We start from the raw sequence: 60,804 nt of genomic DNA on the forward strand, positions 1-60,804 counted from the left end.
GTCGTATCGTGGAAATACGGAACATCTTTGTACCTATATTAGGTAGGTGATAGAAAGAGAAAACAAATGTTGGTGTGGCGCGGCGGCCCCTTAAGAGAGGACGCTATACCCGCATAATATGTTGTCTCTGTCTTATACAGGCGTAACATAGTTAAAAACTATTCTGTGCGGGACAACATTACTCCCTCGATATTATAATCAAAACGACCAAAATTATAAATCCTATTGGGAAGAATTTAACTTGTGTCGTAGCGTTTTAATTTTTTAATAACATCACTACATTTTAAATTATCGGTTTGAGAACCTTAGGTTTTTATCATTTAATTATTAAAAATTATTGGTAACCACTATCGAAAAAATTAAAACGCTACAACAAAGGTAAAGTTCTTTTCAATGCGATTTAAAATTTTGGTAATTTTGATATAAATATCGAGAGACAGTTGTCCCACGCAAAACAGTTTTTAACTATGTTACGCACTTGCGTGTGTATAAGACAGAGAGACAATACATGCGGATATAGCATCCTCTTAACAGGACTCAAGAAATTATTGGAGCTATAAGCCTATAACAGACAAAATATTGGTCTATAAAATAATTTAAACATGCACACCTACTACCTAATAAACATTTCGTAATTTTAAATATTAAATATATGATTTAAATACATAAATAATTAAATATTAATGTTTTAATTAGGTAATATTTAATAAAGGTTAAAAATAACAATGAAAAAACTATTAATACAATATAATTCTTTGAATGTTTAAAAATTAAATAGGTATTTAAAATTCAACATTTAATTAAATCTTGTATTAAATTTCTATTTTTAAGTTTAACATTAATCATTATAGGTAAATATAATATTTAAAAGTTAATGTTTAAATAACCATTATTATTTATTGTTCATGTTTCAACGTTTAGCTGGTACCTTAAGTATTAAATATCTAAATATTTTTTTTTGTGGCTTAATAAATATTAATAGAAGCCGGAAGGTTATATTAAAAAAAAAAAATATTAATCAAGTTTTTAGGCTTTTTTTTTCTAACTATTGAAGTTTAACTTAAATTCACAATGACAATTGCCATATTGTTCTCATTTAAATATAGGTACCTAACACTTATTTTACTTCTGCATAAAATATATACAAAATATATAATAAAAGTATATTATATTATACAGCCATATAGGTATAATAATATTATACACATATTAAGATGTACAATATTATATATATATTATATACATAGTGTTGATTCAGTAAACATTTTAGATGAAGATCAAAACAATAGGTCATTTTAAAAGAACTTTTTTCGGTCGAAGCACTTTATCGATTGTTTTATTGTTTAAAATAAATATTTTGATGAGAATAAATATTTTAAATTTAATAAATTTGTCAATTTTTATTATTAAATATAAATTGAAAATATTAAAAATATACTTCAACGGATGCAAAGTAAACTTGTATGCCAATTCAATCATCTTTACATATTTTAAATCGAACAACTAGAAGTACCTTAATTTTTGTCAGGCGCGTATAGCTATTTTTCCTATATTCCACGTGTGTAAGACAAAGACAGAAAATCAACGCTTCCAATCCCCTTAATTGCTATAACAATATATATTTATGCCACATTATATTATTGTTATTATCTTTTAAGTGAATTCGAGATATTTAGTTACATGCCAGTATCTTAGAATCTTATTACCTAGTTGAGATATTAATACTATGTAGGTACATAGTAAGTATACCAGTATACCACTATAGGACTACTAAGTCACTAGGAGGGATATGTACCTATAAAATTAAATTCAAATACTGCAAAAAGGTTATAACTTTAAATTAATCTACACATTTTAAACATTTCACTGAATATTATAGTTTATTAGTCTTCACAAATAATTTTTATAATTAACATCGTTATTTACCTATCGTTGAAAATTTCAATTTACATATTTCAATTTAAAATATGTAAATTCATAAAAATTTGAACTTTATATATCTACCTATAATAGGAAAATATAATTGTGATTAAACATAATACGTTAAATTTTTGATTTCTGTATGAACTATTTAAGAGGAATTTTAAAATTTTAAACATTTTAAATTTAGGTGAGGTCACATCCCCTTATCACTAAGATTGAAGTGAGTTTAATATAATGACTTTGATGTTGATTTTAGGATAAATGTAAATAAACTAACCTTCAATATGGTTTTATATTTAATATTGGTGTATTTATTTATATAATTATATAGGTAAGTTGTAGGTATAGGAAATAAAGAGATGGTATTACAATTTTTTTTAAACAAAATAGAATATTTATATTCACTTTTTTAAACATTAAATTTTAAAATTTTAAATTCATTATTATTAACTAAGTATTATTTGCGTAAATATAATATTTATTTTTAAGTCATAATTCATAATTATCTAGCATTTTAGCAATCTAGCTGATGTATAATGTATAATATACCATATATACGTAAATATAAATTATTAAGTACTTACATATCAATGTTTATAACCCAATGGACAACAGCTTATGTTATTTAAATTATTGAAGATAAAGTGATTATACAATAATGCCCAATAAAATATATAATTCAACAATCACCATTTAAGGTATTACATTTACAGCAGAAAAGCACAATTTAGATTCAATTTACAATTCTAGTGCCCTTGACCCTAGGTATTTGAGAATAAAATCAAAACATTACTATGGATTTAAAACTATCAATTTCTTCATTAGAATTTAGAATTAATGAATGATGAATTAATAGATATTATTAGTAATTATTTTTTAGTACTAATTAAATCATATAATTTGTTAGATCATTTAAAAATTTTTAGGTGTTATAATTGGAGTACCTGATGACAGACGATTTGTACACAATTTGTACGAAAAATAGGCAAAGTAGCAGTATTATAAAATTTTTCAGTACCTACCTAGTAATACATTTTTAAATAGTCACTAATGGAATAAATATACTAAATATAAAAAATTCACCTAATAATAACATTTCTTTAAAAGCTAAAAATATAAAACTATTAAGGTGGTTCTATAGTCAGTCATATTCTAAGGAATGTTGTATAGGCAATACATTAGACCTTTGTGATATGACTTGTTAGTATGTGAAAAGTAAAATTACAATCGATATTTGAATACCTAGTTCTTTTGAAATGTTTTTGAACACTTACACATACTTAGCTAGTTAATGCAGTATGCACCTATATTTAAAAATAAAAATGTATTATACAGTTATATCTCTTATAATAACTTACGATTCGCTTGGATGAAAAATTAATAATACTTTTCCTGATTATTAGGCGCTCTCATAATACCTATATATTATTGGTTTATTTGGTTTTGGTAACTTAAGTAAATACACTTATTTGTAAATTATATTATGAAATACTTTTTAAAAAAAATTTATCATTAGTACAATATATAATTTTTACATTCGATAAACTAGGCAAATTTATATATGTATATACTTTGGTGATATCATAGACACTTAGGTATTTTAGGTATGTAAAAAACTGTATAATATTGGTTAAACTTAAAATCTAATTTGTATAATATGTTTTTGCGTTTTGTGATTTGTACACTAATTCTTGTACACATTGCGAATTGCAAAATTCCGAACTTTAGATATATATCATACACCCTCATACTATATGCTTGTTGCATAATATAATAATACGCTAATACATAATAATAGGTATATAATATTCATAACAATATGATTTTTTTAATCGTATTTTAACAATGCTATAGCTAGGTAAATAAATGTGAATATTTTTTATTTTAATATTGTGTTAATTGTTAAATTATATTAGTATACGGTACTTAAAAATAAATTTTTTAATATTTACTGTACTTTTATTTATTTATTTAGGAATCCATTAATTATTATATTTTATTATTAAACGACATTCAAGTGGTAAAGTGCTTATTTATTCATGCCAGTTAAATACATTTACCTGTGTGCTTATTATTGTTGACCTATAGGCTGAGATACTCCAACTAAAAATTTTAATATGGTTTCAAAGGCGAACCAATTTGCCATTTGGTTTATATATATCTTAGGCACTTGAGGCTGTTTCCATACTAGCCTTGCCTTTATTCAAAAGTGGTCTAAAGGTAGACATAGGTAGTGACTCCTTTTTCTTCTTCAGAGCTTGTACTGAGTTGAAGACTAGAGGACTTTTGAATGTTAAATCACGCGTCGTAAACTACATTTCGGTCTTTGTGTTTTAAATGTTTTCTATTCCGAATAACAGGTTATTGTTCATATAAATTTTAAAATTTAAATACCGATTTGACTGATTATTATTTTTGTTATGATGTGAAATACTAAAATTTTGAAATTGTTCCTTTACAGACCAGTTAATTGATGACTAATATTAATAGGCATACAGGCATATAGTATGTAGTATATGGTCCCAAATTCTAAATATGGAAACATGATCGTTCGTCGTTCATAATATCATTCTAAAAATACCTGAAGTATTTTGATCAATACAAATAAAATCATTTATTAAAATAAAAATAAAATAAATTCTGCATTTACTCACAAAATCAAACAATAATACTTTTTATATAAAAGAAAATACAAAATCTAATGCAATTAACGAAGAACTTACGATTTTAATTATTATTATCTAGGTAACTATAAAAATTGATTTTGAATAACTTTATAATAAAAAATGTGAATATCACTTGGGTATCATATAAAATAAATAATACCTACGTGGTTATGTAGATTTCTATCGAAAAAGGCTTATTAATCAATTATCGATCTTAAATGACGTGTGTATATGATCATTGTCAATTAAAAAAAAAAAAAAATTATAACTGTACATTAAAAAAAATATTATAATATTATAAATTATTATTTAAAATTAATACTTGATCAAAGTTAACAATTTAACATGCTTCTGTTTTTCCTAGTTTACTCAAACTAGATGTGGGATCAGTAATACAGGTATTATATGGGTCGTTCTTTTGACTTGTATCATATTACCTATTACCGACGATCTGAACGGCATCAATGACAAATAACTGAACAAGTATGCCGATCTGACGGCATGGCAAGTAACCATAATTACTAAATATTGTTTTATGTAGTTAAGTATACTTGTCGTGGGAATGTGACTTAATGTAACTTGTTCAATATAATTATTATCTACTTTTTACAGCAAAATTGTACAGTTCACGCACGGTGTGAACAAAAATCACTGTACACACTATGAAATGTACCAATACAATTTCGAACTTAGTATCTTGTATGTAACATGTATGATATATCTCAATGGATAGGTAAATGTATAGATACACCCTTATTCATTTTTTAAGCAAATATATCATATATGATTGGACTAATTCATTAAAAAAATATGTATCAATAGTGTAATTAACTACGGATGGAGTTAGTTAATATGCAAAATATTTTTTTTTTCATTTTGATTATCTATGATCTCTACGATCAGCAATTCAATCTATTTATTTTCAGTTTAAATCGTCGATATTATAGATGCTATAGTTCACGATGTCACCATTGTTTATTGAAAATACCTAATAATAAATCATTATTATATTTATTTCTAAGAACTGAGAATAAGAAGTAAGAAGTACCCAAAACCTACGTACTTGGCATTTGCCATATTAAAATGGGTGACAGGACAGGCAATTATGACTGTTTTGAGCCCGAGTTTTTTTATAATTAATTTTTTTTATCCCTACTTCTATCTTATAACATACTATTAAAAGATAGGTAGTACTACTAGTATTATATATCTTCTGACCTTCATAATAACTAGGTACATAAAAACAAAAAATTAATATATTTTTTGGTCTTAAAAATACATATGAGATGTCAATCCACTATAATAGTACCTTACCTATCAAACTATTAACATAACAATAGGGGAAATCTCTTAGAATAAATAAAGTCCCGTGTATTTATTCAGTATTCTCGTAGATATAGAACTGTTGTAACCCAACTTTTAAGGCCCTCACATATTTCGGCGGTGCTATTAAAAAGTGTCAAAAAAAAACTACATTTTTAATGCCATTGAATGTGTGGGAACCTTAATGATATAAATGATTTTATTAAAATGTTAAAAAGAATTGTGTACGAAAATCTATGAGTAGTATGGTTATTTTATCAGCCACAGTCAAATAACGTACCTAAACTGTTTAATTTAAATAGTGTAGCTTAGTATATCACGGCGATTATGATAATAATATAATATGCTAGCAGTAAGTAATGAACGAGGACTTTATTTCGAATGCGTTATTATATATTATATTGTATTTGTATATTAATTATTGAATTGACGTAGGTACGTCTATGTCGTAATGGCAAATGGCGTAAAGCTAATATGACCGCGTCCCGGGTGTACCTTCACTAATGTTATCATAAGCGCGGTCCAGCCGGTTACGATGATGAGGAGATACCACGACGGCGGTCATAGTAGCCACAGTGGTATCTCCTCCGTGCTATCACGGACGTCAAGTGTACATCGAACCACACTACCACAATATTTTCCCTACTACCGTGCGCGTTCGGACGAATGCTTCTATGTATTGTCCGACTGGTGTTAGCGGTGGACGGTGGTAGTGGTGGTGGTTGTGGTGCCGACAAGTGATATAATCGTCGTTCTTCCTTTTCTTCTTTTTAATGCCCGTTGTCGTACTCGCACGTTAACGCGCTTCGTTTTACAAAGAAATTTTATTTTTTTACTCTGTTTTTTGTTTTTGTTGTTTTTTTTACGAATCTTTTAAATGTCACGGTGTCATTATTTGTGAGTACGATTGTCTGATTATTTTTTCGCATTATCGTTAAAACGCGCACGTACGTCATACTCGTATTATTATTATCATTGTCGTTGTGTTGTGTCACTTTTCGCTGTGCATGGACTACGTACCGGAGGTACCCAGTGGTGATATTTTCTAACTGAGTTTTTTTAACAACTGCAAATTGTGTGAGTGTCTTGGGGTCGCCATTACACCTGGCGCGTGTTCCGTTGAGTTCGTTTCCATACCATCGTTTGTAGCATGAACGTCGCGCCAGTCGCGACGCTGTGTTCAACTACTCTGTAAGCGTATGAGCGCGTGTTATTTATTATATTGTGAATATCTGCTGTTCGATTATCGCGTCGTAAAGCCAACCAATTTTGTAGTAAATAGTAATATTCAGGAGGTTTTCCGCAATTCCGAATTCGTAGCGTCTCAACATTTATCTCACATGCGACATATGGAGAAGTTTTCAGATAATACTTACACAAAATGTTGAACGAGTTGAAAGCAGTGTTCGCTATGATGTCTACGTTGTCTTTCTACATACTCTATAAAAACCACCACACAAACTTGTTTGTTCAATACGTTTAGACATCTATTTGATATACTATGATAATGGACACTACACCGACTGTTAATATTGCACAGCAGCAGTCGCCTGCTTATGGACTCATGAAACGAGGGAAACGTGGTGCAGCCGCACTCATTGCAGCTGATTGTTGTTTGATTGCTGATGCAGCTACTAGCCAACAACAGCAGCAAGATGATGGTAGTGGAGATACAGCTGCGGCTGATTCTGTTCTTACCCGTTGTAAATTACTGGACGATATGCTGGACGTGCTGCTTAATCCATACGATGCGATTGGCGAGTGGAATAATTTGGATTGGTTACGTTGGTTAATGGCTGGTGGTAAAACCTTAGATGAATTTAGCAGTGCAGGTAAGTTTTAATTTTAACTATTTTATTATTTATTGTTATTCAAATATTTTTTTTTTTTAGTTAAAGTATATGACTATGGTACATGTTGTGGCCTCGTTTGGACAGCCAATTATGTGGCATATAGATGTCGTACTTGCAGTATATCTCCTTGTATGTCCCTGTGTGGAGATTGTTTTAAGCGAGGTGATCATACAGGTCATGATTTCAATATGTTTCGTTCTCAAGCAGGAGGAGCATGTGATTGTGGAGACACGAGTGTAATGAAGCCTGATGGGTAATATATATTTAAATATATTTAATTAATTTTTATGTATGAATCTTAATAGCTAATGAATATTTTACTACAATAATTATAACCGCAATATTTTGGTGGGAAAATGTTTATAGTGTACAGTTATAGTTCTGGTTATAGTTACAAATAATTAAACCAACATAGTGTTATTTTTCTTTTCTTTTTACAGTAATTAAAATAAAATGCAAAAGCAAAAAACAATTTTATATAAAATCATAACTAAAAAAAGTATATATTATATATAAATATATTTGTATAATTTAGTTCATCTTATATTAGGTATGAAGGATAATATTTTATAGGGTAACAAATTAATTATATTAAAATTTATGGTTGGTAATTTTAAGTAGTTATAATATCTATTGAGATTATATCCCTTTAATATATTAAAAAAATAGTTAATGTTTCAATTATTCAAATAATATATTATGAGCTATCAATTCTCACACATTACCGGTAAATGTAAATGCTCAAATTGTGGACAATATAGACCTTATCTAGACAGGTGAATATTATCCATTAGGATAAAGTAAATAATTTATAAAATAGGGTTAAAATTATACTTGAAAATTTTTTATTTTTAACATACTCTATTGTTAATAGATAGTTAATTAATAATATTATTTTAAGATGCTTTTTATATAGTTTTTAGAACAAGTATGAGTAATATTAACAAATGCTAATATTTAAACAGGCACATTTTAAATAATTAATAAAATAAAATTAATATGAGAAAATAATAATAATTGACAAATCTATTTGTTTTTATAGAATTCAATAGATTTATTTGTTTAAATTTTAGTTAAATTTCACATTTATTATTTACACTCTTTCATTTATTTATTAATTAAAATACTTATTAAACCTCTTGTTTTGATAAATGATTAGGAACAATATGCATTTATGAAATCATATAGCACTAATCAGACAGTGGTATACTAAAATTAAATCTCAATTAAATTTCATGTCAAGTATTTTTTTTTAGTTTAATATACATAATTTACTTACAACAACATTATGATGTAAATAAAATATAGCCAAAGAACCAAGAGGGTCGGACCTTAGCATATAATTTGCGATACCATAGTTTTACTACCTCTTTGATAATATTTATTGTTAATCCAATAAACTAGATATTAATACTGTCCTCATCACTCAGATCTGTATACTTGCATAATTAAATTAACAGTTTTTTGGGTTTTCAATTATTTCAATTATGCTTTTTATATTTTTAACTTAACACTGAAATGTCAGTATTAAATTTTGATAATAACCAAAATGTATCGAATTCCTACAGTTTGTAATATCTTTATAAATTAAAACTATTAAATTGTATAATATATGATCCAATATGTAAACAATAATTGTTGAATAAAATATATTTATTTTTTTTCAAGGTTTTGTCGCAAACATAGCAGTACAAATAATATTGATGGTACTAGTACCAGCAGTAATAGTGGTTGTAAACAACCTCCAGCCGATTTATTGAGGGTAGCTGAGAGAATAATGCCAAGACTTTTGTTACGACTTGTGCAGTATTTACGTGAAAACAGGTAGTTTAAATTAAACTACTGTTTTACTTGTTGAGTACACATTGTAAAAACAATTTTTTTTTAGTAAAATTGCCGATTCTAGAACAAGCAATACACATGTACCACCAGGAGGCGTTGGAGGCGCAGGTGCTGGAATGACAAATCAGCAACAAAACTTATTACTTATAGACTTGGACCCCTTTTTGGGTATGTTACACGACCTTGGTGCTCTTGGAGCTGCTATGCGACGTGTTATGACTGTATCTCTAACCAATGAAAGAGTATGTATATTAAAATATAATAAAAGATTGTAGAAAATAACTATTGGATTTTCTTTTAATTTTTCTATAGATATACCGATGGGCATGTGATTACTACAGTAGCAGTGGTAATTGTAGCAGTGATTCTAATATACAGCAACAACAGCAGCAGCAACAACAGACTATTTATACTATATATACAGATAAAGTGCGTCGCTATTATGCCGAAGCTATTCATCAATACACTACCAATCGTCGACAACATCGCAGTAACCCAAGAATTGGAGATGTTATGCATGGCAGTAATAGTCTTAGTAATTCTGAAGACGACGACGATGATGATGATGATGAATTTGGACAAGGTAAACTTTATACATAATATTATCTTGTATAATTAGACAGAAGTGTAGAATCTTTATGCTTTTGAAAAAAAAAATTAGTAATATTATTTATTTAAAGGTTCAGATTCTATACTTTTGTTAATAAATGAGTTTCTACATTTTTATCTTTTATTAATATATTTTTTTGTACCTATCTATATGGCATATTTTCAATTTAATATTTTACTTATTATATAATAAATGGAAGTATTGTTGATGAAACAGAATATTTCAAAATTATTTTTTTTTATGATTGATTATATTGTTATGTTCAGAAACTATTTTTTTTTAAAAAAATCTAGCTTTTAAAATAATTTTAATAACCATTGGGCTCAAATTATTTTTCCATTGAAGGTAAAATTAGATAGGTTACTTAAAATTATAATAAAATAATTGCCACATAAACAGAAAATATAACTAGTTGTTACAAATATCGAGTTTAGTTTTTGAACTAGCAATAATTTTAATATGAAGTTTGCTTAATAAATAAGCAAAATAATAAATTGTTTTGGTAATAGTTGGTTACTATTTAAATGTGTACTGAACACTATTATAAATGAAATAGTGCACCTATATTCACACAAGTTTCAATATTATTACTCTTCCTGAATAATTATACAGTTTTTGATTACTTTCAATATATTTTATATACATATTATATTTATATTAAATTTTGATTATCAGATTAAGTGTTGATTTTTTTTTATTTAATAAATTTATGAATTGTATTGATTATATTTATAGTAATTAACTTAGTTTTTGTTTCTGTCAGTATTTAAATTAATTTATCCATTTATGCTTTGGGAAAGTAAACAAAAGTATATAGAAAGTACACTAAAGTAGTTAAAGTATATAAGAATTATGTCAATATATATTTTCAATGAAATTACTCGTTATTTACTGTAAGATAAAATCTTCAGAGCTTTTAAATATACAATTAATATTTATAACAATATATTTTCTATATAAATAAATAGTGTTAGAAATGTTAATTTAAAGTTTCCAAGTGAAAAAATAACTTAAGTGTCTTAAGATCTTGTTTAAAATAGTTTTAAATTTGTTTTTTTTGTTTATTAAGTGTAGATCATTTAAGTTTGATAAATATTAGAGATTTAACTTTCACAGAATTATTAGTTCTTCAAAAAAATAAAAAAAACCTACATTGTTATTGGTTTTTTTTAATTTTAAATAATTCTAAGTATTCAATATTCATATAAATATTAGTATATTATATAAATTATTATGTAGGAAATAACTTAAAATATATATAAACTTAAGTTAGGTTAAATAGTTTTGTTTTTATTAGATTTAATTTATAATTTTTATTAATTATAGGTATTTATCATTTTATTGGCTGATAAAATTTTTTTTTTTATGTATTTTTATACAATATTTTATATTCAAGTAAATAATTGACATTTTATTTTTCCATGATAAATATTGCTATATACATGGTGATTATTACATTAATATTGATTATGGAATATACATATATTTTTTTAGATGATTGGTTGGTTGATGGTCAGAATAATAGTGGACGAAAGAACAAACTGAATCATTCTAGTTTTTTGCAAGAAATTGTTTTTTGGACTGTTCGATATGAGTTTCCTCAAAAGATGGTCTGCTTTCTATTGAACATGTTACCTGATGCAGCATACAAAGAAGCATTGACTGAAGCATTTGTTATGCACTATGGATGTGTGGCACGTGTTTTGGCAACTACACGGGATTCTGATACCCTTTCTAACCATATTGTTCACATTAGCGTTCAATTGTTTAGTAATGAAGCATTAGCTACTCGAATGGTCGACAAATTAGGATTACTTAGAATAATGGTATCAAGCCTAAGGCGCATGATGACAAAAATACTGATACCTTCAACATTACATGGTAACTGATTAATTTAATTATCAGCTTAGAATAACAAATTTTAACTTTTTTTAAACTGGATTTTTTTAAATACTCAGGTCTTGGTAAATAAAATTTATTAATATCCTAAATATATATAATTTCCTTATAAATTGCCTTACAAGAGAACATCATACCTATATAAATGTTACCATCTTACCAATTTTAATAGGTAAAACAGTAAATTTTATGCTAACAATAATCCGTTTTACTTTTAAAATCAGTGATTGGTTCCAACTAATAATAAATTTTAAAATAATATGATCTAGGGCATCTTAAATAATTATAAAGCAAGTTGAGCTTGTACATTTTAAAATTGTAAATTGTTTGTAAATTATAAAATAATAATAAATTGCTTTAAAATTAAAATATCAATAAACAACAGAAATTACCTTGATAATAATTTACTTTTCAATTTTATGATAGCCCAATTCACTGTAGTTGTATAACCAATAGAGTAAAGGAATTATTGTAAATATAAACTTTGCTATGTTTTATTTTTATAAGATAAAGGCAACAACATAGATAGTGCATCTTCTTAATTAATCTTATTAATTTGAAAATAAATCAGCAAATTTAAGTTATTTGTCAAATTGTTTTTATTATAAATACATTTAAATTTATCTAGACTACATATTGGACAGTAATAATAATGAATAAGTCAAAGATCCATAAATAAAACATACATTAGAAATATAAAATAAATATCTTAAAAACAATAACGGTATTGAAGATTTGTTTAAATTAATCAATTGTTAAAAATGTATTAACTAAATAAAAACAATAATCCTTACACTAATTCTTAAAAACAAAGTGTATTTATCTTTGATTTATTTAATTTTATCTATTTAATAATATTATTTTTAAGATTGTAGATAACTCGAAATATTTAATTTTTCAATTTTTTCCCCCTATTAAACTTTATTATCTTGAGCAAATGATATATATAATAATAATTTTTATGTATTATATGTTTTGTTTTAGATCCTATGAAAAACAGACACAGGGTTGTAGATTGTTCAAAGGCCGTTATGAAAGAGCATTGTTATTGGCCACTGGTTAGTGATTTAAACAATGTGTTATCACATCGGCCAATTGCTGTTAAATTTATGTGTGATGATCGTTTATTGGATTCATGGTTTTCATATTTATCAATGTTTCAAGGTAAATTTTGTGTTTTTTGGTAAAATATCTAAATTAATCAATAAACATATTAATGAAAATATGTTATATTTGTAGGAATGAATGTTAATTGTCGAGAGTTGGGACATCACGTTGAATTTGAACCAAACACTTATTATGCTGCTTTTAGTGCTGAACTTGAAGCTAGTGCATATCCAATGTGGGCTATGCTGTCACATCTTTCATCTGCCGACACTTTATCATTATCCTATCGTGTGTTACGTGCTTGTCTTAAACGTTTACGCAAATGGCTTGTAGATGTTGGTTACTACTATAATCAGGACCAGAGTTATACTTGTGATAGTATTGCTTCCTCTTCTGTTAACTCTAATGCAAGTACATCCACGCCCATTATTCGACAATTAGATGATCGCCATCAGTTTACTTTTCATCTACCTTTGCACCGGTATTTGGCAGTATTTTTGTGTCAAGCTGTGCGTGCTCAAGGTGCCCGTATTGAAGACATAATACCACAAAGCAATAAGGATGATTTAGCTGATAGAGACTCATTGTTAATGGCAATAGCTTCACATCCTGTCCGTGCTCAATCAGCATTTTACGAAATCATGCAGGGTGCATGGGTGCGTAATGGCCTACAAATTAAAGGTCAAGCTATGACATATATCCAATCAAATTTTTGTATATCCATGGTAGATGCTGACATTTATTTACTTCAACTTTGTCTGTCTGAATTATCAGATGCCAACATATTCATGTCTTTAATATTGGAAAAGTAATTATTATCTTTACTATTGTTTTATTTGTATAAGTTGGTTACTTTTAACTTATCTCTTTATGTTTATATTATTATAATAATTATTAATATTTTAGGTTTAAAGTGTATGATTGGATGCATGTAGTCAAACATGGTGGATTACCTCAAGTAATGGATTCAGAGGAATATGATGCAGCACCTAGTATGGAGGGTTTATTAGTTTTTCTTGCAACTTTAATAGGCGTCCGCACTAATTTATGTAAGTTTTATTTAAATATAAACAATAATATTAATGTATTACTTACTTACCTTAATCAATATTGAAAAAATAATTATTTATTAGGTTCTGATGAAGATTATGATTATTGTCAGTCCCAATTAGAAATGGTCACATTATTATGTGTTTCTGATAAAACGCACAGCCAATTAATGGAACTAATGCCCGAACGTTGTGGTGGTATTCAAACTAGCACTACAACTACTACTAGTCCTATAAATACCAGCGGTGATAGTGCATCTCAAAATCCTCGCTCTCTTGAGCAAGAATCTCCACCATCTATGCGTGATTTTGAAACTATATTACAAGCTGTAAGATTAAAATGGTTTTTTTAATCTTATACATCAAATACAGAAAATATTTCATAATTATGTATTATTTTAATTAAAGGTGGCTGAGTATAAGAGACCTCAATTTGAAGCATCTGGTAATATGCAACAAGGGTTGTATGTGCCTTTAGCACATGTTTGGAAAAAATTGTACGATCCAGTACATGTCCTTTTAAGAGCTGTACATAGACGTGACTTCCAATCATCCATGGATCGTTACACAACATTGTAAGTTATAAACAATTTTTTTAACATAGAAATTAACGTTGTAATATGGTCATTATTTAATGTAGTATGCGTTCTATCGGAGTGCTGAAACAAAATCAAAATACTTGGCCACCATATAGGATGCCTCAAAAACATCATCCAGCATATCGTAATCCTTGCAGAGCACTGTTATCTAAATTATTTCATGCCGTTGTCTGGCATTGCTTATACCGTTCAGCAGTTTATCGTGATATTAGTGAACATACACTCAGTCTATTGGTCTATCTCCTTGATCAGGCATGGATATGTTATAACAATACTCCTTTTGACAATAAGACATCTAATAATGAACAGCAGCCAATGGACACAGATCCACCAACTAAACCGTCTGCATCATCATCCTCAACATCAGCAGCTTCATCTAGAGAATCTAAAAACGGTCCAAAAAGAAAGATTAAAATAACTGTAGCAGATGCTAGTAATTCTGATAGTGATGCAGCTAATGCTAAAGAAACAACACTTCTACTATTGAATAATTGGTATGAACATGATGATTTGGCATACAATTTGTGTACTACTATTACACATGTTGAGTTGCCACCACCTTACTATCATTATTTTTTTGGCGAAGAAGCAACTAATACTACTTCTAATGTAACGGCTGCTTCAACAATGGCAACCAATTTATTTGATTATTTTACATCATCTGTAGCAGCAGCTGCTTCTGTAGCTAGCTCTTCCTCACCAATTACTGTTCCTCATAACTTCGAACCTGGTAAGAATAATAAATACAAATAACCAATGAAAATGCTTTTAAATTTTCAACACGTATTAAATTCAATTTTATGATTATTAATTAATTACCAATATTTATTTATTATGTTTTGTAGGTAACTCACAACAACAACAACCTAATGTTGTTCCATCTTTGGCTACAATAGCCGGCAATGAAATACCTCTTGCTGGTTCTTCTATTCCTATACGTTCACCTTTTTATAGTTTAAATGCTGCAGCAGCTGCTACATCTTCTACAATGGGTAATACATATTATAGTATTATACATATCAATTTAATGTTTTTTAACATAGTATATTAGTATTTTGAATACTATTACTCTACTTATATTTAATATTGGTGTTTTTTAAAAGAGTGTATCTTATAAAAAATAAAAAATTAACGTTTTGTTATCAATATTTTAAGAAAAAAATAAAAGAATTTATAAATGTTCAATTATATTGATTATACTTTTTCAACCATCTATTGTTAATATACCTTTTTTTTTTTTTAAGAAGATACCATTTATTTATAGAATATTTAACACATTTTAACAATTTAACAATAATAAAATATAGTTTACTATCCTCCTGTAAGCACTAAGGCTGGAAGATAAGAGTTAGTAGTTATAATATATGTGAATAAATTAAAATTGTATAATATAATTTTTAAGACTGCAATTTAAACACTAATTAAATGATTACATTATAAATACATAAAACATGCTGACAATAAATACAAAAAAAGATACTGTTTATAATGTTTAAATTAAATAATTTTAATTATTTGATGTTCAATATGTTTTGTCAATTATGTAAAAAATGTCATTCTTTTCATTTTTTTTTTAGCAGATTCTGCGTTGAATCGTGTTAAACAACGCTTGCAATTCTTACGTCCTCCACCCAAAACAGATTCTTCATCTACACAAGAGCAACATCAGTCATCATCGTCATCATCATCAACATCATCAGATATACACATACCAATAATTGATCTTACCTTACCTGAATTTCCATTTGAGTCTTTAAGAAATGTTGATAATCAAACATCAATTTTGGGAGTTGATAAAAATGTAAGTGATGATAATTAATTGTTTTGTTTACACCTAAATTGTTTCTGTAGATTATTATAACCAATTTTTGTTTTAAGCAGACAGTTATAGAAGTTGATGATCAACAAAATTCATTAGTATGTATAAATGAGAGTATCATTTCCTTGCTTTTAAAATTGCACTCACAGTTGTCGGGTGAACCAGATTCATATCAGCTGCCTGCATTTTTACCTGAACCAACCACTTCTAATAATTTAATTGATGGTGCTAAGATAAACCAATCGACATCGGAAAATGATAATGTCCGAGAAGAAGTGCCCCCTTGTGGTGACGGGGCATTTTTTGTAGGTCGTTTGTTGGATAAAATAGCTAAAGAGTCATCATCATGTTATGATTGCATATTGCGTACTAGACTGGCTTTATGGCCAATATCAGTGGTAATGCGAGAAACTGCTTCAAGGGATGACGAAGAACGTGAGCGGCGGGAACGTAAACGTCGAGCTCGTGACAAGCAACAGCAGATGATGGAAGAAATGGCACGAGCGCAACGTGCATTTCTTGAAAGTGCACGTCGCTCTGGAGATCTAGATTCTACTGATACACAATCACAATCTACCAGTGGCACTACTTCAAACATGGAATGTGATGTACCAGCTTCTACTGTCGAACTATCGACTTCAACTGTTTGTAATAGTGAAGCCACTACCTCAATGTTACCAAACACTATCGTTGAAATAGATGAAAATAGTAGTAGTAGTAATAATAGTACAACAACAACAACAAAAGAATCGACAACTAATAATCGTGGATCTGATCATCATGAAACGACATTAACTGTAGATTGTGTAATTTGTAATCAGACTGTGATAGTACAGATAGAGCAACAGCGTCAAGATCCAGTTGGATTAGTAATATTGGTTCAAGTATGTTCTTTTCTAAATTTTTGAAATAATTTTAATATAAATACAATATTGTAGTTTTAATTATTATTACTATAAACTAATTTATATTATATTATTGTAGGGTACAAACGTTTTAGCACATAGACGTCATATTGTTTCACAATCAGTTGTATCAACAAATCAATATAATGTCAGTAATATCAATACTACCGAGTATGAGCAACAATCATTAGATACGGAAAAGGCCACTGGTTTCACAAATATTAATAATGTTGAAAATAGTTGTGTAGTCAACAATGAACAAAATTATTATCATTATTGGCCTGCTTTACCACCATTGAATTCGCAGCAACTTCATCAACAATCTACATCTGTAGTAAATGACCCTAAATCACTGCAACAACATAATCAAATGATTGTGACAACAATTGCTGATAATTACGATGCAACTACATATGCCTCACATTCTGACCGTCGCAAACGTCTGATGTCGCAATATTTTAATGTGAGTTTTTTTTTTTTTTTGTCAACTAAGTTCTTATTCAGTTGAACAATTAAGCTTAACAATTTTTCAAATCATAGTACCTATATATTAGTTACAGTTACTATGTAAATTATAATTTTTTTATGTTGATATATTATATTGATTTTGTAGAACTTGGATAAGGCTGATTTTGAAGTTGGATCTCTTACTACTACTACTAGTGCTACTCCAGTTGGTGGTAATGTCCATGTACAGACCTGTGGCCATCACTTACATTTAAGGTGTTGGAGTTCATATCTGGCATCGTTACGTGGTGCTCAGCGTTTTAACGCAGACCGGTATGTTTTAGCCTTAAAAATTGTAATGGCTTTTAGAGTTTGTTTATTTTCCTTAAAAAAAACAATTTATTATTGTTACACTTTTGCAGTGGTGAATATAGTTGTCCACTTTGTCGACAATTAGCCAATTCTTTAATGCCGTTAATACCAGAAGTTGTTATTGATCAAAATCAGCAACAACGTGGTTGTACTCCTTTTAACAATATTATTACTGCAAGTACTATGTCTGACACTGTGAGTAAATTGACAGAACTAATAAAACAGCAAGAACATGAATCACCAAATCCAGAACAATCTAGTGATGTTGTTTGCTGTGGTGAAACATCAACTTCTGTTTTCATTGGTGATACAGAAAACATTGTTAATCGACATCCTTTGCATCAGAATGTTCATCACCATCATAGTAATGATGATGATTATTCCCTGGTTTGTATTCTCAATAATATGTTTATAGTTATATTAATACAATAAAATGTTATAAAAGATATTTTTATTTTTAGGCACAGAACCAAATACGTGATATTGTTCCTGTTGGTGGTGTAGAAGATGGAGTTGGTGGCAATGAAGGAGAGGGAGAAGATTTAGAAAATGGAGAAGATCCATTATTGAGTGCTGTTAATAGATGTGTTAGCGATATGATTACTACAACAGTCGTCACAGCTGCAGCTCAAACTGTATCATTGCCACATACATTATTGACGTCTTCTCAGCGAGAAAAATTGTACAAAGTAAGATGGCATAGTGTTGTCTCTGTAGCTTGGACAAATATCCAAGTGGAATTGGTGCAGCGTAACAACAGTCTTATAGAACAACTGCAGCTAGATCAGTCATCATTACATTGTGGTAATAATTATTATCGTCGACTCAATTTGTTTTCTACTACTGCAGTTAACGCTACAGATAATAATGGTGGAAATAATTATTACAATATGTTGCCCAAACGCAATTGTATAGGTATGTATATTTTTATATTAGTAAAGATCACTAATTGTGTTAAATTAAAGTACATAGTTTTACATTAAAGTTTTTACTAAAAATACTATTTTATATCGATAAATAAATCATTAATTTTATTTTTTTCTATTAAAAATTACCATTAGTTTTATTATGTTAAAAAACAGTTGGAATCAACTTATATTTTGAATATTTGACTTTTTTTAACTGTAGAATTATTCTTGTTTTTTCATTTAATTTATATTGTGTAGGCAATATGCTATATCGCTAATATATTTGAAGTATTTTTACTAAAATTTTTCAAATTAAATTAGTGTTAATTTATTCCGTCTTTATCTTATGTCTCTATTGAACTTAATAAGTAATACTAGCAAAATTATTAATATATATATATATATATACATAGGTATAATATAATAATTATAATAATAAACTTGTAATAATTAATGATAATGAATCAAATAAATTAAATTATGAAAAAATAGATTATAACACAATATGTTAGATTTTTAAATTATTTTGTTTGTTTTTAATAATTATGTTATTAAATGGTTTAATTTAAATTTTTCTTTAGCACCATTGTTAAAAGTATTGCGTGTGAGTGCCCGATCGTTGATGGCCAAATATCAGACTCCTGAATATAATCCTATTAGTGATGTATGGTACAAATTAATTGGGTGTGATCAGCCTCGGCAACAGTTAAGCGAAATTTATCCACCTTTAATGATGCGTGATCCATGTTCTGTACTTTTACAACTTGTGTTGTTATTACCTACTCTAGACCGCGGTATGTATAAAGTATTTAATTGTACTGTGATTTTTTTTTTTAATAAAATGTAAATATAACTTATAGTTTAATAAATAATTTACTAAAATCTAATATGACTTTTTAAATTATATGTTTAGATTTGTTTGATACATTAATCAAACTCACTTACAATATGCAACTGTATATAGCTGCTTTGAAAGTAGCCTCTACATGGAATCGTAACTGTAGATTCAACCGTCAACTTTATCACCGCCGACGACATCACAGTAATCTAAATACAAGAAAAATATCAACAAAAGCTGAAGAAAGAACTGATGAAAGCACTAGTATTCAAATGGATTTAGACGATGGACGCAATAATAAACAGTCATCATTATCCATGGATATAACCGAAGTTGACAATACACTACCATTGACACCTTTATTTTCACAAGTTGTAGCTTTAGCCAAAACAATAGTATTTTTGTCAGATGATGATAAAACTGAAATAGTGAACATCGATTCAATAGTTAATAATGATGATGAATTTATGATGCATCAAGAAGATGAGGGTGTTGAAAATATTATTAGTGATGACAAACTTGACGGGTCAATAGATACCTCAGAAAATGATGAAGAAAATATGTTACTGCTAGAATCTTATGGAAGACGTAGTACACTGCCATTTTTGCGATTTGCTGCTCTATTAAAAAAATATATTAATGGAGATGATGATGACAATCTAGAAGACCACCCCGAGCTTACAATATCTTCATCATCACAACTTGGTAATTTAAATGTAGAACAAAGCAAACAAAAAGAACAACTATTGGATGGCCAATTGCAGCATAGCCATCAACTTTCATCACCATCGGTTGAAGTTAACTATAATGTCAATTTTTCATCTACAAATGATCCTCACCATGATCAACATTGGTCAAAAGACGATTATGAATACCTAATGCTCGCTCGATATTTAAAACTGTTAAACAATAATGAGGAAGCTCATGAAGTCAGTGATCATTGTGAAGAAAGCTATAACTTCAATTGTTCATACAATGAAAGTAATGACAATCAAAACCAAAACATTTATGAAAAAAGACAAAATATACCATTGCTGCCGCCGTCTGCCATGGAAGCTGTCATTTGGCCTCAATGGTCATATTCTAGCAATGATAAAAGTAATAAAATTTCAACAACTATTTCTCGTACTTGGTTTACATGTTTTCGTGAATCATTGACTACCAAAATACCTAAAGCCACTATCATTGGTGAAAATACGACTACTATTGTTTCTTCTGCTGTTGCTGAAATCGACCCAAATTCTAAAGCCACCACTTCAGCTAATATCATAATGGCTGCACGTATGTTACTTTTTGCTGATTGTTGTGATGGTGGTGGTGTCAGTGATGGCACCAATCATGGTATCTTAGATAGCAGCCGTTTATTCCCACCAATCAATTGGATGGGGCCTCGATTGTTGAAGTTACCACATCTGTATGACGACGTTTTCCAGTACTATCATGGTAGAGCCTGTCATCGGTGTCATGGTGTACCACGAGAGACTAGCGTGTGTTTAGTTTGTGGTACTGTGGTATGCCTGAAAGAAAATTGTTGTAAAACAAATCACATTTTTGAAGCAGTACAAGTATGTTATCTTTAATATTTATTAATACAGTCGATTTCACCTTATTGGGACATATCGGTTGTGTGTTATTTTGTTCCCAATAATCTGAAATAAAAAAACGAACATCAAAATTTATTGAAAAACTTATTTTTAATATTTTTATTATTACAATGATATTATACCCTAATTATCTATTTATAAAAATACATACATATAAATAACATTTAACATCCATCATATTTGAATATACGATAAGATTAAGTATGTAACATAAATTTAAACTAATAATCAATTGCACTTGGTGTTATTCTCGGACTATTGATCTATTAATTACTCAATAAAAATGTCCCAATTATCATAAACGGTGAACGTTTACTCTACAAGTTTACATTTGTTTTCATAATTGAAGAATTGTCTCGATTAAGCGGTTTTCCTTATTAATTGGTGTCTTTTTTAAGTGGAATCGGCTGTATTACTAAAAAATAATGATGTGTCATTTGAAAAAAAATGAACATTATTTTTCAATAGAAATCAAACACCAATAGCTAATGTCCCTTAAATATTGAATAATTTTATTTTGTATATTAGCACTCGTTGGAATGCGGCGGTGGTACAGGTATGTTCTTAGTTGTGACTTCAAGTTCCGTTGTAGTAATTCGTGGCAAACGGGCATGTCTTTGGGGATCTGTTTACCTGGATGCATTTGGTGAAGAAGATCGAGAACTCAAGTAAATATCAATCAATTTGTTTAGTTAAAAATTTTATTTAAATATTGATATATTTAATTATTTCCTTAAAACAGACGTGGAAAACCATTATATTTAAGTGCAGAACGATACAGACTATTAGAACATCAGTGGTTGGCGCATAGATTCGACCATACTAATAAGAAATGGGTATGGCACAGAGATGCATTGTAAATGATGTGAAGTTAACAGTAATGATAATGGCTTTGATAATATACACAATATTACTTGAATTAGTAGTCTTAATATTAGTCTAATAAAAACAACGGCAACTGGTGTCATTACCATTTCTTTAACAATGTTGTGATATATTTCTTAATCTAAAACCTTAATGGTATATTGTGTTGTAAACAATTTTTTATAATTATTGTTATTATTTACATATGAACTATTATTATTTTTATTATTTTAACTATTTTACTCCCATTACAATTATATTAAAAATAATTATGTATATAAAACATGTTTATTGATGTGAATTTATTATTAATTATTATGTCGTGTGTATGTATGTAACATAGCACCCATTATTTTATTATTTTAATATATTTATGTAATAACTACATATTTGTGAGCCGTGTTTACTTATCCATTATGATTATAATTATTATATACTTGTTTTTATGTTGTAGAAGCTATACAACTACCAACTGTATCACACCTATGTATACACTTGAATAATATATATTTAATAATAACAATATTAATGATGTAGAATGTACAACTACTTTTTATACTTAAATATTATTTGTCATATTTTAGTGTATTCCCTTAAATTAAATTTAAGTATTGACATATTGATGTGTTCGAAATTTTAGAAATCCAACGGAAAGCTTGTTATTTAGGTAGTTTATCAAACGTTTCCTTTTTTGTATTAATTTATCTGTGATAGAAAATAAAGTAATTTTCTTCACAGATGTATAGTATCTATTTAAATGTAAAAGTATTATTGTCATTTTTATAGGTAGTAAAATGCACTGATATTATTATAGTTATGATAATTTGTGTATTTATATTAAACTTAAGATATTAAAATAATCAGAATTAACCGTATTCTAAAGTGTAAAATGGTTAAACATGTAAGAAAAAATGCCTATAACTTAAATCAGTTTAAACTTAGTTATTAAAAAATTTTAAGACAATGGGTATTGTGTTCAACCATCAAATCTTATGTTTGACCAAACATGATACTAAATAGTAAATTATTATCAAAAAAAAAAAAAAATTAGAAGTGTTATATTGTGTAAGTAAAATTATGATATTTTTAGAATATTTAATTTATTGTAAACAACATTTGAAACTTAAGTTTTACATGTAATTTGAGCTAGAAAAATATCTGTACACTGTTGTTTTGTCATCTGAGCTCAGTTTAGGTAGTAAAAATTAAAAAATACAAGTATACCATTAAATAAACCAACTCAAAGATATCATATTAAAATAAAATCAACATTACAAATTTTCGATCACAATAAACTACCTTTTACAATTGTGAATTAGGTATTAAATATTTACTTATTTATAGTTTTAAATGTGTATGGGCAGTATGGGCAGCTCGATTAGCAGTTGTGGTTGGGAACTCTGCCAACACTGTGCAGATGTGAAAAAGCGACACATTGTTTGCTGGGATATAAACAGGGGTGAACTGTGCCACAGATCACTGTGCTACAACTGTGCATGGTAAATCTGCACAGTGGGCCAGGTCATATTATGCCGGGTCCACACCAACAAAAGAAGAGCACAAAACAGAAACTCCGAGGTTTTTAGATGAATTAAAATAATTGTGTTTTTTTTCATACAGAGTAGAAGTTTTTGAGGACAACCCCTTGTGTCTCAAGCTGTATAGTAGTGTATATAGCTGTATTGTGTACTTTTAATTGAAATAAAATTACATTGTAGCGATGGTATAGCATATATTATTTACATGTGAATTTTATGTTGAGATAAATACAATTTTAAATGACAATCTAACTACTTCTCCGAAAACTACAGGTCAAGATACATACTTAAGTATATATATATTGACTCAAGCTGTAAACTGGTAGATAACTGAAGAAGAAATTATACTTTAAAATTGTACAAACAGTTTAATACATTTAAATAAAACACTCTTGTGTATTGCTTTTGTATAATTAATTTTATATTAATACTATGTAATAAAAATAAGATCAAATAATAATAAATATGGGACATTTTTATTCTATTCAATCTCAAATTTAAATATATACACATTTACTTAACACTAAATTTATAGAAAATTATTTTTTAAATTTAAAAATTACTTCAAAAAGTGAATGTATTTTTTAATGATTGTTCATTTTTCTTACTCTGCTGATTCATGAGGTCAATATTTTTAGATATTTTATTTGTACAGTATATTTATTATATGTATATGAATTCTTGACAACATATTCATACCTATTTTTTGTTTTATTAAACTATGTAATATTATTCAATAATAATAATAATAATAATAATAATAATAATTTTCTCCCAGAAAAAGAATTAAATTTTTTTTGCCATAGTCTGCCTTAACATGTAATATTTTTGTGTCATTAAAGTATATAAAAAAAATAAATCGCCGCTTTATGTAATTTTATTTTTAACTGGAGACATCCTTTGCTCACATTGGTATTCTGGGGATGTAACCCTCCCCCACACTAACGCATGGTTAGATCAATAATAATTTATTTTAATATATTTCCTTAGCATATCTTCAACACCAGTAACTGTGTTTACAGCACTATATGTTATAGTAATGTTAATTCTAAAAAGATTTGAAGGAGGTATTTGATTTTTGTGGTATTGAAATATCAACCTGGTAATTTCAAAATAACATAATTTATTACAAATTTATCATAAACATTGCAAGATTAAGTATTAATTTTTAGGTTAACAACTAATTAAATTGTAGTATAGGATAATATCTAATTTTATCACTTACATTAATTAATTAGGTATTAGTTATTTTATTTATTTAAGTAAAATTCTCACAAGAATACTGGGCCTCACTGAGAAGACTCGTGTGGAGGTCCAGGGTTATTGTTACATACAGTACAATTTAACATTAAGTATATGGTTATAAATTAAGATAATTAATAAATTTAATAAATATTTACTAATAATATAAATTTATATATAGGAGATAAATATGTTAAAAGGTATTACAGTTAAAAATAATAATGACTATCCATAATATTGATAAGTGGAATTTAATTACAACAAGAAATTTCTATAAGGAAATGTGATTATAGTCATAATTACTTAACATTACTATTAGAAACAAAACATTTGAAATACATAGTAAGAAGATGCCATACAGGCCACATGTTTTCTCCTCCTTACATACAAATTGCAGAGCAAATTTTTTTCTGTGGAATCAATTTTATGCTGTTAGCATAAAATTAATAGAGCTGAATGAAAATTTGCTATGTTGTATGTAGACAACATATGCGGGTGCGGCATCCTCTTAATACAATAAATTGAAAATCAGAAGTTATTAAAATTGAACGACACAGAGAAGAATAAATCAGTCAAAATTATTTGTTAGTTAGAACTTGTTGAAGATGATGGAATTTCTATAGTATATGGACATGTTGTACTAACCATTGTCTGGGGTAGTCCTAACACTTCATTGGTTTCTTCTAATTTTCTTTGGTCCCGAATTTTTAACATTTCTTCTTTAAGTTTATTTAATATAGCAAAATTAGGTTGATTCGCAACAGCTTTACTTTGAAGCTGAGTGATTTCTAACTCTTCTCGTTTTTTTTCTTTAGCGTTCTTGATGCTACGATTACCGTAAAGCCTTAACAATGAACCCCAATTATCAATGTGTGGATGTAATAAACCCAGTATTATTTGAGAAGCTTTTTGTTTGCCTTCCCTTTTATTTTTACAAGCAACAGAAGCTGTGTGTTTACCAACCGTCATTGTGCATTGATTTAACATTCTTTGACGTATGTTTAATTTATATTCAGTAGCTATTTCACATTCACCAAAATTCCTTTGTAAACACACTAATAACATAGAATACGGACTAGGTTCTGTGGTTTTAGCGCAGAATTCAGTAATTCTAGGGTCAGTGACTTTAATTTGGTCAAATATTACTGGATCACGTTGATTTTTAATATCTGAGTCTATTTTATTTTTCATTTCCGGTATCAATATATCTAAGGTGGCTTGAGCAGCATTAAGTTTTGCTTGTTTCTTACTATAACCCACACCGACACCATATTGGACATCATTAAGTATAACAGTAGCAGAAAAAGGTGTTTCTGTATTTTCAAGTTCTGTAAACTCATACCAAGGTTGGGTTTGCAATGCTTGTTGTAAATATTCATGTAATATGCTCACATAACTTTTACCATTGGGATTCAATATCCATTCACGACGACGATTACATTGTTTATCGTGATCCTTAGTTTGAACTGGAAATGATATTAGTTTAGTACTATCTGGAAGTGAAGGTCTTTCTTTGGTACTCTTTAGTGTGTTACTAGAAATTTCTGTTTTTATATTATCCTTTTCCAGCATTTTACAAGAAGATTTTTCTTTTTTAATCTTAAACCTGTAAACAAAATATAATTAAAATACATTACATAAAAATAAAATTGATAAATCGAAACAATTGTATATTTATTAAGTCCTGTAATGTTCATTGACTTACTTAAATATTGATTGACAATATTTTCGAAGTTCTGCATGTGTTAAGGATTCTTTAATAATATTTTCTTGTACAGTCTCTACTTTAGCATTTGGTATAATCATATCTCCAAGTTTACTAATCTGAAAATCAGGTTCATTTTTCATAATTTCTTTATTCTCAAGACCTTTTTGATATTGTAAACAACTAATTGCTGACAACGGGGCTAAATGTGATTTAGGATCACCTGGTCCTAAAAAATAGGGTCTTGATAATGTCACAACTCTGGTTTTCTTGTGTAAATAAATAGGCATGCCACTTTTATGAACGGCTTCAATCCAATTTTCAGGTAATATATCAAAATGATTTTTACATACTTCTTCTAACACAATTTTTTCATATTCTTTATAGTCATCTTGAGTAACAGTTTTCTTTTTATGTTCACTGAGGGTTTTATTTTTGTCTCTATAAGCTTTATCTAGTAAATCATATACTTCGTTATTATCTATACCCATGGATGTATATGGTTCAGTATTTATTTTTTCACTATTTTTATAATTATTGTCATCATCGTCAACATCTTTAACAGATTCATCATTAGATTTTTCATTATCACTAGTCTTGGAATTTGTTTCATTTATTACATACTTTTCTAACTCAAATTCACCATCAGAAATGGGTACATAATCTTCACTTCCACTATCTTCATATTTATTAATATTATAATCTTCATCATCAGATACTCCAGAAGAAAGATTTTTATTCAAATTTTGGTCTTTGAGATCAAAATAATTGTCCATTTCAATTTCATCGAAATTTTGATTATCTTTGTCGATTGAAATATCTCTATCAGATGATTGTTCATTTATATCCGATAGTTTAATTTTTTTCCAAAGAGGTTGTTCTAAACTATCATCAGAATCAGTGCTCGACATTTTAATCTGAAATAAACATCAACAAAATACATTAAACATTTTTTTTTTTTACTCAATAAACAATGGTAACATTTAAAATAAAATGAGAAACAATTATATTTTAGTAGTTAATTTGTAGGTATATATTTTTTATAACCTACAATTTCATATTTATCTATAGTACAAATTAAATAACTTCATAAATGAGTTTATATAGTCAAAAAAAAATAACAAAATATACCTGTGTGTGATCTAATAATAAATAATTATATATTATATTATTATTATTATTATTATTATTATATTGAATTTCAAATAAAATATCTTTAAAATAGTTGGATAGTAAGTTCAGATCTTACAATAATTTTGAATATACATAGGAATAAACATAAACAAAGTTAAAAACCTAGAAATATCAGTCAACACATACTAATAAAAGACAATAAATATAATTAAGATGATTTAATATACTAATGAGGTAAGTCAGGAAATGTTTGATGGGACTTCAAGAGATTTGAGTGTTGAATTACTCCCTACTACTAATTGTTATTAATAATAATATTAAATATAATAAGATTATAACATAATTTAATGATTTAACATAATAAAATGGTTATATAATTTAATGTAATATACTTCTATAGCAATTAATAAATAAAGGTACCTAGTAATTAAATGTTTACATAAACTGAAGTAAATTATTTTCATAAAAACAAAAAAATATACTTACGTGCGAGGAACAATTTTATAGGTACTTAAAATCAGGATCCAATAATTTATTGAAAAATATTCCGAAAATAAATTGTAAACTGGCGAACGCCGAGCGCGAAAATGCGGTCTGTTGCAGCTTGTTGTAGCTGTACCGTTGATGTCGCGAGGTTACTTTGATAATACGTTATCATATTTTCATAACCAAACATATTATGCCCTTAGATCATATACATATATCATATATTATATTGTATATGATCTAAACATATTATGCCAGACAGTGTTGGCAATTGGATTACTGTATTTATAACGTTCCGTACGTAGCATCTTGTTGGTAAAATATATTGTTATCATATTATCTACCGCCTAATCACTTAATCACAAAGTGACGAGTATAATTAAAAAAAAAAACCGTCTCAAATAAATGTTTTATGTAAAATTAAGAAAATCGTCGTATTTTTGAGGAATAATTACATATTACTATTGTATACAACATCATAAAGAAAACTGTAACTTTAAATATACTTAATTTGCAATAGTTTTTATTTTATAATTTAACTTATTCGTTCAAGTATCTTGAACAAGCAAATTCGGCTAACTTTGATAGTCTCATGTATCATTCAAATTGTATTTTTATTTTTTAAATGGCTCGTAATCGGAGAACAAAAATAAGTATCGGGGAAAAAAGTTCCTGAAAAAAAGTACATGGAAAAAATCACGGAAAAAAGTACAAATTGAAGTATTTGAAATAAAACTTATATATTATAATCACTTTGTATGATATATTATGCACGTGTTATAGGGAAAATAAAATAGAACTTAATGATTTTTTTAGAAGCTCAAAATATTAAGTTAAAGCGATAATAATTTATTTATTTTTTTTACTTTTTAATTATAATTTATTTTTGTACCTAACGTTTATATCATAATTCATAACATATCATACAGAGTAATTATGTTTAGGTATGTGTTATTTAAAATATATCAATTTGTACTTTTTTTCCGGATACTTTTTAAGGATACTTTTTAGGATACAAAATAGTGAGTAACGTTCTACTGTATAATAGGTCACTATAATGGATATATTAAATTTGAATCCAGTGATAGGTATCATTGTATACGAAAAACAATTCTGAACGGAGGTGATTTGTCAGCCTAGGATATAATTTCCAGTGGTTGGAGAAAAAGGTGGTTTATGTTTTTAATGGCCTGAATACACCAAAATTTAAGTTCTTTTATAATTATTATAAGCTAAACTTATGGAGAATCTTATATTAAAATTTCAACTCTAAGCTACTTATACAAAAATTTTTATAAATTAAATCTAAAAAATAATTTGTAAATATTTATGATTTTGAAGAATTTTTATCAATATTTGAACTTCAAATGCTAATAAAAAAAAATATTATGCCTATGTAGGTATTCTTATAATTTTTTTAGTCACTTTGAGAATAACTTATGAGAAACTTTGTATTAAATTTTCAAGTATTTTGACTCGGCCAAAAAAATTTTATCGACACTTCAAAAAATAAGTGAAAAAATTTGTTTGAAAATTTGACTGTATATAGATACCACTAATACAAACTTTTGGTGAAAATTTCAAGTATTTACAGTGATTAGTTTTTGAATAATAACCATATAAAAAATCGATTTGGACGAAAACTGGTTTTGCGTAAAAATTCCCGTTTTTCCGACATTTTTTTTTTGTTTTTCTCAATTTTTTTTAGAACTGTTAGAAAATGTTTACTTTTTACCTCTATAATGCACCACCAAGGATATTCATTTTACCATCGGAAACCACCCCCGAAGTTTAAAATTAAAGCATTATGTCGACTAGTTATGCTGTACACAGACACACAAAAAAAACACACATCATTGTAAAATCAATACACTCATCAATCCGTCCAGAATTTAAAAAATGAAAAAAAAATGTACACATTAAATTATTATTTAATATTTAAATAGGTAATATTGTACCTGTTTCATAAATATAGAAATAAAATGACACCTAACAATAATAATTCGACTTATCAATTATATCGATACACCCATTACCTACTTATAAGTTCATAATATTTATACTTGCTAACGAACACAATATGAATCAATCAGTCGTAAATGGCGTACGTTGTAGAAAAATTCTGGAGACGGTTTACAGACGCTTGAGTACGCGTTTAAACCGTTTAAGACGCGAAGGTTTGAATTATATGTAACAGGAACATATGCGGTGATGGTAATTTCAATAATGACTACGAGTTCCTGCTGAATGCCGACAGGCAACAACGTCAAAACTGAATGGGGCACATGTGATCCTGGTAAGTAGTCTCAAATTCCAGGGGGTTCATGTATTTTCGTTAGGCTTTTACAAATATACGTGAAATCAGACCGTTCATATCATACGTTTTATCGGTAATGTTAGTAATGTCTATGAGTGCTACACTGCAGCTGCCGAGTGCAGACAACGATTAAACTGAATGGGGCAAATGCGATCCTGGTAAGTAGGTCTCAAAATCCAGGGGTTTCATGTATTTTCGTTACTTTTCCAGATAAACGTGATATTGAACCGTTCATATCATCATGCGTTTTATCGGTAACCAAATAAAAACGTTCGTATTCGGTGTGAAGAGATTAAAAAGCGCGCGAATCTTTTTTTATTCAAAAAATTATTTTACAAAATATATACTACTTTTTATTGATTCTGACGAATCTAAATAATAGGTGAAATTTATAATTTATAAAATATTTAAATATGTACATTGTACATGAATAATATTTTAAACGAAATAGGAACCATTCACCAGCAGATCACACCAATGTGCCTAACCTTCACGAATGACACGAATTAAACAGTGCAGTTCATAATATTGTTTAAAGTATGTGTTTCAAATTATTATTACGTACATCAATAAAATCATACTTCAAATGCCTATATATAGCATTAAAATAAGTGAAATATTTTGAAAATTAAATTATGTAAAGAAAATGCCAATCTAAATAACTGGTGAAATTTTCAATAATTTTATTATCTACGACTTAAACTTTTTGAATAATAACAAATATTTTAAATCGTTTGAGGATAAATCGTTACCGTTACGCAATTTTATACAATTTTTAAATTCAAACACATTTAAAATTTTTCCTATAATGATGCTTCGAGTTTTCTCTATAGCTATTTGAAGGAAACTTATGGAAAACCTAGTGTTGAATTTTTTAATCTTAGAAATGAACACAAACAATTTTATGATTTTTCAGCTTCAAAATTACTTGCAAATTTTCACGATTTTGATATATATCGTACAATTTTAAACTATAAACGCTTATAAAAAAAAATTCTGACCAACGATTTTTGATTTTTTTTAACTAAAATAAGAACAACTCATAAAGAATCTTGTATTAAATTTTCAAGTTTTTTGAACACCCAAAATTTTTTATCGACACTTTAAATAAAAATTTCAGTTGTCTTTTAATAGCTGAAAAAAATTTAAAATATTTTGATAATTTTACTGTATGTAGATAACACTAATATAAACATTTGGTGAAAATTTTAAGTATTTACAGTGATTAGTTGTTTAGTTATAATTATAATATAAAAAAATAGATTTGGTTGAAAATTGGTTTTGCGTAAAAATTCCCGTTTATCCGTCACTTTTTTTTGTTTTTCTCAATTTTTTTGAAAACTGTTGAAAAATGTTTACTTTTGACCTCTATAATTCATCAAGGATATTCACTTTGCCATCGGAAACCAAACCACCTCCGAAGTTAAAATCAATACATTGCAGAGACATACTTTGCAGAGATGTATTCTTTTGTTAGGTACCTATTCCATTTCTTTCCATACCTACCATTCAAACGACTGAAATTTCAAATTTGTGTAGGTTAATATAAATTTATTATACAAAGTATATTGTACCTAATAAGTATCAAGTATATATTCAAATTTATAAGGTTCACAATAATGATCACAATGCAATTTCTTATATACTTGATTCTGATCACAGATTTAGTGAAATTTGTTGTTTTTTCTTTTAATTTATGAAATATGTACCTACCTACTTAATCGTATTCGTATATTTTTGGGAAACCTTCGGAGTTATGGATTATTCAGCCACTAACATGACTCATGAGTCATAAGTGTTCTTTTACCATCGTCATGCATGTACATATTGACAATATTATATTCTAAGAATTTAAAATTACAATGAAAATGTTCATAACTTATAAATGTAATATTTAAAAAAACAATAATTTATCGTTAAAATAAATTATTACATATGTGGCTTTTATATCAGCCACTGGGATATCAATAGTAAAGAGTTTTCAATGTTCTACCAACTAAGTGATGTAAACTTTTAAAGGGATTTGAACTTTGTGACACGTGGATCTGTGTTTACTTGATTTACTTTTTAGTTATTTACAACATGTACTCGTACGACCATTCAATTACAAAATTATCATTTAATTATATTAATTACAATTTCGTCCAAAACAGGTAGAGAACGTACACATGGATGAATAAAGATGTGACGGTGCTTCTAGCAATTGTGGTATTCGTAATGCGTGGATTATCCAGATGCCAGATAAATGGGCTATCCGTTGGTCGAACGCTTAGAGACATAGAACATGGGGCTGTATAGAATGTGCTCGTACGTTGCTCGATTATCATAGTGGCGCCAATGTAAAATGGACCAGAAAGCCAATAGATTTAAATTTCATAAAATCCAGCACCAAAAGCTTCAGCAGGTTCTGGTTAAAAATGAGAAACAATTTTCAAAAAATGTAATATTTTCAAGTATGAATTTTTATACATATTAATGAATAAACTTAAATACTGTCATTGAACCAAAATAAATAATACATATTTGGTAAGCTTACGTTTTTAGTAAGATTTTGAATGTTTATTATTAGTTTTTATATACCTATAATATATACAGATTTAAACATTTATATAGTTGAAAAATACAATTTAAATTTATGTAATTTTTTAAGTTTATATTATTAATTACACGTTTATCGTATTCTAACATTATATTATTGTAGTATAAAATAAGTAGTCTTATACTTTTATTTCCATCAACAATATGTTTTTAGTAAAAACAAATCTATTATCATTAATTTAGTATTTTTCAAACAATTCATATTCTAAAAGTCAATAAATTGATGTTAAATATACCTACAATTTTTGATAATTATCTACCACTTTTTAAATTCATAAACATAAAAAATTGGTTTTGCTAACACTTTATGATTTATATTGTTATGGCTTTATTTTTTTTTTTTAACTCATATATTTATTTGTTGAATACAAGAATTTTATTTCAAATCCCATCTGTATTACCTATTTCAAAAACCTCACAAAGGGATCATTTCCCTCCATGATACTATTCAATTTTTTATACTATTATTCATTCTTAAATTAATCAACTACATGGAATTCTTTGTTTTGAATTCTATTTATATAATCTACCTCGCGTTGGCTGATGATATCCTGAATTCTCTATTATTAAATCTTACTATCAAAGGTTAAACAAAACTTTCAATACATTCAATTTCTATTTTAATTATTTCATATTTATATTTATTAATCCTCCCTAACTAAGTAATATTTCCTTTAAAATAAATAACTATAATATAAAAAATATAAACTTATTTTATATTACACATTATTTACAAAACTATATGGAACCTGTCACTATTTTAATATCCATTAAAAATAAAATGATTAATGTAGAATTATTTTAATTATAAATCTATACTTATATATTTATTCTTACTGTATTAAATATATTATAGTATATTTATCTAATTGTTTATCTTATGTTAAGAAAAATATGTAAGTAATTTAGTTAATATATCTACAATATATATTAAATGTATACATATTCATACTTATAATCTGCTTTGTAAATTGAACTAACCATCTTAGTAAAAAATAAAATAATATTTATATTATTTATTGTTTATTCTTATAAATAATTATAATATGATTACAGAATATGCATATTTGTGATGTAGAACAGCAACAAAATTATATTTGGAATGCTTGTGATGTTGACATCTTTCAATTAAAACTTATTTCCCAATTAGTCTTAAGTAAACCAGAACTATCTTTTACAATGCTATATATTTACTAAACAACACTAACAATCCATTGTAACAGAAAGGTTTATATTAAAAAATAATAATAACTGCATCAAATCTAATTAATACTTGGCTATTTTATTTATTGCAAAAAATAAAAATGTAACCACTTAAAATAATAAAGCTAAATACAATGCATAAACATTGTTCATGTACACAATTTTTATACAAGGTAATATTAAAATAATAAATTAAAATATTATAATTTTAATATCATGTAAGTGTAATTATTTTCATAAATGTTCTACATGACATGAGAGAAAAATCACAAAAACAATATTTTGTGAATTATATTTCAGTATACCTAGTGCAAAACTACTAGTTTAAAAATTACTACACAAGCAAACACAAAAAAAGATAAATAATAATAGTCTCCAAGCTCTTATTAACATTTTAATAAATTAAAGAAAAAAAATATATTACTGATCCATCAGTCAACTGCTAGTAACTTATATCTAAACAGTATACAATTAATGTAATTTAAATGTTTTTTTTTTACATTTCAATAATAATATATTGTATTTTTTTATTAATAAATTAGGCTATACAGATAAAAATTATAAAAAATAAAATCCTGCAAAAATTTTGTGATGGGTAATTATTTTCTTCTATACTTAGTTGTAACTATTAGTTAAAATTAAAAAAAAAAAAAAAACACCAACCAAAGTTAAAAAAAAAAATTAATAAAATTGTAACGAGTTGATTAGAAGCACCACAGAGACACAATAAATTACTAAATTTGTTTAATAAAAATGACTAGGTTTTTTGGTAATTATACATTAATACGTCCTATAAGAAATAGAAAAAAAAAATCAATAACATAATTAATAATCGCAAATAGTTTTCAATAGTGTATAAAATTGTTTCTCGATTAACAATTAAATAGATTATTACACATACATCATTGTATAATTATTTCTAAAAATGGTATGAATCTAAGAATATAATTAACTAATACAAATTTTAGCTATACAATTAAAGACTGTAAAACAAGATTGTCAAACTCAAAATTCAAGTCATATTGGCTATTTAATTCGTTTTGTTTTGTATAAAACTAATTAGTAGTTGATGAAGTTGTGAATAACATTATTTTCATTTTTGATTTGAATATTAATAACACATTCAGTCTTTTTAAATCAATTATTTCCTAACAGTTGTATTCTATTCAACACACAGCTAAAAAAAAAGTATAATGAATTGTAATGCAAATATCCAAATATTACATAAATATGTTTAGTCATGTTTATTATTTTTGTATAATTTTATTATAAAATGTAAAAAATAAAAATAAATAGAAATACTTAAATAACCAATAATCTGATTAACGAGTTTGACGTCCTTATTTGGTAGCATAATAGGTACTGACAGATATATTAAAAAAAGTAAAGGTCGAGTAACAATTAGGAACTTGACAATAGTGCGTTTATAGGAGCTGCTTTTAGATAGGTTATCTATGTATTAACTTATTAATAGGTATGCGTACAGGTCAAAGAGATCTTTAAATGTAGAGCTAATTTTTTTTCCATAAACAAATGTGAATAAACAAAAATATGTTATCCAAGTGCATCATTCAAAACATTTATAGAGCAGGTAAAACCTTAGAATACTACTTTTATCACAGCCTTTAGGGGTTGTTGACAATATTTAAATTAATTATGTATGTACTAAATAAATAAACAAATGAACACAATACATAAAGCTGTTTTAGATGTGAAAAACAAATTAAAACCGTATACAACACACGAAAAATACCAATGAGATGCAATGGTGAAGGTACAGTAATTTAGACTTTAAACTAAATTATAAATTCCATTAACAATATTTTGCTTAAAATTTGAATAAATTAAATTGTACGATTATTACATTAGATTAATGTTTTTTTCAATGATATATGTATAATGCATAAAAATAAATTTAAATTTAAGACACTAATACAATAAAAATTGTTAATATTAAATTAAATTATAATAATTAAATATTATTTTACATTTTGTTTCATGGTTGTGTGAAATATATCCATTAGATAAAAAAAAGGTTCAAGAACTGTGGTTAAACTAAATTTAAGTTTAGAAAAATAGGTAGTTGCAGAAAGTAAATAACCGAGTTAAATGGAAAATTGTAGTATGAAAATAAGCCATAGAGAAAATTTGGTCTTTCTTGGATTTGGATTTAAAAACTCAATTGGCATTTCTTAAATAATGATATTGATAATAATAATAATAAAAAAAACAATACAATATTAAATAATTACGTTAAAATAAATTAGATACAATATATGATTCATAAACACGTTTTATGCGAGATTAAAAGTTTAAACTAATTATTCAAATACACTGAAAATAGTTAATACATCTTCAATGAAAATGAATACAATAATATAATCTATCAATTTATAATATACTATTTAATCCCTTGCAAGCTCAGTAGGTTTAAAAATTTGGTACCGACGACATCTGTAAGAATAATTATAAATTTCAATATATACATTATAATAAACAAAGCAATATGAATATTGAATATAAATTATTTTACATACCTAGCATTATTTTCGACAAGAGTTTGAACATCTGACGAATACATACTCGGTGGTGGTATCAAGGTAGGAGATGATAAAATATCAGACTCATAATTTCTTTCAAGACTTCTACTTGATGACCCAGATACAGGTCTATAATTTGAAAATAATCCGGTATTGTCATCTTGACTACCAGAAAATCTATAAAAATATATTAGTATAGTACCTATTAGTAATTTACTCTAATATTTGTGAAATTTAAAATACAAAAAGAAGTATTTTCTTCAAAAATAAAACATTTCAACAGATTTAAAGAGTTATATTAAAGGAATTGTAAAATAGAAGTATGACTATTTAAAATTTTGTAAAATATAGACATATTCATCCTATATTACCTTGATCTATAATACGATTCCCTCGATTTTCGCATTTGAGGTCTTTGAAATCGTAAATTTAATTGAGATGGGTCAGTTACATATTTATCTTGAAGTTGTCGTCGTCTTCTGAGACCAGGAGTGTACTGATCATCAATTTCTTCAGAAGTCAGTGGTTTACTACGCACTTCTGTAGATAAATTTTGGCTACGACATTTTAATAGTGCTTCTGGTAGTTGTTTTCCACTATTACTAGTCGCACTCGATTTTGATTCATCACTAAAAAAGAAAAATGTTTTTTCAATGAAAAAATTGACTATGTATCTAAGTATTAGTTATAAAAATATATTTATTTAATACCTGAACAATGCCAAATTTACTTCATTTGATTCTGATAATTTTTGGTTGACGGGTAATGGAATTTTACTGTTTTTGTTAAGAACTGTGGGTTGAGGTGGTTTTTTACTTCTAAAATGACCAATTTTTGGATGAGTTTTATAATGTATTCATTGGTTAACCAAGATAAATGAAAGATATTTAAATTTGAAATTAATTTTACAAATTATAATTTAAGTACATAATAAGGAGATTTATAAAAAATAAGAATTAATTGTTAAATGTAAAATAAAACAAATAGAAGAATTTGTAAAACAAATATTAATACAATTAAAACATAACTACTTAAAACCAACTTATATTTGTAGGTTTTTTAAAACTAATTTGGATAATATACTTGAATTTTTAAAATATATTTTAATATACCTGCTATGATCTGAGATTTTGTTATTTTGATCGGAAGAGGAAAAAGATTTTATACTAATATTAGATAATTCGTTTTCATCAAAATTTTTCCCATTTATGTTCACAATATCACTACTATTTCTGTTTCTAGCCCATTTTCGGTGAGCTGTGAACAAAAAAAAAACAATTTTATTTATCTTTTTGGTTTTAAATGATTGTTGCATGATTTAAAACTAAAAATAGTTAATTATGGCATAAAAACAATCTTAATGTCCAAACATATTATGGTGTTAAATTTGTTAGAGAAAACTCATTTCATAATAATGTTAATAAAATATTAGATTACGATAAACTACAGCGTATTAAAATCAAATATAAATTGCTGTTAAATATTTGTTATTGATTTTCAATTGTTAGAACGGACCTTCATCATCTTCCTCGATACACACAATCGGTTTTGAGGTTGTTGTGTCACAGTAATTATCATTATCATTCAGATGTCGATCAACGACTCTTATTTCCAATTTTCCAGATACTGTTTCCATTGGGCAATTTTCAGATACATCATTCCCTATGTATGCCGTAATTTATAAACATGATTTTAAATTGACCGAAGAAAGTATTATAAAAATAAAATTATATTTTTATCCCAAACAATAGTGTCCTTTACATAATAACATAGGTATTCTAAATATCATGTAGAAATTCTATAAATTAGAAATATTATAATACTTTGGATACTTTTAATAAATTTATGTCATGATTCTTGTTTAAATAAGTTAAAGAGAATTTTGAAAAAAAAGATGGAAATGTATACTCAATTATTAAAAGTAAAATATTGAAACATTTTTTACTACCAAAAATATGTATTAATACACTAATAATATGAATTTAAAATGTATATATTTTTAATTAAAAAAATAAATTTTTTAAACTGAACATTTCCTAAAAATGGCAAGAACATTTATGAAACACTCACCATTTTTTAGTGATTCATCGGCAAATAATTTTCCCGATAATTCATCACCATCATTGGAAGATCTGGTTGTGTTAGTGGTAACTTGTAGAGAAGGAACTTTTAATTTCATTTTTGTTTGTTGTATGAATTGAGTTTGAAATTCTTTTTTAGGAATAATGCTCAAACTAATGTTCTATAAACCACAAACAAATACAAACTTTATTTTTTGCCACTATAACATCAAGCTTGGCACATGCTATCAAGTAAACTTACAGCCAGGCTAATAGATCTTCGTAATTTCTTTGTAATACTTTTTTCAGAGTTCCTTACAGCTATATTTCTACTAGTATCAAGTTCATACACGATATCATCAAAGACAGCTTCTTGTAACCAGGGTGGTTCAAGGTTTGTTCTAGTCAGATAAATGCATTTATATAAAAAATATATTACAAGTCAAGATGGTTTAAAATGTGTTTTTATGTTAACTTACCTTATTTTTGTAGCAATTTGTATTTCACTCCAAGCTCGCGATAAGACTGAATTATTTATCATATTATCAGAGCATTTTGAAAAACATTGTGCTAACTGATCTTTACCAGATACCTTATCTGGTGTCTTACAATTGTTAGGGTATTGGGAACAAATGTTATCTTTTCCACTCTGTATATAAATACAATTTAAACATATTTAATTAATAATACATATATATATCTTATTACTAAGTGAAAAACATATACCAAAGAGACACCATGTAAACTTAATCTATGTTCAGGGCTTTGAAGATTTTCTGCCTTCCACTCGTTATCAGTTTCTTCTGAGTCGTCAAATTGTGATTTCCATTGTGACATAAGAGTTAAACCTATAACAAAAGTATTTTAAGCTTAATGTGTCATGCTGCATAACAAACATTTAAAATTTAATAAATAAATATTTAGTTTAAGGATTTTAAACATGATGCTGCTGGTTCATCATATTTTAGTGAACTATTTAATAATAACATTTTTTATGTAATTTGGCATAAATAATTTAAATAATATTGTGAGATTAAATGTACCTCCTCCACCACGTGTCACTTGCTGCATTGCAGATAAGTTATCATCATCAATTACTGCAAATTGAGTATATGTGACATCTCTGGCAGTAGTGGCAGAAGATTTTAAGATTTGCCTATTAGGAGTAGCTTGTCGCCTAGCAAAATGTAAGCTGCGTTGTTCTTTTTTAATTTGATTTACAATACTATCTGCTTCAACCAGGGGAGAACTGGCTGTTGTAACTAAAACAAAATTAAAATATAAAATGTTATTGTAGTTCTTTTTTTCAAATTTAAATTTTACCTTTATTAGCTTCTTGTGTTGCAACAACTGAAGTATTCAAATTACCAAGATCTGAATTGGGAACACCTTCAACATTTAATGGTGTTGGTGGGAAACCAGAATCGACCGCACAGTTAGTTTGGGAAGAATTACGCTTAGAAGCTTCTAACATTTCTGTTTCTCTTTCCAAACCAGGCATAGAAACAGCTCTTCGCTGAACTACTTTCTTAGGAGAACCTACAATAAACAAAAATTATAGTTTCAATAAATGTATTATTTATAATCAAAAAAATAATACTTTTTGGAATTGGTAAATGATCTAATGGTGTACTGGATGTAGCATTACAAATTTTATCAGAAGAAATAATTTTATTAGAACCTGAATTATTTGCATCAGATTCAAGTTTTTGGGCACGTCGGTAAATTATATTATTATCACATTGTATTTGCTCCTGTAAACAGAAAAAATTTTAATTATTGATTTAATAACATATTAAATAAATATTTACCTCTGGAGTATTTTTTTTATTGTCTGGTTCTTCCTCGTGTCCATTATCTACAGTAGATGTGACTAGTTGATTGTTAATATCTGCACCATAGGATGTGCAAGTGATCGGCCTGGAGACAACTGGTGTGGTATTATTTGTAATAACACTAACAGTAACTGCTGGTTGAACAGTTTCAGTAGTTTTCTCCCAGTCAAATTGATCACTTTCTTTAACACCACGCCTTTTCATACATCGTTCAAAAAGACCCGTTAACATATTATAATCTGGCTTGTCTGCATATTCAAGAGACTAATGGAGAAAAAGAAATAGTTAAAATATTATCAATTTTGCATAGTTAGTGACTCTTAATTTACAATATCTTCTAGCTTAATATAATTCTAAAATTTTTTTATCAATGGAAATTTCAGTAAAACTTAAAAATAATTAGCAAATACAGAATTTATAATTAAAAAAATAAACAGCGTTAAACAAATTTTCTCTATATAATATTTTTAAAAATAAATTAAGCTAAGTAAAGTAACTAAGACAATTATAAAAGTTCTTACCTGAATATGTTCAAGAAACTGACGAAGATCTGATGGAAGATGTTTAAGAAGTGAACGATGATCATAATTTTCTTTCATAACACCAACTTGTTCTTTATCTTTAATCTTTCGCCAAGGCAACTGACCATTTACAAACTCCGCCAGCATATAAAATAATGACCAAAGGTCATCATGTCTTCCCATTTCCTAAACAAAATCAGTGCTAGGAGTTAAAATTGTAATTATTTTTTTATGTAAAATATTGTATAATTAACATTCGATATTTGTAATATGTATAAATAATACATAAAAAATTTTTTTTTCTTAATTATAAAATTATGATAAATTAACAATCTACTACATATATTGTAATTTGTAATAAATGTTAATAAAGATTACATTATGGTTGGAGTTATTGATAGATCAACATTGGTATGTCGTAAATAAGGTTAATACTTTTTTTTTAATATTTTGAATATTTCCATTTACTACTTTGTCTTAAACAAGAGTAATCTCTGGTAATAACTAGTTATTGTCTGATTTTATCACAGCCATTAACTAAATTAGTTATCGTCATCAGCTTTTGTTTCTGATAATCAGACTTAACCAAAAATTGCTCTTATACTCTGTCCAGTAAGAGAATGCGCTACAGCTTGAGAAAAATAGGTTTTTCAGTTCAATGCATCCCTATTATCAAGACCGAACTGACTGTAGTGAGGATCTGTAGACTTTGTGCGTTTTCTCGTTGAACAGAGTATGGATATTTTTTAGTATTCTAAAATTAAGTTATTCAAAAACCAGATAAACTAAAATTACTACTAATCTTGGATTATACTATATAGTAATATATATAGCATATATTTTGTTAACAAATATTTTTTTAAGCATGCGATATTGTAATTTATTTAAGCAGGTACAAATAACTTACTTTATTTTTGTGGGCATTCAATGAGGCATATCTTACAGTACCACGGAAACCAGCAGCAGTTCTAGGAGTTCGAACTTCACCGTTGGCTGTTGTGAATTGTCTAGCTAGACCATAATCCAACATGAAAACACAACGGGAATTTTGATAAAGTCTTCCAATAGCAAAATTTGACTGTATAAATAAAAAAAAAAAAATAATTAAATAAAAAAAATGATCTTTTAATAGTTTCTAAAGTAATCTTACAGGTTTTATATCTCTGTGTAAAAATCCAACTTCATGAATACTTTCTATAGCTTTTAGAATTTGAACACCTAATCTTAAAGTGGTAGATAATGAAAAAGCACCTCTTGGCTGTGCTCTTCTCAGCTCAGCTAAATTTTTTCCTTGTAACTGCATTACAACATAATTAAATCGTTCATTTCTTCCACAGCCAATAAAACGACATACATGTTCTTTACCTAAGTATATATAATATATATATATATATTAATATAAATAGAATAGCATACATATTTTTTAATTTATTACTTAATAACAAAATTAGAAAAACAAAGGTTGCTACTATCTAACTTAATTCATGTTGAAAAAACATTTAAGACATTAGAAGATACAGTTGTCAAAAATCTAGCAAAGTTGAAATCAGTTTTGACAAAAAAATATTAGTCTATCAATACTAAAAGAGATCTATAATATCTTATCAAATAATAGAAAACATGACAACTTCAACAGATTGCCAGACAATTTCCAGAGACGATATCATTCATTATTTACATTCCAATCATGTTGGTTAACATAAGTGTTAATTTTCTAAACATAAGACAATACAGTAATGATAAAAGATTGTTTAAATGTAAAAATATCTTCAAACATGTAATAATGCAATATGAAATTTCAAATAATTCATAAAATTATTTGATATTTGATCTTATTTTTCAGTGATAAATTCTAATACCTACTTACAAAACTTCTTAAAAATTCCTAAATTTTACATTTTAACTGCAATTTTTTTCAATAGAAACTTTTAAATATAAAGAACTGTTTGCATATTTGTAACTTTTACAGAAATTTATGGTGCATATTAGTTGTTATATGATGTTATAAATCTCGAGTCCTTGTTATTATTTCATTAAAAAGACTCCAAGATTATTGTTGTTAGCTGCTACTATATAGGTAATTATAAAAACATTATCACAATCATACAAACATATAACCATTATTATTACAATATAATTAATTAATTAATTAAAGATATATATATATATACATACACATAACAAAATTTATAGTTATAAATAATTGTTGGTCAGTCAATATTTTCTGATACATTAGATGATAAAATCATTTTTTTTTCATTTATAAAATGTATGAACAATCGATATGTATAATATTCACCATTACTTATCCAACTTATTTGCTTACAAATATATGCAAATCTTTTTATTATACGTACATGTAAATAAGTTAATATTTACCTTGTAATTTTTTTAATACAGCTACTTCCATTTTTAAGACTTGTTTAGGTTGACGAGCTGATTCTACTTTCAAAGCTATAAGTTCTTTTGTGATAAGATCTTGACCTTCATATATTTCTCCAAATCCACCACCCCCAATTTTTCTGGCCTAAAATTATACAGTTTATTAGTATAATAATTGGAATAAAAAAATCAAGATATAAAAATGTATAAAATGATTATATTATACAATAAGTAGTTAAATTTCAATGGGAAAAATTTTGTTAAAAATACTTAGGTAATAAAATTTAGGAAACTATAAACTAAAAAACTTTAGATTGTTTATTTAATTAAAATAAGTTGTAATAATTTATATTGTAAATTGTCAAATTTTTTATGGGTATGGTGTTTTATATAAAATTGAAATAATTGATTATTCACTATGACACTTAATTATTTTAAAGATTATTTAATAATATAAGTATCTTAAATAAACAATAAAATGATTTATAGATAATAAGTGTTGTTGACACAGACTATTATACTATCTTCATATAATGAAGAAGAAGCTATAGCAATAATTTGGACTTTATCCAAAATTTAAATACATCAGTATTGGTTAAATGGTAAATGATAATTATTTCATCAACAATTCTATAAAATTCTGAGATTTTTTTAACTGTATGCATATTTTTAATTTATTACTTCAATTAACTTTTTTTATAAGTATATTCAATGCATATATATTAATAACATTATTATTTTTACATTTTACTGCAGTAGTTATTATTTTGATATAATTATAAAATGCATTTAGTATACTGTGATAAACATAATAATTTAATTAATCACAAATTTAAAATAAAACCATTTATATAAAAGATAAATAATTTAGCAAATTAATTAAGTTTTTATTAAAAACAATATATCAATTAAATACATTAATATACATAAAAACTGGGTTTTGCTTTTAATTAATTATAAAAAAATAGAAAAAAATTTATTTTTAAAATATTTGGCTGTTGTATATTTTAGTATTAAAACAAAAACTCCATACACATTATATGCATTCCTAAATATTTATTATAATAAAATTAACATCATTGTACAATAGTTTATTATAAACAATTTATATTTTAAGGTTGTTTTGTATAACTGTTAAAATAAATTACTAGTTTGAATGTATATATATAAAATACCAACAATATTTAGAATAAAAAATCATAGAGTAGTGTTGACAAGATGGACAATGAAAATTATAAATAGAGACAAAAAATAAGTGGGAGACAAAATGTTTACTTACAACTTTCCACCTTTCTTTTACTATATGTCCTGGTTGTAACAGATCTTCAGAAGACATCTTTACTTATATATGCTCAAGTTACACTATGATTTGTTATTCACTGTTTTTTACCAATGATATTTGGTCATTACTGAAAGAGACAAAAATATAATAATTACACAAGGTTAAAAAAAATGATATCAAGTTACATTTGTTTAAAAATATAAATAATTTTTGTATGATTCCACAAAATATACCATTGATTATAATTCTAATTTACTTTAAGTATAGTATATCAAATTTTAAAATTTCAAACATTATTTTTATTTCTATTTAAAAAAATTGCAACATTAAATGTTGATCTTAAAATTAATTTATTAGATAAAATAAGTAATACATTTTTAAATATCCTAAAGCTTTAAAGAATATGACTTGTAATTTATAAATTATACGCATATAATAACTCTAAATGTTTTTTCTCATTTTTAATACAATATAATATTAAATATTTAAGTTTTTTTTATTCTTAGACATTTTCAACAATTTTAGTTTAAATAATTAAACATTATCATGAATTCATTTATTACCTATACACTATTAATTCTGTACATAACTGTTCACAACTAAAACAATTTATTCACAACGCATTTAGGTATACATGGGAATGAATAAATTTTTAATATTTATTTATTTGTCTAAAATATGAGATAATATATGGTTTTAAGTCTCCAATTAAATTTTAATTAATTTTTAAATTATTCAAGAATGGAAAATAACAAATATTATACAGCTATCTAACAAACTTGATACCCAATTCAGAAAAGATAGATTATTGTGTACCTATTATGATCATTTAATTACTCAACTTTATAGTATGAAGCTATAGCCTAATAAGAATAAAAGTAAATTTTTTAGGTAATTAATGAGGAATAAAATAGTTCGATCTTTAATTATTAAAATAGGTATATACCTAGATATAAAAAATAATTGAAGTAAAACATTTTATAAATGTTTAAAGTAATTTATACCATTATATATTTAAATCTAATATTTATCATACTCACAAGTATCCCATAAGTATAACATCTTCAAAAATGTAATAGCCGAAAATAAGAATGGAGAAAATAATTAGATGTATAAAGCATCTGTATAAAGCAATACAGAGATTTTTGTATGTTAAAATAGTAGTTAATTTTTAATTGATGTTTAATGTGTTATTGTGATTTGTAACATATTGCATTTGTATGTTATCACATTATTAGATTATAACTCAATAAGAGTGAAACAAATAATAATTATGTACATATAATTGTTTATTACATAATAGTAGGTAATTTAAGAATACGGATATAGCTGATGCCTGATATTAATATATATTAATACTGGATTCATCTCACAGATATTTTTATTGCTATGAAATATAAGATGGTTATAATAATATGGTAAATAAATGTGATATTTGATAACTGTGAAAAGATAAATATTGCAAAAAGTTGTTACCTATTTCTTAAGATTGGTTTCACAAAATGTCTAGGATTTCTAAGGTATTGATCTTAAAGAAATAGTGAAATTTATTGGTATATTATTTGAAGTATAGCTATGCTATAAAGAATGTCATAAAAAAAAGAATAAGTACCTACAGAAGTCGATTGGTGACATTGTGAGGTCAATAGGGCAAATGTATTGAATTTTAGTTCAACCAAAAATAAAACTAAATAATTTAAAAATATACATGACACCTAAAATGTAATTAAACAGTTGAATGGATTCATAAAGTACTTAATACTTATTTTCAATACAAATTGTATGTTAAATTTAATAATTTGTCTGTAGATAGACAATTGATTGATAGGTATCTAAAATGTAATATTTATCTTAACTGTCAAAAATAAATTTCCACAAACTAAAATGTGTTGTCATTGATTACTCAAGTAATTTAATAAAGATTATTTATTGTAATTCACTAAGTATAAACTCTAAATTATTTTTTGAAAATAATACATAATATAATTTAATAAATATAGAAAATAGATACTTGGAAATAAAATAAATAAAATATTAGAATAATCTTTCATCAAAATTAAACTTAATGAATTATTTAAATTAAATTATACAGATACATTAATATTTTTTATTTCAACATGAACGATAACTACTACACACATATATTTACAATTTAAAATTATAACAGTAATATAGGATTTTAAAGAAAAATTGTATAGTAACTGACATGTTGACCGCGAAAATGAATCAATTATTTTTAATGTAATTTGTTTAGAATTAAAGATATAAATTTCATAACTATTTCAAATTATATCTAACTATTAAACTATATAATAATGCAATATATATTTACTGTAAAATGTAAATATATCAAATATATATACCTATTATAAAGTTTACAATAATATAATATAATATTTAGGTACAGACGTAAATTAAATGTTTTCTAAGATAAAATCACACTAGGTAAAATTATTCTCTTTTATTTATAGTATTGTAACTTAATACAAATGTTATTTAAACTAAAAATTTTACCTGCCTATTATTTAGATCCTCAATTCTAACATTTATTATTTTCGTAGATTCTTAAAATCTAGATTCCATTTATCTAGAACAAGACCTGCTGACCTACTAATTTAGTACATTTATGCTATTTAATACATACCATATAATTACTAGATTGGAGTTACCATTCAATGTTTTAAAAAAATTATATTGTGCACAACAAATATTGTTGGCTCAGCCTTATTCTACATTAAAGAATATGGTATAACTATATGTATTGGTATGGAAATTTGGAAATTTAGAAAGAATGAGCCAATAATGACATAAAACCAGAAAACCTATACCTATGTTACTTTATTGTCTTTCAATCTAGCCTAATACAAATAAACATAATAAAAATATTTTAGATTTTTATTTTTTGTCACAAAACTAATAGAAAACTTTGCCCAAACAAAATTATAATTTATAAATGATGTGTATTATATGGATATAAGCGGATAGACTGAATAGATAGATAATCATTAATTACACCATGCAATTGCTTAAAAAAACAAAGCAAATAAAAGTTTTGTACTTTAAAGTGATTAAAAAGTTGCATCTATAAATTCATAGGTACCAACAAATTGTTGACAAAATAACTAGGTACGTATTAAACGGTACACACAGATATACTTTAAAACGCTTCCCAAGAAATACCTATCTCCTACCATAATAATTATAGGGATACTTATTAGCGTACTCAACTCTGTGAACAAACACGAGAGCCGTTTGTTTACTCACTACTGCAATACTTTGGAACCTAAACCCCCGCGGTGGAACAGGGTATTGCTCGGGGACGAAGCGGCATCGCTACTCGGGGCAAGCTACCTAGGGGTGTCAGTCCACTACCAGAACACTAATAATAATTAATCTAACTACTCTGCACATAATTTCGCCAGCAGTGCGCACGGCACGCGACCAGTCGAACTATTCTGAAATCCAAATCGTGTGATATTATAGAACGGACTGTGGTCGCAGTGCAACACGATCTTTGTCGGGCATATAATATTATTATATATACTTAAACATCACAAATCTCGAAAGGCCCCGGACCGTAGGTAGGGCGGGTGACGGAACGCGGATCGGGGAGGGTTTGGTAAATATTTATTTTAGGGGTACCCTCAAATAATGTCATAGGCATTATCGATATACTTACAGCCGAGCCGTGGGCAGCTGCTGCAGTCGGTCTGCGGGTCCGACCGGTGCGGAGTCGGGATCAGCGAGACGGCCGTTGGGCAGTCGAGACCGACGACGTTGTTGGTAACGACGACAACAGTGACGGACTGACGACGACGGTATCGAGACGGCCGCGTAACGTCGTCGCCGACGTAACAGCAGTCATGATAAGACGCGGAAGAGATACGGCTGTGGGCCGGCGGAACACCCTCGGCGGCGGCGGTACGAATATTATATCGTCGATAATATTATTATTATTATTATTATTATTATTATACCCGATGTAGTGTTGGGGGAGTCGCTGTGAGAGGGCGGAGCAGGTCAGCGGAAGACCGTACGACGACCGCGGTACGTAATTTTGTGGTGTACGATACGGTCGACGGTAGGCGCTCGGTGTCGAATTATTGATCGGCCCGTCCGTCCGTATCGTCGCGTCGTTAGTTACTGGCGTTACTGCGTGATCGGAGCGCGCGACGTAACGACGTGCGGCGGCGGCGGCGGCGTCGGCGGCTTTGGCCGGCGGACACACACGCGCGCGCGGGTGTCGGATTGCACTCGCCGGGTGGATTATAAAGATATTATTATAATATTATTAAAATCGTTTCGCACGCCGACCGATCACCGTGCGTATTACACACACCTGACCGTCAGCAACACTCGTCGGTGACGCAAAAAACGGCGAGCCGACGACGGCCGGTCTGGAACACGGCAGACGTGACGATCATTGATTGCGTGATTTTTTTTTTTTTTCTATTCCGACTCTTTTCTCCCTGTTTCCTCCCGCGGGCGGCCGGACGGGTTATCAGACGCGGACACGCAGGCGCGATCCCTAACCCTTTGGGCGCTTGCGCGCCGCCGAATCCGCACGCGAATAAAATCCGATGATCAGCTGTTGCCCTAATTTCGTACATTATATACTATACATACACCTCATCGACACTAGTTGTATTAAACGGGTGTGCACGTATTATATATATATATATGTATAATTATATAACGCGAGCGTGATGGCCAGTGTGGGTGGGTGCGTGTGGGTGTGTGGGCCGACCGAGTGCCGGACGGCGGTTAATCGATTGTCCGAAAAACCCGTTGAGGACTTAAACTCTTTAGCTATTACTTATTCCGCGCGATCAACCAAATTAAGTGTGAACTTAATGCAGCGAACCGCCTATATATAGGTACACACCGCCTCGTGTCAACAACTTACTGCCTGCCGCAGTACTTACCTACCGTCGCTTCTTAACTATTTTAGTTTTTAATGTTCCCTTTTGTATTTGTTTTTACAACATTTTGCAATTGATTTACTCGCCTTGTTTGTATTTCGTTTTTGCAGTATTATATTTTTTATGTAAAATTATATAAAATAATACTAATATTTGTTGAACTGTTGATGCAAGTCTGCAGTTTCGTATAAATAAATAAAACATCCCAGATCATAGTATAATCGTTTCGATCGTCCCGGCGGACGACGTAGTGGCCCATCTGAAGCACAGCCAATGGTGGAGGCCGGAGGGGATGATTTATAGTTTTTAGTACAACTCCTACGCATCATTACGGAAGCGAACGCTATAGCTCTACGCCCAACATTAATCAACTTTTTTGAAATTTTTTTTATTTCGCTTTTATATTAATTTTTATCTTATTTATAATGCTGACCTGGCAATTTTATACTGTTATTGATAGGATAAAATATATACAATGCCACAACAGCCACACATAAGAAAATCAAAGCTCATTCTCAAATAGTGGGTGAAAGGGTGGTCCATTCATCGTCCGCCTATGAATACTCCACTGCACATATGCTGTTACGATAGGCATTGGCATCGTTATTTTATAAGCTTATAAGGGCTTACGATGTATCGTTGATATCCAAGTTATCCTACTATTCAACAATGTAACTTTAAAATGTTCCGTTATTTAATATTTTTACGTAGAGTAATTATTAGTCATTCGTGTGCTAATAATATTAAAACAACTCTAACATAATTTATGTTATGGTATATGTTATGTCAGTACCCGGTTGTTATAACATAATATAAATATAAAATATAATACTTATAAGTAGGTAGGTATGGCTTTATAGTTTATAAAATGCATATTTTGAAAGGTTGAAATTTTGAAAATTTACCTCTTTCACAAGATCTAATAACGATAGGAACGCGGTCAAATATTCCTGCAATACATCACAGAACTTTAAGATAATGTATTTTTTTATAAATATTTAATAATTTATATTATATATAGTAGGTATACACTATATAGTATATACATCATTGGAATTTGCTTTCACCGTCACAAGATGGAAAGAAAAAAGTTAAAAGAGGAGTTTTGATTAAATATTCCTCGTCTTTGACTGCACTCAACCACTCATCTTCTAGATAGAATGATTATATCAATATAAAATTATGATTATGTATAAATACATAAAAAATTTTAATGCACATATTTTATGCATTTAATTATTATTAATATTAACCAACATTTAATAACAAATTTTAAAATCAGAATAATATATTTTACTCTGTTCTTATTTTTAATATTAGAGTAAATTTGACTTATTATTATAAAATATATATATATATAGTTAAAAATATTACTTAAGGACTAGGCTTGGTTCTAGGGCTAGGTACATTTTCGTAAGAGCAACAGTAAGTTTATAATAAGGTTTTAACTGAAAATAATATTTCAAAATTCCAAAAAAATTTTTTAGCAAAATATTTATGCTTATAGCTTACAAATACCTTAAATATTAGCAGTAGGTACATTATAGTCCGTAGCTTAAAATCTTTATAATATTAATTATGATAGGTATGTGCCTACTAATGGAGATTTTGGTGTGTCTCCTTCAATTGTTTTTTTAGTCTTATATTTGGCAAATATAGAGCTGTAGATAATTGTAATTTGTAAATTATCATTATAATTTGTCAAATGATAAATCATCTTATTTTTGTATAAAAATTACATTTTTAAAATAATGACGTCAGAAATTTTGGTATAAGCTAGTGGACCCATGTGGAATTTTTTTGATATATTTTTAATTTTAAAATAATTATGAATCTCATCATGCGGATTTTTAAACCGTAAAATGCTTTAACATTGCTTATAGAAAAAAATAGCTAGGTATACCTACTCGGAGTTTTAATATTCTTAATGTTTGATAATAGGTCAACTCGACTAGTATTAAAAAAAAAAAAAAAAACAAGAGGAAAACAGAGAGTTCTAAACATAACCGCATTCGTCGTACGTTATATACCTCTACCTACCTATACATAATAATATTATAACACGCGTCTGCTGCAGGTGCGCAGTATAGTAAGACCGCGGACACACACTTTAATTTATAATAAGCGATTTGATAATAATCGCGGTACACATTATAATAATATAATACCTACATGCAAATACTGTCGCGAGTTCAAACCTTTGGTTTTCGATTCCCCCCCTACCCACATCGGTATACGAATGCGACGAGTGGCGTATATAGAGACGCTCCTGCGGCCGCAGTCTCGCGACACGTCGTTGCGACCGTATCGCAGCGCCTTCGGACCGACTTAACGTGCGGTCCCGTGCAGTGGCGTGCTCACGGGGGGGGGATCAGGGTGTCATATCCACCCCCCCCCCTTTGGATTTTTTCGCAATGATTTATTGTTTACATGAAAAAAATTTAGGTTTAAAATTCAAGATTTCGCTCGCAGATCAAAATGAATATCCCCTCCCATTCAAAAAAGCTGTGCACGCCACTGGTCCCGTGTACAGGCCGTTTGGCATCGCCGGTGAAGGGATGACCGTTGGCCATGCAGTCGGCGTATAATATTATTATAATATACGCAATACGCTCGCCGCGGTGTGTGTCATTGGCACACGGCACACATACAGAGCGAGCGAGAGAGGTCCGCCGTCGGCCGCGGTTGGCGCGGCGGTATATTATTTCGAGAGAGTGTATAAAAATAATAATATACAAATATACGAAACGCCGTTTTCGCTCGGACGACGGACCAATGCGCGTGTATAATAATAATACGCGTGTAAGGAGAATTTTTTTTGTCGTCGCTCGCAGTCAGCGTTATATATTATATAGCGCGGTCATACGCGCTCACTTATAAATAACCCCGCGCGTATACCGCGGCGGTACCGTTTGTGTACGCGGTTTATTGCCGTCTCTTTAATATATATTATTATATTATAATAATATTGTATTATACGTACACACATATATATATATATATATGCATTATGCGTATAAAAAACACGTTTCGCCGCCTCTTTGCCGTTATGTCGCGAGCGTATTTTATTATTATATTATATCATTGCGAATTTCGACCGTTTTAAATTTCTGCGTTCGCGACGTGGTGTATCTCGTCGCTGCGGCGAAAATAATCAAAAGCATAATAATTTACCTATTATAATATCGCTCTATACAGCTACAGCAGTATAAAATATGTACAATAGCCACAACAATATTATATAATGACTGCGTCTCAGCAGTCGGCGGCACACCGCGACGCGGTGCAGTATAATATTATGTGTCTATGTGTATGTAGGTATACGCGTATACGATATGCGTATATTATATAGCGATGAGATTAAGGCTCTTTTCCGCTCGACCTGAATATTATTATTATTTATTATGAGTTACAACCAAAGCGTATTTATGGCAGGAGACGAGGAGATACCATACCGTGCACATTTTTTTTTTTTTTTTTTTGTTTTTTGTTTTGAGTTTCTGCTTTGTTTGCCATGTACATTCTTGGTAAGGTGATTTACTATATTTAGTGACTAAAATAAATTGTGATGCCGGTCCTCTTAAAAATGATATACGATATACATAATATGTGAATGTTCTCATACTTCTTGGTGTATATCGTGTGTAAATTATATTTTAAATCGACTATAATATAGCTGCAAAATATATTACTAAAACGACGTACAATTTATTTTTATGCATATTCAATCGATTATAGGTATATGATAATGTACGTAATAAATGAATAACCCAAGATTCAATAAGAGATGCTTGAAAATAATTTTTTTTTATATAATCGACATGATAAACAATTCTAAATATTTATACCACTTGGCCTATAACTTACGGTTGTTATTTATTGTAAATCAATACCAGTTTACGTGATAACACAAAATTATAATAAATTACACTCCCATCTCTCTATTATTATGGAAGTGCCTATCTGAGTTCTTGCTCACTAGAACTTAAATAATAAATACTAAATAGTATTTACTACCAATAGTACTTGTAATTACGACTTACTTGTATAAATATAGTTAATACTGTTAATAGTTAGCGGCATTAGCCTTAGCTGTATAGGTCTATAGGACATAGGTATATTATATTTGTTAACTTATACTCACCGACTCACCGAGATAACTCATATTAGGTCCTACAGTTCAGCATAGTAGATAATTGTGATTTTCTTTTTGAAACTGCAAAATATAAATATTGGTTAAATCAATAAATTAGACAAAGATTATTGTTTTCGTATTAAGTAAATTAGTGGTCACATATTGGAGGTATAATTGTATTCGTATATGATACTATTAGTCTATATTAATATACCTAAGTAACTAAATCAAATACCTTATAGTGGATTTATGGCTTTTAAAACGTATACTCTATAATCTATATTCTATATAGCTTATATATATAAATTAATAGTGGTATACTGATATAAAATGGAAAATAAAATCGTAGCCAAATAATTTACATTCCTTTTCAAAACCTTACAACTATGTCTTGACTCTTGTCTGTTAGTGAAGTTAAATGACCATAATATATTATTTCCCAGTATTTCTCAAAATAATTGGGAGAGTAAAATAATAAATTAAGGGAAAACAATAATTTTTACACGAAAACATTTTTGAACAAAATCGATTTTGTTTTTTTTTTTGTGGAACTTAAAAATAACAAATAGATAATCTTAGAAACTTGAGATTTACAAAATATTTTAACTCTTTCTGCACTAATTACCTATATAGACATAAGAAACTATACATTTATTTTTTAATATCAGTAGTAAAATATATTATTCACTGGGTAAAAATGCTTAAAAATTGAATACAATATTTTTCATAAGTTTTTAATTTACTAATTAAAAAATATCTAACCTATCACAATATTTTTTATGAGCGTTTAAATTTGAAATTTTGACTAAACTCATAAAATCTCGATAATTTTCTAATTATTTTACAGTTTGATATACAAAGAAGAAAATTTAATTGGAGTTACTTTATAAGTTTTAAAATCTTAATTGAAAAAAAAAATCAACCGGTAAGTCAAATTAATTATAAATGTTTAAGATTTAAATTTCTATTCATCTATTATTTGTTCTCAAGTGTTTTTTGATATTTGGTTGTATATTTGGAAACGAATAACAGTAGATATGCAATTATCACGAATTCACGAAAATATGCGAATTGTTTTGCAGTTGAAAATTTTTAAAATGTGTAATTTTTATAGCTATAACACTTGAAAATATAATATGAAATTCCTTATATAAGCAGGTATGTAATTGATGTTAAAACCCAAAAGTCTAAAAAATATATAAAATCATAATCTTTTTAAGAACATTTTAAGTTTAAATCTAAAATAAATTGTATATTTAAACATTTTAAACTATGAATAACAATATTCATTCTTTTGTTATAAATTATTATTTAAAACATTATTAGGGGGGGGGCATAGAATTTGTAGGTACTAATATAATTATATTTTACTATAATTTTAGAGGTAGTTAATATTTTAGATAACAATTAATTAAATTAAATATAATATTATGAATTATGATTAGTTAAATTTATTAATTTAATAGCTACCTATATCATCCAATAAACATATGAAAATATATATTTAGTGAAATTTTAAATTGATTAATTGTTTGCTTAGAATCGTTTTTCGTATACAATAATAAAATGTCATTTAAATTGAATTTAATACATCCATTACAATGACCCACTCGACACCAATTGTACAACAGACTCAGCAGAGCGATAATCACTTGACTACTTTTTTAAATATACATATCTCAACATTTTGCTTCCTATGTGACTAATGGCTATTTTTAAAATATCCGAGAGCAAATTTAAACTATCAACCACTTTCTTGTGTTAGATTGTTACTTACGTTTATTATAACTAAATAAGTACCTATTAATAATAAAAACAAATATTAAAGATACTATTAATTATAATTTATTTTATATATTAATACAAAAGATTTAAATATTTTAGGTAGGAATTGTATTTTTATATATTTTTTTTTAAATAATAAATATTTACTATTTAGATATATTTAGATTGGAAAAGGTATTATAATATACTATAACTATCCCCGTTCATTTTGTTGCCCGTACAAAATTGCATCTGTGTTAAATTTGGTTGCCTAATGCTAACATTTAGCGTAACTGCGTAACGCGTGTAGATAAATTTAATAATATTTTTTATATAGATAATATATTTTCCGACATACATAAACTTTACATGGCTGTCCAGACCAGCGTTCTAGTTTTTGACCATCTAACCGCAGCATTTTTTTTAAATTATGTTTTTCTTTTTTTTTTTTGTAGAACGACCCAAATTTGATTTTCTTTTTATGTTGGTTCAAAAACCAACAACTCATAACAACTTCAACATTTCAATGCAGTGTGGAGCAAAAACAATGAAAAAGTTTTATACTACAACTACATAAATTATTCACTAAAATACTAATTTCTAATTATAACTAATAATTAGTAATATGTATAATAAAAATCAATATTTTTATTCAAGTAATTACTGATTATTTAAAAAAATAATGTTACCTCGATTTTTCATTGACTGATATATATAAACAGAAATAAGGCTTAAAACTTGCTTCGCGATATATTTTTTCATTGAAAAAAAAAGCGGGTAAGTGGGTACCTACCGCCCTGCAGTACATTAGGTGCCGTGTGGATCACTATTACCTATATATTATATAGGAGTGTTAAATTTGAATCCAATGATAGTTATCATTGTATACGAAAAACGATTATGAACGAAGATGATTTGTCAGTCTAGGATATAATTTCCATTGGTTGGTGAAAAAGGTGGTTTATGTTTTAATGGCCTGAATACACCAAAATTTAAGTTATTTTATAATTATTGTAAGCTAAACTTATGAAAAATTTTGTATTAAATTTTCAAGTATTTTGACATGGCCAATAAAATTGTATCGACACTTAAAAAAAAAACCGACAAAATTTAACCGTGAATATAGATAACACTAATAGGTATAAAAATTTGTTGAAAATTTCAAGTATTTACAGTGGTTCGTTTTTGAGTTACCTTACAACTATACAAAGAAATCTTTTTTTTTTTTAAACTGCTTGAAGTTTCGTACTTTTCACCTCTATAATACATCAAGAATATTGAATTTTAAATTGAAAATCCTCCCTGAAGTTTTAAATTGAAACATAATTTTGACAAGTTATGGTTACATAGACAAAAAAAAAACACACATCATTGTAAAATCAATACATTCCTCACTCCGTTCAAAATCTAAAAAATTTAATATTTTAAATAATAGGATAGCTATATTTATTTGCATGTATACAGCATATGAGGAGATTGATCCCCTTGACCTCTCCCCCCAGTCAACCCTATAAAATACGCTACTGATATAGCCACAACTATATTAGGAATATTACAATTTACCACAATTATAAATAGGTATTAAAATATATGATTGGGGGATTCAATAACAGTGATAATTACTAATTAGGTAGTCATATACCATTCTGGTTGCAAAAAAAAAAAAAGAAACATTTGGACATTTAAACAGCTTTTTTAAATAATCGTTTTTGCTTTAAGACAAGTATTTTTAATCGTATAAATAAAACGTTTAAAACAAATTCACTTGTTTATAAATTTTAAACACATGTTCAAAACATTTTGCAATCCTGTAATCTTATTTTCAGCAAATTCGTATACATCGTATTCGTTACCTATTCAGTGATAAGTGACAAATAGGTACACAACTTTTATATTGGCGGTGGAGGGTTTTGATCTTTAGAAAAACCTATAACCTAGGTACCACATAATGTATGAAAAATAATAATGCCCTAAACAAATTATCTATCTATTAGCTATTTAGCTAATTATGCCTACATCTTTAAACAGTTGAAACTGCATAAGACTGTGTAATATTTAAGTATAATACCTACTACACAATAAGTCAACTGTAGATTGTTGAATTTAAACACGAATATACTGTATACAACAGTTAATCAACTACCTCTTCATCAAACTACGAGTGTCGAGTATGATGATAATTGATAATTTATCATCAATAAATAATAAAACGTAGTCACGTACTCACGTAGGTATCTATATTATGTATAACATATAATCACGTATCACGGTATCACTTCAATTGCTCATAAAAAAATAATAATTCGAAAATATAAAATTACCTAATAAGATTTTTGATTATTATAAAATATGATGTAATATATTTTGTAATCTATACGTCAGATGATGACTGATGAATGACGATATTATGAACCTATTTTACTTAATCATTTGGTGTTAAATGTGGTTTAAGGTTTGTTGCAAATACATTTTATCAAAAAGTTATCGATAACTTACCGTTTTTAAACTTTTATGGATTATCTAATGAGCACAAATATTCCACTGCAAATGTGTTATGCAATAGTATTAATAATAATTGTACTAATACATAATATTATTTAACTAACAGTTAACACACACATATCACAACAATTTTAAAAATTATGTGCAGATTATAAAAGCAGAAAAAAATTGATTATCTTTGACTTTTGAGGTGTATTCATAACATTTTCAATAATTTCAAATGTAAAAACAAAAACTATATGTACTTTCTTATTAACATCCAGAAACGTTTTTCGTAAAATGTACACCATGTAAAACTATTTATAAAAAAATCTAATTAATAGTTAATTGAAATTATTGTTCGTTATACAAACCTATATTGAATTAATACTTAATAGATATTATACTGAACTTACGAACAGTTTATACGTGAGCAATTGTTGCGCGAACTATGTTCGGCGTACAATTAAAGCATAACCTGCATATTCTATGAATACCCTTTATTTTAAAATGTATACATTATACATAATATATAATTCAATTTCGTTTTCTTTTTTTCAAACTTGTTTATTACTTCATCAAGTCAGATTTAATAAAAATGTTCCTTTAAACTGCAACTTAAGCAAGATGATTTAAAATAATCAGTATCAATAGTATCATTAATCATTGTGTTGTTTCAGTCTTATAAATGAACATATCATATATTTTGTATTCGGCATTTTCAATTTTTTATTGTAAGCCTTTTAGCCTTTATATTAGATTTTTGTTAACGATAGCTCTATAAAAAAAAATCCAATGGGGGATCAGATCCCTATCACATTTCCTGAAATTATTCAATACTGATAGTATTTATTGAGTACCTATTAACTCGTAACTTGTAACTTGTACCTAAGTCATAAGTCATAGGCCACAATTCAATATTTTTGTAACTAACTTTTAACTTTATATTAATAAATTATTATTTTATCATAATTGCACAACGGAAAATAACACAAACTAATGAATTCTGAATAGTGTTTCTTATACAAGTAAATGAGTAGAAAACTAATTTATAAAAATAAATATTTAGACTGAAATAAAAGAAATATACTAGTAAATTATAATCACTATCACTTATAAGTTACATAGAGTTACATAATTGTATCAATAATTCAAAATAGCACACACTGATGTCTGATACACTTTAGACAAAAAAACAATAAACCAAATAACAATTGGATTATGTCTAGTATTATTAGTTCAATAACAACTACATCATTTAATTAGACAACATTCAACACAACACTTAACAATAAAAATTGTAACTTTTATATACTATTTAAGAAGCGTATTATTTAAGTTTATAATAGCATACGTATTATATAATATAGTCAATATAAATGTATAACATAAACAATCTATCCCAAATATTGTCAATGAATAATAAATAAAACAATAAAAAAACACCTACTCTAGATATCGCTAATAAATTATTAATTAATTAAATATTTATTTTGCACGGAAAAAATTAAAAACACTTTATTATAAGCTATAAACAATTAGAAACTGTAAGGACTTTGTAATACATATAAAAATAATTATTAACAACCTTAAACAAATCAATAGTATTCAATTTTATAAAATATTAAAGTATTGAGAACTATATTATAGTATATAGAGTAGGTACCTACGTCCTACAACATATATTCTAGTTTGAAGTATCAAGTAATGAATAATATAATATATAGGTAACTATATAAGTATGTAATATATATTTGATGTAGCTATAGTTAACTAGTAATATTGTATTATTTGGTCTATATTTGGCTTAGTAATATTTTATCTATAGATAATAGTAAATAGCAGGGACGTATGTAGAAAACAATTTGGGGGGGGGGTCTTTTTAAAAAATAGAACATTTTTTTCAAATTCATTTGTAGCCATCACGTTAATACACATTAGGTATAATTTTATTTTATTTATAAATTCTGTGTAAGTATTTTTATTTTTATTCAAACTATATTAATTGTTTTAATGTTTTAGTATTAATTT

The 60,804-nt window shown here is 27.3% G+C and overlaps 3 protein-coding genes across 5 annotated transcripts; 1 reads left to right on the top strand and 2 right to left on the bottom strand.

Moving 5' to 3' along the window:
* The first annotated feature begins 6,565 nt into the window (after nucleotides 1–6,565).
* Nucleotides 6,566–23,015, top strand: LOC114125958 (E3 ubiquitin-protein ligase Ubr3). 2 transcript variants are annotated; one of them, XM_027989796.2, is made up of 23 exons: nucleotides 6,566–7,744; nucleotides 7,805–8,018; nucleotides 9,434–9,589; nucleotides 9,654–9,849; nucleotides 9,920–10,190; nucleotides 11,712–12,098; nucleotides 13,101–13,280; nucleotides 13,356–14,031; nucleotides 14,130–14,272; nucleotides 14,357–14,601; nucleotides 14,681–14,847; nucleotides 14,913–15,601; nucleotides 15,717–15,863; nucleotides 16,449–16,672; nucleotides 16,753–17,574; nucleotides 17,675–18,058; nucleotides 18,209–18,375; nucleotides 18,465–18,801; nucleotides 18,876–19,329; nucleotides 19,904–20,116; nucleotides 20,236–21,725; nucleotides 22,293–22,432; nucleotides 22,507–23,015. In XM_027989796.2, the coding sequence occupies exons 1-23, from the start codon at nucleotides 7,414–7,416 to the stop codon at nucleotides 22,622–22,624; spliced, it is 8,151 nt and encodes a 2,716-aa protein (XP_027845597.2). In that variant the 5' UTR covers nucleotides 6,566–7,413; the 3' UTR covers nucleotides 22,625–23,015. The 2 variants fall into 2 exon arrangements, with proteins under 2 accessions (XP_027845597.2, XP_027845598.2); XM_027989797.2 differs by having other exon boundaries at nucleotides 16,452–16,672.
* A 2,254-nt stretch (nucleotides 23,016–25,269) lies between these two features.
* Nucleotides 25,270–28,926, bottom strand: LOC114125962 (microprocessor complex subunit DGCR8-like). The gene is made up of 3 exons (XM_027989800.2): nucleotides 28,734–28,926; nucleotides 27,114–28,030; nucleotides 25,270–27,014 (listed from the first exon to the last, which is right to left on the bottom strand). Exons 2-3 carry the CDS (start codon nucleotides 28,022–28,024, stop codon nucleotides 25,994–25,996), a joined length of 1,932 nt encoding a protein of 643 aa, XP_027845601.2. The 5' UTR covers nucleotides 28,025–28,030; nucleotides 28,734–28,926; the 3' UTR covers nucleotides 25,270–25,993.
* A 5,723-nt stretch (nucleotides 28,927–34,649) lies between these two features.
* Nucleotides 34,650–49,827, bottom strand: LOC114125954 (tau-tubulin kinase homolog Asator). Of its 2 annotated transcripts, XM_027989790.2 has the most exons (20): nucleotides 49,151–49,827; nucleotides 45,469–45,598; nucleotides 44,187–44,334; nucleotides 42,958–43,172; nucleotides 42,715–42,885; nucleotides 41,808–41,993; nucleotides 41,263–41,550; nucleotides 41,052–41,205; nucleotides 40,775–40,990; nucleotides 40,495–40,713; nucleotides 40,178–40,299; nucleotides 39,931–40,100; nucleotides 39,714–39,852; nucleotides 39,462–39,633; nucleotides 38,907–39,053; nucleotides 38,504–38,648; nucleotides 38,102–38,209; nucleotides 37,763–38,020; nucleotides 37,389–37,568; nucleotides 34,650–37,305 (listed from the first exon to the last, which is right to left on the bottom strand). In XM_027989790.2, exons 2-20 carry the CDS (start codon nucleotides 45,523–45,525, stop codon nucleotides 37,257–37,259), a joined length of 3,144 nt encoding a protein of 1,047 aa, XP_027845591.2. In that variant the 5' UTR covers nucleotides 45,526–45,598; nucleotides 49,151–49,827; the 3' UTR covers nucleotides 34,650–37,256. The 2 variants fall into 2 exon arrangements, with proteins under 2 accessions (XP_027845591.2, XP_027845593.2); XM_027989792.2 differs by lacking the exon at nucleotides 38,907–39,053 and having other exon boundaries at nucleotides 49,151–49,823.
* Between the last annotated feature and the right edge of the window lie 10,977 nt (nucleotides 49,828–60,804).

Source organism: Aphis gossypii, chromosome X (assembly GCF_020184175.1).
Source record: "Aphis gossypii isolate Hap1 chromosome X, ASM2018417v2, whole genome shotgun sequence".
NCBI classification, from domain to species: domain Eukaryota; kingdom Metazoa; phylum Arthropoda; class Insecta; order Hemiptera; family Aphididae; genus Aphis; species Aphis gossypii.

Excerpts from the sequence above, each read along its gene's own strand:
- LOC114125958 (XM_027989796.2), top strand. The coding sequence starts at position 7,414 with ATGATAATGGACACTACACCGACTGTTAATATTGCACAGCAGCAGTCG. Across the intron at positions 9,850-9,919 it reads TATCTCTAACCAATGAAAGA|ATATACCGATGGGCATGTGA; the intron begins GTATGTATATTA and ends ATTTTTCTATAG. Across the intron at positions 14,273-14,356 it reads AGGCGTCCGCACTAATTTAT|GTTCTGATGAAGATTATGAT; the intron begins GTAAGTTTTATT and ends ATTATTTATTAG.
- LOC114125962 (XM_027989800.2), bottom strand. The coding sequence starts at position 28,024 with ATGTCGAGCACTGATTCTGATGATAGTTTAGAACAACCTCTTTGGAAA. Across the intron at positions 27,015-27,113 it reads TATTGTCAATCAATATTTAA|GTTTAAGATTAAAAAAGAAA; the intron begins GTAAGTCAATGA and ends TTTTGTTTACAG.
- LOC114125954 (XM_027989790.2), bottom strand. The coding sequence starts at position 45,525 with ATGTCTTCTGAAGATCTGTTACAACCAGGACATATAGTAAAAGAAAGG. Across the intron at positions 40,300-40,494 it reads AGTGACACGTGGTGGAGGAG|GTTTAACTCTTATGTCACAA; the intron begins GTACATTTAATC and ends CTTTTGTTATAG. Across the intron at positions 37,569-37,762 it reads GAATCGTATTATAGATCAAG|ATTTTCTGGTAGTCAAGATG; the intron begins GTAATATAGGAT and ends ATATTTTTATAG.